Source organism: Lonchura striata, chromosome 30 (genome assembly GCF_050655825.1).
Source record: "Lonchura striata isolate lonStrDom1 chromosome 30, ASM5065582v1, whole genome shotgun sequence".
NCBI lineage: Eukaryota > Metazoa > Chordata > Aves > Passeriformes > Estrildidae > Lonchura > Lonchura striata.
This window is the reverse complement of record NC_140732.1, coordinates 5,941,561-6,012,779: the sequence shown is the minus strand read 5'-3', so window position 1 is coordinate 6,012,779 and position 71,219 is coordinate 5,941,561. Positions and strand designations below refer to the sequence as shown.

The following is a 71,219-nucleotide window of genomic DNA, read 5'->3' as shown; positions in this document are numbered from 1 at the left end:
TGGGCTCTGAGCCGGCAGCTCTCGCAGGGGGAAAGGCCTTGACCTACCCTCACCATCTCCCAGAGGCTCAGTGATGGGTATACGTTGGGAATCCTGATCCTCTTCATCCTCACGTTCAGCTGCAAAGAAAAGCAGGACAGAACAGCTATGGTGACACTGCTGAAGATTGTCCTCCAGGCCACAGTGGCAGTGAGTGCCCCTGGGGGATTGGTGCCCTCCAAGGCACTCCCTCAGCTCTGCCTTCCCCTCAGGAGCAGGGGCAGGGGCACCACGAGCCTGCAGTGGCCCCGCACCGGGATGGAAGCAGCCCCTTGCGGGGCAGTCAGGGAAGAAAGGACTCCCTAGAGCTGCCAGCCGCCCTAAACCCAGTCCCAGCTGAGGCCAGGGGTTGGCAGAGGCAGTAAGAGCAGCTAAGACTTCCTAGGGCAGGCAAAGGAGCTGTGAAAGGCTCAGCCTCGGGCACAGCCCTGGGCCCGGCCCCTTCCCTCTCAGCTCTTCTCTGGGGCTGCACAAAGCACACACAAGGACACTCTGGCATTGCACATGGTGGAAGATGAATAGCTAAATGCTCCTTCCTCCCACTGACAGCAATCCTCCTGTGGGATTGCTGCTGGGCACAGGAGTAGGAATTTGAAGACAGGATTTCCAGAATCCATCAAACTTCAAAGGATCTTAAAGGAAATCACACATAAATATTCCTCTGGACAATGATTTCTCTGTTAGGAAAGGGTTGCTGATAACTTACCTTCACCAGACTCCAAGATCCTTAAACCATGGTTTACCAGTCTTTCCAAATGATGAAAGTCATGGTCCCAATCTAGAAAGGAGCACAGATGGGAAATGTTCCATGGTGTGCTGGAATCCCCCCTTCTATGGGGAAGTGAGCACATCAAGGGGCTCAGGTAATGCTGTGAGCCCGCACTGCCAAGTAGCAGAGAGGGCAGCTCAAGGCTCATCAGGGTTCAGGCCCAGAGGCTCAGCAATTACCTTCAGTGACTGTGCCTGGCATCACCTCCCTTCCTGCAGCAGAGGCTGCCAATGAGCCACTGCTCCCTCTGGGAAACCCAGCCTTCAGCAGAGCCTGTCCTTCGATCTCTGGGGAAAGGAAAAGGGACAGCTGGATCATTTGGGCTGTTACCCATCAGGAAGGTGTCATCTTCAGGAGGAAAAGCTTGTCTAAGTCATGGATGAGATTCAAGATAAAGACCAGGTTATGGGGGCTGCTCCAGGGCCTGCCCTCCACCAAACATCTGCCCCTCCAGATGTGCTCAGAGACTGGGAAATTGCAGGGGATCTCAGGGTGTGCATGGGCCATGCTGCAGTTGGGGCTCCCTGTCAGCTGGTGCCAAATGCCTTCCTGCACAGGCTGGGGTGAAGCTGCAGCCAGCCCAGGCTGGGAAACATCCCTGCAGGCTGTGATAGCAGCAGCGGGGCAGCGAGGCTGCCATGGATCCTTTCCTTCTGTGCTGGGCATGGCCTGTCCAGATGTGCAGGGAAAGCCCCTGGCTGCTGAGTCCCAGGGGAAAGCTGAGGGAAATGAACCCACCTTGACCTGTCTGCAGTGTTTTCTTCAGCATTGGCTGCATGAGTTTGGATGGATCCAGGGATATCTTGTCTGCAGTATATTGGACCTTTCCTGTTGGGGGACCTTAGAGAAAAATATTTCCAGTCCCCAAGAACGGATCCCACTAAACCTGTGCTCAGCCTGTGGGGTCAGCAGGGACACACTACTCACCCCTGCGATAGGAGCTGGGATTGCGGATAGTAGCCAGAAAAGGAGCTGGAGAAGTCGTCCCTGCAGTCACACCTGTAAGTCAACAGCCACAGGAGCTTCTGTCATCTCTGCAGATCTGCACGGGCAGCACTGAGCCGCAGGAGCGGTGAGGGGATGGCCCAGGGCCAGGGCACACACGTGCGTGGTTCTGTCCTGGCACCTGCAGCGATGCCCCCCTGGCCGAGCTTTGGGCTCTGAGCTGGCAGCTCTCGCAGGGGGAAAGGCCTTGACCTACCCTCAGCATCTCCCAGAGGCTCAGTAATGGCTGTGGGCTGGGAAGCTGCACCACCTTCACCAACAGGTTCAGCTGCAAAGAAAGGCAGGACAGAACAGCTCCCGTGGTGCTGTAGGAGATCCTCAGGCTGCACCCAAGGCTCAGCCCCGGGGCACAGCCCTGGGCCCGGCCCCTTCCCTCTCTGCTCTTCTCTGTGGCTGCACAGAGCACACACAAGGACACTCTGGCATTGCACACGGGAGGAAGATGGACAGCTAAATGCTCCTTCCTCCCACTGACAGTGATCCTGTGGGATCACTCAGGGCTCCAGAAAGGGAGCAGGGCGAGGCTGCCAGATTCCTACAACCCTGAGGTGATGTTGAGGGTAGTGGAAGATGGGGGAGCTCTTGTCACATTGATTATTGTCGTGGTTTGACACGGAAAGATAATTTTTCCCAGAAGGAAGAGGTCAATTTAGATATTGACCAATTGAAAGTAGACACGCCTCTGAGAACACAGAGGGGTTGAAAGCAGAATTCCCAGGGGAACTCGCTCTCTTTGGTTCCGGTCAGCGTGCATTGCAGACCTTCCCCTGCCCAGCCACGAGCTGGGTGGGGGAGGGGAAGCCCCCATGGCCTGAGAAAGAGGGACTGTGTTTTGGGAGGATGCCAGTGAGTCAAGAGACCTGCTTCAGCTGGGAAAAGGACAAAGTGGAGTGAACAGAGAAAAGGGCATCCTTGAAAGGAAAAATCCTAAAGGCAGTCTGACCATCCATGCATTGGTGGTGAGAGCACTGTGCATGGAAAGGAGAAGGGTCACCATGGCAAACTTTTTTCTCCGGGCGGTGCCATGTGTGACATGGAAACACAGGATGTGAAGCTGTGTTTCTTGGGGGGTCTGTGGCACAGGAGAGACTCTGTTCCCTCGATGGACTGAGCATCGGTTGTTTGAAGGGTGGAAACCTGATTGGGGTCCAGATTGTGTCTCACTGTGGTTTGTTGGAGTTGGGTGGTGGGGGGGAGGAATGTTTTGCAAGGTTTTCATTTGGATTTGGTGGGTTATTTTTTTTCCCTTCTTTAGTTTTCTCTTTTCTTTTGTAGTGGTAGTTTAATAAAGTTTTTTCTCCTGTTATTAAGCTTGGGCCTGCTTTGCTCTATTCTAGATTCCACTTCACAGCATTCAAGGTAGGGATAACATTTTCATGGGGGCACTGGCATTGTGCCAGTGTCAAACCATGACAATTATTCTCTCAGAAAAGTTAGACCGAAAACGTGCCTCCAAAATCCTCCACAAACTTAATCTCATTTTCCAGTAGGGCTTCCAAATAATCCATATTGTCATCCCAGTCTAGAAGGGAGCACAGATCAGAACCATTTCCATGGTGTGCTGGGGTCCCCTTCTGCCTTTAGGAACTGAGCACTGCAGGGGGGTTGGGTTAGACCGTGGGATCCCAATGTGAATGGACATGGCCAAAGGTGCACAGGGGCCTGGGCTTGCTCCTGGTCACAGTCCATCCATTTTGCAGGCCCTACCAAGATCTGTGGAGGGGAGTTGGAGCAGCCTGGGGCCTCTCTTCCTCCCACAGAGGAAACCCTCTCTAAAGCCCAGGAGAAAACTGCAGAAGGCAGTGCCACAGATATCCCTGCCTCCCTCTGTCCCTGCTGCCCTCCTCCTGCTGCGACAAATCCCCCAGCCCAACGGCACATAGCCAGGCCCTCTCAGGACACACTGGAGCCTTGCTCTACCTCTCTACCCTATCCCCACCATGGGCACCCTGTGCAGTCACTCCCAGGTTTCGGGATGTGCCTCCTATGGAGGGACCCCAGCAGGACTGCTCAGTACCCGAGTGCCCTGAGCATAACAATTCCTCTGGGCTGTGCCGGCCTTGTCCGGGCTGTGCCCGCACTGCCAAGCAGCAGAGAGAGCAGCTCAAGTCTCAGCAGGGCTCAGGCCGAGAGGCTCAGCAATTACCTCCTGTGACTGTGCCTGGCATCACCTCCTTTCCTGCAGCAGAGGCTGGCACAGAATCACAGCCTCCTCCGGAAAGTTCAGCCCTCAGCACAGCTTCTCCATCCACTTCTGCAGAAAGGAAGAGGCACAGCTGGATCAGGTGGGGCTGCTTCCCATAATGGAAGGGGCATCTTCATGTGGCAATGCTTGTCAAAGACATTGATATGGATCAAGAAAAGGCTCAAGCTCTTGGGACTGGGCCAGAGCACGCCTTTGTGGGGAGCACTCCCTTGAAAACCACTGCGCTTCCTGATCTGCTCAGAGACAGGGAAACTGCAGGGGACCTCAGCGTATGCATGGCCCATGCTCCATTTGGGGCTCCCTGTCAGCTGGTGCCAAATGCCTTCCTGCAGAGGCTGGGGAGAAGCTGCAGCCAGCCCAGGCTGGGAAACAGCACTGCAGGCCATGCGAGCAGCAGCGGGGCAGCGAGGCTGCCATGGATCCCTTCCTGCTGTGCTGGGCATGGCCTGTCCAGATGTTCAGGGAAAGGCCTCGGCTGTTGAGTCCCAGGGGAAGGCTGAGGGAAATGCACTCACCTTGTATCCCCTGCAGCATTTTCTTCAGCATTTGCTACATGACTTCAAATGGTTTCTGGTATATATTGTCTGCCATCTGGTTCGTGTTTTCTATTGGAGGATCTTAACAGAAAGTTGAGCCATTTTCTAGGAATAGATCCCACAACACCATTGCTCAGCCTGTGGGGTCAGCAAGGACACACTACTCACCCCTTTGATGGGAGCTGAGTTGGTGCGCATCATCCAGCCCAGGAGTTGGAGAAATCCTCTCTGCAGACATGCCTGTAACTGAACAGCCACAGAAGCTTCTGTCATCTGGTTCCTTCCAGATGGTCAATGATTAGGAGACACTGAGAACATACCTGCAGGAATGCCAGAGGGCTTCAAGGCGTCATACTGCCGGGCTAATGGAGAAGCCTTCCCATCACCTGCATCTAGAAGCAAACCAAGATGAGAACGTTTCCATTGTGTGCCAGGGCTGGCTCTGGCCCTGGGCTCGCAGCAGGGCTTCCGCTCGGGGCTGCTCCTGTGCCTTGGGCCTCTGGGCACTCAGGGCCGGCTGCAGGAGCAGCTGCAGCGGGAGGGACGTTGGTGCACAAGTCCCAATTCCCCAGGGCTGTGAATGAGCTCCAGAGGCCTGGAAGCCGAGGCACTTCCAGCTTTGGCTGCTACCGGGCCGTGCAAGGGCAGGGCCTGGGGGAAGAGCTGCTGACACACAGCCCCGCCGAGGGCTGAGCCAGGCTGAGCTGGAACAGCAATTACCTCCTGTGCCCGTGTCCGTGCCTGGCATTGCCTTCCTTCCTGCAGCAGGGGCTGGAACCAATGAGCCACTGCTTCCTTTAGGAAATGCCGCTTTCCACTGAATCTCTATGTCCATCTCTTGGGAAGGGAATGGAGACAGTTGGATCAGATGGAACTGTTCCCCATTTTGCTGGGGACATCTTCAGGAGGCAGTATTGGTCAAAGACGTAGGCCAGAAAAATGCCCAGGTAATTGGAGATGGGCTGTGGAGCTCAGGCCCAGAGTCCCTCCTCCAACAGTCCCTCCTCCAAACAGCCACTCTTTCCTGATCAATCAGGGGACTGGGAAATTGCAGGGGATCTCATGGTGTGCATGGCCTGTACTGCAGTGGGGGCTCCCTGTCAGCTGGTGCCAAATGCCTTCCTGCAGAGGCTGGGCAGAAGCTGCCACCAGCCCAGGCTGGGAAACAGCTCTGCAGGCCGTGAGAGCAGCAGCGGGGCAGCGAGGCTGCAATGGATCCCTTCCTGCTGTGCTGGGCACGGCCTGTCCAGATGTGCAGGGCAAGGCCCCGGCTGCTGAGTCCCAGGGGAAGGCTGAGGGAAATGCTCTCACCATGCCCTTTGTGCAGTTTCTCAACTATTTGTGTCAGGATGTTGTTTGACTCAAGCAATTCCTTCTCTCCTCTAGCTTTGTTCTTCCCTCTTGGAGGACCTTAACAGAAAATAGTTCCATTTCTTAGGACTGGATTCAAAAACCAGAGCTCAGCCTGTGGGGTCAGCAGGGACACACTACTCACCCCTGCGACGGGAGCTGGGCTTGCGCGTAGCAATCACCAAAGGGGATGGAAGAATCCTCTCTGCAGACACACCTGTAACTCATCAGCCACAGAACTTTCTGTCACCTGGTTCCTGCCAGGTTGTCAGCAATTATTCCTTGGTGGGACAGTGAGAATATACCTGCAGGAGGCTCCAAGGGCTTCACAACTTTATGCAGCCAAGCTAATGGAGAAGCCTTCCCAGCAAGCTCATCTGCAATGGAGCACAGATGAGAACATTTGCTATGGTGTGCTTGGATCCCCTTCTGCCTCAGGGAACTGGGCACTGCAATGTGGTTAGGTAAGGCCATGGGAGCCAGATTAGACTGGACATGGCCAAAGGTGCACAGGGGCCTGGGGAGCTCTGGGCTGGCTCCTGGTCACTCTCCACATTCTATCCCTGCCCTGTGCAAGATCCCTGGAAGAGAGGGTGGAGCAGCCCAGGGCCCAGTGGGAGTCTCTCACTCCCACACTGAGGAAACCCCCCCTAAAGCCCAGGGGAAGGATCGAGCAGACAGTGCCACAGGTATCCCTGCCTCCCTCTGCCCGTCCTGCTCTCCCACTGCTGGGACAAATCCCCCAGCCCAAGGACACATAGCCAGACTCTCTCAGGGTACACTGCAGCCTTGCTCTCCCCCTCTGCCCTTTCCCCACCATGGGTACCCTGTGCAGTCACTCCCAGGTTTCGGGATGTGCCTCCCAGGCAGGGACCCCAGCAGGACTGCTCAGTACCCGAGTGCCCTGAGCATAACAATTCCTCTGGGCTGTGCCAGCCCTGTATGGGCTGTGCCTGTACTGCCAAGCAGCAGAGAGAGCTCAGCAGGGCTCAGGCCCAGAGGCTCAGCAATTACCTCCTGTGACTGTGCCTGGCATTGCCTCCCTTCCTGCAGCAGAGGCTGGCACAGAATCACTGCTTCCTCTGGGAAATGCCTCCTTCTGCACAGGCTCTTCTTTAATTTCTGGAGAATGGAAAAGAGATATCTGCATCAGATGGCAACATGCCCAACACAGAATGGGGAAGGTGACAACTTCAGGAGGCAATAATTGTGAAAGGTATGGAGAAGCATCAGAAAACACTCAGAATGTTGGGACAGTCCGATGCTGGTCCCTTCTCCAAACATCCCCTAAACCTAATCTACCCGATAACAGGGGAATTGCAGGGGATCTCAGGGTGTGCATGGCCAGGGTGCAGTTTTGGCTCCCTGTCAGCTGGTGCCAAATGCCTTCCTGCAGAGGCTGGGGAGAAGCTGCAGCCAGGCCAGGCTGGGAAATATTCCTGCAGGCCATGAGAGCAGCAGTGAGGCAGCAATGCTGCCATGGAGCCCTTCCTGCTCTGCTGGGCACAGCCTGTACAGATGTGTAGGGAAAGGCTCCGGCTGCTGAGTCCCAGGGGAGGGCTGCGGGAAATGCACCCACCTTGTCCTGTCTGCAGTGTTTTCTTCAGCGCTGGCTGCATGAGTTTGGATGGTTCCAGGGATATCTTGTCTACAGTATATTGCATCTTTCCTGTCAGGGGACCTTAGAGAAAAATATTTCCATTTCCAATTAATTGATCCCACAAAACCTGTGCTCAGCCTGTGGGGTCAGCAGGGACACACTACTCACCCCTGCGATGGGAGCTGGGCTTGTCGGCAGTAGCCATAAAAGGAGCTGGAGAAGTCATCCCTACAGCCACACCTGTAAGTCAACAGCCACAGGAGCTTCTGTCATGTCTGCAGATCTGCACTGAGCCGCAGGAGCGGTGAGGGGATGGCCCAGGGCCAGGGCACACACGTGCGTGGTTCTGTCCTGGCACCTGCAGCAATGCCCCCCTGGCCGAGCTTTGGGCTCTGAGCTGGCAGCTCTTGCAGGGGGAAAGGCCTTGACCTACCCTCACCATCTCCCAGAGGCTCAGTGATGGCTGTGGGCTGGGAAGCTGCACCACCTTCACCAACAGGTTCAGCTGCAAAGAAAGGCAGGACAGAACAGCTCCCGTGGTGCTGTAGGAGATCCTCAGGCTGCACCCAAGGCTCAGCCCTGGGGCACAGCCCTGGGCCCGGCCCCTTCCCTGTCTGCTCCTCTCTGTGGCTGCACAGAGCACACACAAGGACACTCTGGCATTGCACATGGGAGGAAGATGGACAGCTAAATGCTCCTTCCTCCCACTGACAGTGATCCTGTGGGATCACTCAGGGCTCCAGAAAGGGAGCAGGGCGAGGCTGCCAGATTCCTACAACCCTGAGGTGATGTTGAGGGAACTGGAAGTTGGGGGAGCTCTTGTCACATTGGCTCTGATTATTCCCTCAGAAATGCACACTAAAAACTAGCCTCCAAAATCCTCCAAGAACTTCAATCCATTTTCCAGTAGGGCTTCCAAATAATCCCTGTTGTCATGCCAATCTAGAAGGGAGCACAGATCAGAACCATTTCCATAGTGTGCTGGGTTCACCGTCTGCCTTTAGGAACTGAGCACTTGTAAAAGTTTCGGATAAGGCCGTGGGATCCATATGTGAATGGATAAGGCAAAAGGTGCACAGGGGCCTGGGGAGCTCTGAGCTGGCTCCTGGTCACTCCCCAGACACTTTGCAGGTCCTACCAAGATCCATGGAGGGGAGGCTGGAGCAGTCCTGGTCCCTATGGTCTCTCTTCCTCCCACAGTGGAGATTCTCCCTAAAGCCCTGGGGAGGGCTCCAGCAGGCAGTGCCACAGGTATCCCTGCCTCCCTCTGTCCCTCCTGCCCTCCTACTGCTGGGACAAATCCCCCAGCCCAAGGGCACATAGCCAGACTCTCTCAGGGTACACTGCAGCCTTGCTCTCCCCCTCTGCCCTTTCCCCACCATGGGCACCCTGTGCAGTCACTCCCAGGTTTCGGGATGTGCCTCCCATGCAGGGACCCCAGCAGGACTGCTCACTACCCGAGTGCCCTGAGCATAACAATTCCTCTGGGCTGTGCCAGCCCTGTCTGGGCTGTGCCTGTACTGCCAAGCAGCAGAGAGAGCTCAGCAGGGCTCAGGCCCAGAGGCTCAGCAATTACCTCCTGTGACTGTGCCTGGCATTGCCTCCCTTCCTGCAGCAGAGGCTGGCACGGAATCACTGCTTCCTCTGGGAAATGCCTCCTTCTGCACAGGCTCTTCTTTAATTTCTGGAGAATGGAAAAGAGATATCTGCATCAGATGGCAACATGCCCAACACAGAATGGGGAAGGTGACAACTTCAGGAGGCAAAAATTGTGAAAGGTATAGAGAAGCATCAGAAAACACTCAGGATGTTGGGACGGTCTGATGCTGTTCCCTTCTCCAAACATCCGCTAAACCTAATCTACCCGATAACAGGGGAATTGCAGGGGATCTAGGGTGTGCATGGCCCCTGGTGCAGTTTGGGCTCCCTGTCAGCTGGTGCCAAATGCCTTCCTGCAGAGGCTGGGGAGAAGCTGCAGCCAGCCCAGGCTGGGAAACATCCCTGCAGGCCATGAGAGCAGCAGCGAGGCAGCAATGCTGCCATGGATCCTTTCCTGCTGTGCTGGGCACAGTCTGTCCAGATGTGTAGGGAAAGGCTCCGGCTGCTGAGTCCCAGGGGAGGGCTGCGGGAAATGCACCCACCTTGACCTGTCTTCAGCACTGGCTGCATGAGTTTGGATGGTGCCATGAATATCTTGTCTGCAGTATTTTGCATCTTTCCTGTCGGGGGACCTTAAGGGAAAAATATTTCCATTTCCCAAGAACGGATCCCACAAAACCTGTGCTCAGCCTGTGGGGTCAGCAGGGACACACTATTTACCCTCGCGATGGGAGCTGGGCTTGTCGGCAGTAGCCATAAAAGGAGCTGGAGAAGTCCTCCCTGCAGCCACACCTGTAACTGAACAGCCACAGGAGCTTCTGTCATGTCTGCAGATCTGCACGGGCAGCACTGAGCCGCAGGAGCGGTGAGGGGATGGCCCAGGGCCAGGGCACACACGTGCGTGGTTCTGTCCTGGCACCTGCAGCGATGCCCCCCTGGCCGAGCTTTGGGCTCTGAGCTGGCAGCTCTCGCAGGGGGAAAGGCCTTGACCTACCCTCACCATCTCCCAGAGGCTCAGTAATGGCTGTGGGCTGGGAAGCTGCACCACCTTCACCAACAGGTTCAGCTGCAAAGAAAGGCAGGACAGAACAGCTCCCGTGGTGCTGTAGGAGATCCTCAGACTGCACCCAAGGCTCAGCCCCGGGGCACAGCCCTGGGCCCGGCCCCTTCCCTCACTGCTCTTCTCTGGGGCTGCACAGAGCACACACAAGGACACTCTGGCATTGCACATGGGAGGAAGATGGACAGCTAAATGCTCCTTCCTCCCACTGACAGTGATCCTGTGGGATCACTCAGGGCTCCAGAAAGGGAGCAGGTCAAGGCTTCCAGATTCCTTCAACCCTGAGTTGATGTTGAGGGAAGTGGAAGTGGGGAGAGCTTGTGTCACATTGGCTCTGATTTTCTCTCAGGAAAGGCACACTGAAAACTTGCCTCCAACATCCTCCCAGAACGTCAAGCTATTTTCCAGTAGGGCTTTCAAATAATCCGCGTTGTCATCCCAGTCTAGAAGGGAGCACAGATCAGAATCATTTCCATGGTGTGCTGGGGTCCCCTTCTGCCTTTAGGAACTGAGCACTTGTAAGGGGTTCAGCTAATGCCGTGGGATCCAGATGTGAATGGACAAGGCCAAAGGTGCACAGGGGCCTGGGGAGCTCTGAGCTGGCTCCCAGTCACTCCCCAGACTCTTTGCAGGCCCTACCAAGATCCATGGAGGGGAGGCTGGAGCAGTCCTGGTTCCTGTGGTCTCTCTTCCTCCCACAGGGGAACTCTCCCTAAAGCCCTGGGGAAGGCTCCAGCAGGCAGTGCCACAGGTATCCCTGCCTCCCTCTGTCCCTCCTGCCCTCCTACTGCTGGGACAAATCCTCCAGCCCAAGGGCACATAGCCAGGCTCTCTCAGGGCACAGTGCAGCCTTGCTCTCCCCCTCTGCCCTTTCCCCACCATGGGCACACGGTGCAGTCACTCCAAGGTTTTGGGATGTGCCTCCCAGGCAGGGACCCCAGCAGGACTGCTCAGCACCCGAGTGCCCTGAGCATAACAATTCCTCTGGGCTGTGCCGGCCTTTTCCGATCTGTGCCCACTCTGCCAAGCAGCAGAGAGGGCAGCTCAAGGCTCAGCAGGGCTCAGGCCCAGAGGCTCAGCAATTACCTCCTGTGACTGTGCCTGGCATCGCCTCCTTTCCTGCAGCAGAGGCTGCCAATGAGCCACTGCTTCCATTTGGAAACTCAGCCTTCAGCACAGCCTCTCCTTCCATGTCTGAGGAAAGGAAAAAATACAGCTGGATCATCTGGGCTGTTTCCCAGCAGGAAGGTGATATCTTCAGGAGGCAGTGCTTGTCAAGTTCATGGTTACAAATTAGGAAGTCTCTATAAACTATTTGGCTAAACCAGGGCTCTTCATTCTCCAAAGCGGTGCCCTTTCTGATAGACACAGAGACTGAGAAATTGCAGGGGATCTCAGGGTGTGCATGGGCCAGGGTGCAGTTGGAGCTCCCTGTCAGCTGGTGCCAAATGTCTTTCTAAAGAGGCTGAGAAGAAGCTGCAGCCAGGCCAGGCTGGGAAACAGCCTTGCATGCCGTGAGAACAGCAGCGGGGCAGCGAGGCTGCCATGGATCCCTTCCTTCTGTGCCGGGCGCGGCCTGTCCAGATGTACAGGGAAACTTGCCTCCAACATCCTCCAAGAACTTCAAGCCATTTTCCAGTAGGGTTTCCAAAGAATCCATGTCACCATCCCAGTCTAGAAGGGAGCACAGATCAGAATCCTTTCCATGCTGTGCTGTGGTCTCCTTCTGCCTTTAGGAACTGAGCACTTGTAAGGGGCTCAGGTAAGGCCAAAGGGGCCTGGGGAGCTCTGAGCTGGCTCCTGGTCACTCTCCAGACACTTTGCAGGCCCTGGAAACCCCTCTGGATGATAGGGTGGAGCTGCTCCATGTGCATTGGGACTCCCTCCCTCCCACAGAGGAATCCCTCCCTAAAGCCCAGGGGAATCCATCCCCAGAGCTTCCCGGGGTGCAGGGAGCACTGTCCTGGGAAAGGGCAGCCAGGCTGCCGGCTCACCTGCTCCCCACACTTGTAGCGGAGCAGCCTGGGCAATCCTGACAGGCAGGACCATGGCCAGGAGGAGCAGGAGGAGGAGGCGCAGGGCAAGGGCCATGGTGCCTTGCCCTGTGCCAGTCCTGCTGCTCTTGCTGCCACCACTGTCCTGACACCGCTGTCCCAATGTCAGCACCGCTGCTGCCACCGCCGCTGCTGCCGAAGCAGTTCTGCTCCAGGACTGCCTGCTCGGGCGTTGTGGTGCTCTGCAACCACGGGGCTCTGGGACCTCTGTGACCTCAGAGCCTGCTGTGACCTCAGCCTGCTGTGACCCCAGAGCCTGCTGTGACCTCAGGGCCTCAGCTGTAGCCCCAGAGTGTACCCCCTTCTGTACAAATGGCCTGCCCTGACTGTAAATGTTTTGTTTCATCCAAGGTCCATTGCTCAGTAAAACCTTTATTTTGCCTGCTGACATTGCTGGTCAGACTGTGTCCCTGGAGATGCTCTTGATGCTTGCAGTATGAATTTATTTTATTGTTTCCTTGTTAGGTGGTTCGTTCTGTAGTACCCCCATGTTCTCCCTGAGTTTGTTCACCGCTGGGTTTTACTCTCCCTCAAAGCTGACCCTCATGGCCTTCCCTGCCCCTTGTTCCAGCTCTTTCCCTGCCTATCCTAGCAACCCAGTCCCTTCATCCCCAAACCTTCCCTATCACTGTCACATCCGGCCAATCCCTGATTGCAACACCCCTTTGGAATGCCCCAATTCCTCAAGGCCCCACTGGCCCCTGTGACCCATCCTCTCCACCCTCCTACCCCAATGGACTCCAGACACTGGATGTGATCCCCTCACTCCTCCCCTGAGGATTCCCTCTTGGTGAGCTGTTTGTATGCACCCCCTGACTTGTATCTTGCACTGGAGTGCCGGGGGCTCTTTGTTTCTGCTCTCTTCACCTGAAATAAACTCTTTTTTGTGGAACCTCAAGACAGAGAGCTGCCTCCTCTCTCCTCTGCCCGGTCCCTGTGGTGGCTTGTGTCTGGCATCTTAGAGCGAGTGCTCTAAAGGTTCTACCTCTGGTAAATGCCCATAGCGAGGCAGTTCCCCACTCCTGGTGTGGTGCTGGAGTTCTAAGAGCTAGACTGAGTTCTGGTAGTGACTTCACTAATCTACAGAATGCCCCTTCTTCAGTGCCTGCGCTGGTGCTCTGCCATCTCACACACCAGAGTGGGATTCACATACTGCAGCCCAGAGTTAGGTTTTTGCACCATTGAAATGTGTGTGGTCAGCAGGATTGCTGGGGATAAATCTCTGCAGAGCTAAACAAAATGTGTGCACCATCCCTGGTGGCTGGATTTAAATAGGCACAGGAATTTTGGAAAGATGAGGACACTATAGCAGAGAACAAAGTAAAAATTGGCTGAAAATAAAAGGAGGAAATGCTAAAGGAGTGATTTGTGCACATTTGGGGATTTATTTGTCTTGAATGCAAAGCAAAATCAGAAGGTCCTAAGTGCCCGAAAGATTGGCAATGTGAATGTCCTCCATAGCAGAGTGTTGGACCTCTGGATCCTTAATACAATTTTATTGTGCTGGAACAGTGGCAGTTTGAGCTGGTGCCTCTGGGGGATCCTGAACAAAGAACCTTTGGGCTTTTGTACCCTCCCAGCTGAAGTGTGATAGTCTGGGGCCTTCCTGCTGTGTCCGAGTGGCCGGTCACGGGCTGGCACCACAGGTCCCCAGGTCCTCTGCTGAGCCATCCCTCTCCTACAGTCAAGTTTAGTCTGTCACATTTGGCTTTTCTTTCTGATCCACCACTGCCACGGTGTCTGTCCTGGAAAATGCTTGCCCAGCTCAGCTGGACACCGAGGTCAGCACTGGCCACCTTCCTAATCCTCGGGAGGTAAGGACAGCGGCTTTGGGTTTGGAATTCCTGAGCCCCAAGGAGACCTTGGCTACAATGACAAAGGCAAGGAGTTGTCTCTTGCAGGGGTTTGTATTCCAACTTTATTTGGCAGCTCAGAAGAGCTTCTACCCGTCCATCAGTCGACGTTCTGGGTAGAACCTTCTAGAAAGAAAGGAAGGGCTGCCGAGTGATGGATGGGTCCAGGGCCGGTCCTCAGAAGGGCTAAATTTCAGGGGAGGAGGGAAAGGAGGATTGACCTAGGGATGGGAGGAGGCAAGGGAGGGCAGGACCACTTACAAGGCGGTACAGGACTAAGCCACTGAACAAATGGAACAAACTCAATAGCACAATACAACACACCACCAGGATCACAAGAGCCCATTGTCCTGAGGATGTAAAAATGCCTGTCCTTCCTGGAACGTTGCTGTTGCGTGACACCCCTGCAGGCAGAGCGGGCAGCTGTAGGGATGTTGACTCTCTTCCCTGGTGCCAGCCCTGCTGCATGCATCAGAGCTCCTGGGCCTTGGTGCTTGCTGGGACGTGGCCCGGCACCACAGGGAGTTACAAAGCATCTTCAAGGAATCACCACACGTTGAACCACATGATTTAGTCTGGGATTTTAAGTTGTTTCTCAACTTGAAGAGACCCTAAACATGTCTGTAAAAGGCCTAAGCAAGTTCCTTAGGAATTGTCTCCCTGGCAAGTTCAGTTCTGCCCCCGAATGGCCCTCGGCGTTCTCAAGGCAGTGGCAGGAGCCAGGTGCTGACCCGGAGCCTCGTTGGGCAGGGAGAGCGCGGCACAGAGCGAGCCCTTGGTGCCCGGGATGGCCACAGGCCCGGGAGAGCCGGGCGGGCAGCGCCAGGGCCCCGCTCAGGGCCCCCCGGGCTCCTCTGGCATCGGTTCCGTCCCCTCGGGCGCTGAGCGGTGCCGGTGCCGCCGCTCTGCCTGCGGGGCTGTCTGTGCCCGGCCCCGATGGAGGCAGGGCCGCGGCTGTGGCCCCTGGGCTCGGGGTGCCGCCTGCCCGGCGCTCAGCACCGCCCGTGCCCTGCCCGTGCAGCGCGACCCGGCGGGGCAGCTCCGCCTCGGCCCCTCGCCACAGCCGTCCCGGCACGGCGGCTGCCCCTGGGCCGCGGCAGCCCCGAGCCGGACGGGCCCGGCAGGAACCCGGGAGGGCTCCGTCCCCTGCGAGCCTCACAAGAGACTCCAGCCCCACTGCGTGCAGCAGGAGGGACGCAAAGCACCGGCACGCTTAGGAGAGCCCACAGCCCTCTCCACACCTGAAATGAGGCCCCAAAACCCCGTCCTGTGCTCAGCAGAGACCCCCAGCACCCTGCACAGCTTGGCAGAGATCCCAACCCCCCTGCATGCCTCACATAGGATTCCAAATCTCATGCATGCCTTCAGGTGGACCCCAGTGCCCTCCATGCCTCAGAGGGAGCCTAAAATATCCCTGTGTGTCCCACATAGGGACCCTAGCCCCTCCTGCACCTTATGGGGTCTCCAAAGCCCCCATGTGCCTTATGGGGAAGCCCAGGCCAGCAACGCCAAGTGTTTTGACCTGGAAATCAAGTGTGGTTGCAGCTGGGTTGTTGGAGAGCAATGTTGGAACAAGGCCATGATTCTATAGAATATCTGTTCCTAAAAACCTCTGCTTGAGACCCCAGAATCAGGCTATGTCTGTCCTGGGAACAGAGCTTGGAAACCCAGCTCTGTGTCTAGGCCTGGGGAGCTGCATTCTTGTACAAGGTCTGGGAATGAGACAATAAGGACAGGCATAGCCTTGAAGATATGCTCAACAAAGATGAAATGCCCTTGGAAGACATGACTTAGAGATGAGAACTTGGCTTGAAAATCTTAGCTACAGCTGTAACCTCAAGTAGGATAAATAAAACAAAGACCTGTGTAAATTAACCAATGAGGGCTTACTGCTGATTATGCTTGTAAAATACCTATATAAGATAAGTGACTTTTTGATTAAAGGCTATCTTGCTATCAATCATATTGATTGTGTGCTTGTTTCCCCACTGTCCACATCATACTGGCACCTGAACTCAGGGACTTGGTCTCTGCCCCAGGAACTTGGTCTCTGCCCCAGGGACTTGGTCTCTGCCCGGTGGCTCTGTCACCAGGACGGTGAGACCAGTACAGCGCCGAAAAGCAGCGTTTGGCAGGCTAAAAGAAGACTAATGATGGCATAAGGAGTCGCTCTCATGCCTGAGTCTGCAAAACTCGCCGTCCAGGAGGAGCTACAGTGCTTAGAAGGTACAAAAGGCTGCACTAAAAAAGGATAGATTATAATGGAAAGCAAAGTAGCTCTTCAATTGTTAACTAGTTTCTTAAAGAAACGTGAATGAGCTGATATAGATCTTGATAAAGATCCACTGGCATTATATACCTATGGCCAAGATCAAGGCTTGTTTAAAGCCTCAGGGGATCTCTTTGATGAGAAAGAGAGGCTTGAATTAGGAAACATTCTTTGGTTTAAGGTGATTGATGATGATTAGGCTGCCCGAAAGTTAATGAAGGCTTGGTGTTCAGTCATAAATTGTTTGCAGAGGTATCAGGCAGAAAAGAAAGTTGCTGCTCTCACTACTGCAACCTTGGAAGGAGTTAATAAAGCAGGAATGCGTTCCTTAGGGGTAGACTACAATCCCATTCCTCCAGTAGGGAATATTATTGAGATAAGGAGCAAACCAAATGAGAAACAACCTACTGCTCTTCCTGCTATTAATCCTGCCTCTAGTTCTGCTCAGTTGCCAACAGATCCCCTCCCCGGGAGTGAACAATTAGCAACAGGGAATGAGAGACTCCCAGACAGCGAGGCAGAGCAGCTGCAGAATGAAATTGCTCAGAACCACCATAAAGGAGCTCTAATGATACCTACTGGTGCTCTTTCTAAACAAAAAACTTTTAAAGAATTACCAATAATACACAGAATGGATTGGTTAAGTATCCAAAAGAAAGCAATAAGTAATAAGGATTATGACATGTGTTCTGCTATTACTGACACAGATTTTCAGGCTTTCTCTGTTGTGTGTACACCAAATCCAGCAGGAGGGATGACAGCTAATTATCATCCTGTAGATTGGACATTACTTTCACAATTAAGAGCAACAGTTAATGACTGTGGGTTACACGGGGAGCCTGCAAAGCAAATGCTTGGTTATATAGGGGCTCAGTTTTGCTTCTTCCAGAAGACATTAAGGGTATCATGAGAATGATTATGATGCAGTCTCAGCTGATGATGTGGCAAGCTCACTGGCTTCAATTGACTGATCGTTTTGCTGGAATTCTACAACAGGAAAATGTTCCTTTAGAAGGGGTGGCAGTTGAACAGTTGATGGGTACAGGACAGTTTGCCACAATTGAGATGCAGGCACAAGTAGGGGCTGAGAAATTAAAAGCTGCTGTGCAGTTAGCTAAAGAAGCATTCCTCAAGGTTAGAACAACACCAGTGTCTCCATCCTATATGGCCATAAAGCAAGGCAGAGAGGAATCTTTTGCCTCCTTTGTTGATAGGGTAACTGAAGCTATTAACCAAGGCTGTGTACAAGACTTTATGAAAGGAAATCTATTACGACAGTGTGTTTTAGAAAATTGTAATGCTTCTAAGTGTTCTTAATACAATGAGCATTTATGCATTAGTAGAGGAAATGCTTGAGAGAATGTCGAGAGTTCTTGCAGGTCCACAGGCAATGTTAGTTGAGGCACTTAGGGATGTAGGGAAAGATTTGATGCAAGCCCAAATGGAAGCCTTTGCTGCTCTGACTCCATTGCAACCTATAAATAATTCTAAGCAACAACAACCTTGTCGAAAGTGCTCCAGGTGTGGGGAAAATAGGACATTTTCTTTGTAACTGCAGAGAAGGGACAGTGTGGTGTAACAAATGTTCCATGAACTCCCACTCCACTGAAGCCTGCAGAGAATCGGGAAACGCGATGAGGAGCGTGAAGAGCCGCGGCACAAAGACCCCAACAGTGGCTCCTGTGTGGCAGGCCCCAAACAGCTACAGCCAGCCAGCTGCCTCTGGCCAGAAGCAAGTGGAAGCCTCAGCCTGGACCTGGCAACCACAATAGACATTACGTTAATTGATAGAAAGCCTGTAAAGATCCCTACCGGGATCCAAGGACCAGTGATGCATAAAGAAAAACCTAGTGGTGCACTTCTTTTGGGTCGTTCTTCAGCAGCTTTGAAAGTACTTTTCATACTACCTGGAGTAATTGATGCTGATTTTACAGGTGAAACCCTTATTGTTGCTGTGGTATTTTATCTACCTCAGATTATTCCTGATGGCAGCAAAATTGCTCAGCTTGTACCTACGCTGCAGCTGACAGAAGCTGCCTCTTCCATTATGCAATGGCAGAGGGGACCAGAGGGTTGTGGATTTACAGGAGGTATTGCTTTATTATGTGTGCTTATGGAGGAACAGCTTTAAGCTCCTGTTCTTTTGGAAAATGGCCAACAGAGGCTACAGCTATCTACACTGCTGGATACAGGAGCTGACACCACCATTGCCAGCAAGGACTGTTGGCCTGCCAGCTGGCCTCTGCTCCCAATGCTCTCTGGTGTAGAGGGAGTAGGAGATTCAGCTTCAGTTTGTAAGAGCAAGGACAAAATTCCTTTATCGCTGGATGGTCCCACTTGTGTACAATTTGTTACTGTTATGTCATTACCACACAATGTTCAAGCATTAGTTGGCCATGACATTCTCATGCAATTAGGGGCTCGCCTTGTGACAAAAGATCGTTTTTAGTAGCAGTCACTACTTGGGCTTTCCCGATCTGCCTAACCTGGAAATCTGATGATCCAGTGTGGATCCAGCAGTGGCCGCTAAAGAGAGAAATCCTAGAACAAGCTCATTCCCTTGTTACTGAACAGTTAGAGCAAGGTCACATTAAACCTTCTACTAGCCCCTGGGATACTCCGATATTTGTTATTGAGAAAAAATCAGGAAAATTTCTTCTGCTGCATGATTTACGTGCAGTCAATGCCCAGATGGAAGCAATGGGGACCTTACAGCCAGGTCTCCCAAATCCAGCTATGCTGCCTGAGGGTTGGAATCTCCTTATAATTGATTGAAAAGTCTGTTTCTTTACAATTGGCCTTCATCTAAAGGATACCAAAAGATTTTCATTTACCTTACCCTCTTTAAATCATGAAGCACCAGCAAGCAGATATGAGTGGACGACCTTTCCTCAGGGAATGCGCAACAGTCCTGTGCTGTGTCAACCTTTTATGGATGCTGCTCTGTTACCTGTTGGAGCTGCTTTTCCTGACATGGTGATATATCACTACATGGATGATATTCTGTTGGCACAAGAAAGCTCGTTCACTGCTGTCCAAGTTTTTAAAAAAAACGTTTTCCAATTCCCATGTGAGTAGGAGTTGCCTTGGGGCAGTTTTCCTTATCTGCTGTTAATAGCCCCATCAATGCCTGAGAGATAACACCGTCCAGGAGGAGGAGGTGATTAAGGACACACCTCGTGACTCATAATGACCCATTGTGAGATGCTCTGCCCAAGGGGAAGAGCTAGGCATTCCCACCTGGATAAAACTGGAAATTTCTACACAGAGGGGAGCCTTTCCACAGGTTCTCTGAGAAGACACAGCAACTACATCTGCCATCCCAAGAAGACTGCAGCTACTCCAATTCAGACTGCTACCAGCACGCTGGCCAGGTTGTATTCTGACTTTGTCAGCAGCCTTTCCCTTTGTATTATTCCATGTATTTTTGTCCTTTTCCCCTTTTCCCAATAAATTGTATTTCTGACTTGGAGTCTCTCACTGGTTTTGCTTTCAAACCAGAATAACTGCTCAGCAGGAGGCTTTCATTCTCGGGCAGTTACTGAGTAACAACTTGTGTGTTGCTCCGGAGAGAGTACAGCACTCTGCTCCCTGGAAATATTTAGGCTGGGTGATTTCTGACATGCATATTTGGCCATATTTGATTTGCAGCTGGAGTTAAAAACCTTACATGACATGCAACGATTTATGGAGATATACAATGGCTTTGTCCATTGGGGTTCTAATGAGATTATTCAAGTTGAGCACAGACTTTCTGTCCAGCAGATGCACAGGCAGGGGCTTCTTGGGCCACTGCTTTGGCACCTATATTTTTAAGTAGGGGATTGCAGGAAAAAAGAAGAGAAGCTCATCAACTACTGAAGAGAAACAGCCACAGAGAGGAACCAATGGGTGAAGAAATGTCAGGAGGAAAAAGGCAGAAAATACTAGATCAAAACAAGTTGTCTTGATTAAGGTAAATTTGGAAGAGAATTTTTGAAGAGCTTTTTTTAGAAAGCAGATTTATTTAGTGGTAGTTTTTGTTAAAAGTTTTAGGCCAGATTTTGTCTCCCGGCTGTATAGTAGAGTAAGTTTTTCACATTTGGTCTTGTATTGACTGGGTTCAGGGTTATTGTCTGTTTAGCTGCTGACTTCGGTTCACTGTTTGGTTTAGCTATAACCTGAGTAGCTGGGCTGTTGACTGCAGCTTGAGTTACTGGGGTAGCTGCTGATTCATCTCTCTGCCCCCTGCTTCTCTCCACTGTTCTACAGTATTTAGCAGTCTGCGATAAGCAAAGGCTAGGGCCTAGCTTATTGCAATGATCTTTTTCTCATTAAAGTCATCATGGTAGCTCTCTCTAGATATTTCTATACCTCATCTGCCTTCTGAATTTGTTCATATGAAAATTTCTAGGCTGGGGGATCAGAAAATTCTTTCAGGGTTTGACTCATTTTCTCTTATTTTCTACACTACTCAGAATTCTCCCCGCTTGGGTCTACTTCTGGGTTGGGGGACTCATCAGCCCCTCTGGACATCTTAGCCTCAGTCTAGAGAAGCTGTGGACTATATAGAGGAAGTTTACCTGATTAGGTATGAGGAAAGTGGTCTCTTTAACATTCAGGAGAAAATGAACATTTTCAAAAAGGGATGAAACAGATCCAAAGGATAAGAAGGAAAGGAAAGGCTGGAAAGCTTCATCCCTTGTTTTTCCTCTAATAAACTGGGTGTAATTTCTAATAAACCCCCAAAACATACTACTGGAACTGGGACATGGGGTAGGATGGAGAAACTAGAAACCAAATATATCTTGAACTTCAGTACTTTTGTAAACTCCCTATAAACTCCCTATAAATTATTATTACTGAGCCTAGCACAATAGCTACTCAAACTCATGCCCTTCTACTGTAAAAGCTATGTATTAGAACAATAGTGGAGCTGTTTTTAGATAAGAAAATAATCCTAGTGACTAGAAAGTTATTACAACTTCAAAAAAGCCTTGGGACTAGAAGCGCGTGAAGGCCCCCACCCCGAGAGACATTACCACTTCAAGTTACATGGTTACTGACGGCTTTGCACCACTACAGAGTAAGCACAACCAAAATGCAATCATTACAGGTTTTTCTTCTTTCTTGGGCCTCACATTGGGTGCCAAAAATGGCTGGTTTAGGGTAAACTTGAGAGAGAACTTTTGCAGGGGTTTTTTAGAAAGCAGATTTAACTGGCCCATCCCGCAACCGGTATGGGAAAAAATACTTATTTGGAGAGAAGTGACAATAAGAGAAGGCGTTAACAAGAATGCAACTTCTTTATTGATGAATTCAATACTAAATTCTGTCATCTTAGACTAACTAATCCTATGTTTTTAACAAATAATCATCTACTCAATCCTAACTTGAAGAATCCTAAGAACTTAATCTTCTTTTAAAATAAAACAGCCTGAGTTCACAGATGTTTCCTTGCTGAAGCAGACGATTGGTGCCAGGACTCCACTTGCTGCTTGCCAAATTCAGATACTCATTGCTGAATGTGGGACAGCTTTTTGTGGAGGTGCTGGCCTCTGCTCTTCATCTCAGAGTAGCTGGAGCTACCCTAGGATGGAGAAATCAAAAGAAAATTAGGGCATGTCAACATTTCTGCAGAGTTTAGAATTTCATGACCTTTTCTTTCAAATAGCCTTGAGGCAGACTCAGAGGCTACCAAGCCAGGCCAGTCTGGTTTTATTCATGTAAAAAAATAAAATTACTCTCAGTTTGATTTTGGAGGTATTTTTCTCTGTGAGCCACCATCCTTCTGGGAAATTTGCAAACTGAGGCTGTTGTATTACAGACCTAAGAACAAACTCTAGACAAGTCTGAAACCACCACAACAACAACCCAAAGCACAGCAGCTCCTAAAGAGGGCAAAACTCATTAACGCTTGAAGCCACTGAAGGGAGTCAAACCTTCTTCAATCCCTTCTCCCTCAAATCAACAGGTGTGAGGTTTATCAAGCTCATGATACAAACCCAAGATGAAGTGGCAATGAGAATAATCGATGCCACATCCCAACACTGTCACACCAAAGCTTCTGCTCCTCTGGGCCTGGAGATCTGGTTCTCTTTGCAATGACAAAAATTCATTCCACATGGGAATAAACACTTCAAACCATCCTGAGATAAATATTTACAAGGAATTAATCTTTAACAAGTTAAAATTCAGTGCAAGGACAGACAACAACATATGCCAGTTATGCATCCCAGGCCAGATGCGCCTGACTGGTGTGCAGGATAAGTTTGAAAATAAAACTCCAGATGCCTTTCAGCATTATGAGAGGTTCCCGAGAAGCAGCAGCTTCGACTACTGGCCTCTGCCCAGTGACATTTGCTAGCAAGAGCCCGAGCACAGGCCTCACTGCACTGCTGCCCTGCAGGGCCAGGCTTGCCCTCAGCCTTCCCCAGAGCATCCCTGGCTGTACCCAGCGGGGCCCAGGGCCCTGCCTGCTCCAAAGGCCACAGCTGCCCCAGAGCCCCAGAGCTGCAGGAGCCTGCCTGCCCTTGCCAACATCACTGCTCTGAGACAAGCTGGGAGCAATCCCCAGTGTTTTATACCACAAACACCCACACCCATTTCTCCCTCCCCTCCTGCACTGCAAATACGATGAGGGGATGCAGCAGCACTGCTGCAGCTGAGCCTGTGCAGCTGCACTGCAGGAAGGGAGGGCCCATCCGGGCCTGACCCACCTCGGTGTTCATCTCAGCACTTCTCCCCACCTGGCCCATATCCTCCTTTAGCTTTCTACCTCCTTAGCTGACATTTACTATTAAAGAATGTCTGTATTATTGACTCTGGAATATGGTCTTTCTTGCACCTTAATTCATGCAGAGGCTTAATCATCAAATCTTTACTCCATCATTATCCACACTGGAGTTAGGAAAAGATGCACATTGATACTTTCATGGAGATCCAAGGGACAGTACTGCTTCAGCCTCCCAAATTCTCTACACATCTTTCTCGACACGGTAGTCTTCAACACACAAGTGCTGTCATGGTAGAACTCAAAAATTTGTGTCTTTCTTGAACCTGAAGGGTGCAGGGGAAATGGAGCCGACATTTGCAGACAGGTAGAAAGTAGAATGGGATGTCACAGCAAGCACCCAGGAAGAAGAGTGGCCACCAGGTGCTGGCTGGAGGTAACTGAGCTACTGCTCAATCCTCCGCTTCTTGCTCATCGCAGGACTGGTCAAGCCAGAAGCCCAAAGCTGTTTCTACAACAATAACAAAACAGTTCATTAATCTCTGACTAAAGTCAGGTTTTGCCCCCATTCTAAAAAAGCAGGATTTGTGAACTGGCAAAGGCTGAAAACACATGTTCTTTAAATTAAAACAGCTGTCAAACATGGAGGACCTCCAGGTAAATATCTGTTCTTTCACATTCCTAGTTTCTCATCTTAGGACTTAGCCAGTCCTTCTCCAAGTCTACTGATAAAAGGCTTTGGGAAGCAGCCACTCCCTTCAGCAGTTCCAGCAAAACCTCCCCAAAGGGGAGAGCCAGTAAGTTTTATCTGGGTCCCAATTTCTGCTTGCACACACCAGGAAAAGACTCAGCTTTTGCTGTCAAACATCCACATGATTTACTGAAGAGGCACCTGGCTGTTTTAGAGTTTTATGTGTTAAAAACGAGATTAGTGCTTCACTCTTAGAATTCAGGAGTACAGGGTGTGACGGTTGGTTGTGAATTCTCATCAGGATGAACAAAGACAGCAGCCACATGTCAAGGAATTCTTGTGCTTTTAGGAGCAGCTGTCTTAAATCCAGCAGGCTACCTGCTGCGCAGACTCAAAAGCTGCTGGCTAACAAGCCATTGAATTTGTACAAGAGTGTCACAAGTGGTTACCAGCAAGCCCTCGCTGTTGCTCAGTGCCCTTCAATCATCTCTCAGCTCCTCCCAAGGACCTTCTCACAGCTGCTGACTCACAAGCCACAACACAGAGCCACAAGCTCCCCAAACCCCCAGCAAACTTCCAACCTGAGGATGGAGTAGAACAGGACAGCCATGTGTGCCCAGGCAGAGTGAGGGAGGAGAGAAACAGAGGCAGAGGAGGGACTGAGGAAATATCACCATTCTGTAGCTCCTGTGTTGGTGCAGCCACATGGATAGTGCAGAGCTGGAGTCAGCAATGAGAGTGACAGAGAGACAGAGGGACAAGAGAGCAAGAGGGCCCCATCTGCCCCAACCTGCTGCAGCCTCTTATGTACAGGAGATTTTCCCTGCAGAGCCAGCCCTTTGAGGCCTCCTCCAGGGAATGAGTTGAGGGTGGGGACTGAGCTCAAGTCTTCAGGCAGAGCAGAAATGTGGCTCAGGACAGTGCTGCTCCACCTCTGCTGGATCCTCTCTTCTCATCACAACTTCCTGTCACAGCACTTGGAATGTCTGAGGCAAAACATGCTTAGGACTGGTCCGGCACATTCACATCACAGCTTTTATACCACCAGCAAGTCTGCTGAAACCTAATACAGAGTACAGAATGTTAAAAATGCACAAAATACCTGAGCAGGTCTTGCTGGAGCATCTCTCTCAGAAGGCCCTGGAGATGTTGCTTGGCTGCTGCTAGTGGGGTTCTGAGATGGAGCTGCTTTTCTGTAAGGATGGTCCAATATTTCAAGTTACAAGGCCAAAATATCAACTGTCATAATCCTTTCCTTGCAGATCTTCAGTGCCAGGACTCCAGGAATCAGCATGAAGCTGAGTTGAGGGAGCTTTAGGCAGGATATCAGGAAAACATTCATGCCCCAGAGGGTGCTTGAGCACTGCAACAGGCTCCCCAGCCCAGTGGTCCCTGCAGCAAGGCTTCAGGAAGTGTTTGGACAGCACTCTTGGGCACCTGGTGTGATTCTTGTGGTGTCCTGTGCTGGGCCAGGATTCTGGCAGGTCCCTGCTGCCTCAGCATATTCTAAGAACCTAGGCTTCATTTCCCAGGGCTTTCTTTTGAAAAGGCTCTTTTCCTTCCCCAAAGGACTGAACTTACCTAGAAAGTATTAACTTCAAATTCGCTCTCTCAGTTTTGCTGTAGCCAGGCCAATCAGTCTAAAGGATTTGAAACAGATGTTCCTTCAGACTGAAGGAATTATCCTTTGCATTCAGGTCAGCAACCTACAGGAAGACATTTTGGAAAACAAATGTTCATTACACCTATATATGCAAACTACAGAAACCTACATGGGCTACTTGAGTTGGGATGGCAAAACGTGGCTCCCATTATATTGTGAATGTCTTCAGGGTGAAAAATCCCTGCCACTGCCCAGGACAAACACTGCAACAAACCTCACAGGTTCAGGGAATCAGTTCCTTAAAGTCACTGTAGGATCAACTGAAAGTGTATCCATGTTGAATTGGAGTCCTTTGACTAGGTTCCAAGATGCTTTTTCCTAGCTAAAGAGGAAATAGTCCTATTCGGTATATTAATGCTTGCATTATTCAGCAAAAGCCTATGTGGATGGGGAATATTTAAGAAGGAAGGAAGGATTTACTGCATCTTTCAATGGGTGTGCATTTTATGAAAGCCTATGAGAAAGACATCCCAGTGGAACTTAACTCAAAGGAGTATTGGAAAAGTCTCTAATTTAAACAGGTGAGGAAGTAGTAAAATTATGAATGGCAGAATAGCATGATGGAATAAGTTGTGGCACAAGCTCCACGATCTCACCTCCTGAAGGATTTTTCCAAGGGAATCCTTGTCCTTTTGCCTGACTCCATCTCTCTGCAGCCGAGCAAGTAACTCTGGCTCCTTGTAATCCCTCAGAGCAAGTAAATGAATCACCCTGTCCCTGTAGGGTTGGCCGTAAACAGCAGCGCAACCGCTCCAGTCAATGTCTGCAAGTCTCACAGACATCATCCTCTTCTTCTCAGGCACAGGACCTGAATTGCTTTGCTGGGCTCCTCTGACCTCTGCTTTTTCTCCTAAAGAGAGGGAAAACCAGAAACAAATAGTTCAAACTGGAGGTTTGGAGAAGGCAAGGAAGCTGATACAAAAGGATGTACCAAGACTTCTGAGCCTCTATTTGTCCGTCATTTACAGATCTCCAAGAATCCAAATGTAAAGCATTAAAAAGAAACAGTCATTAAAAGCTGGTAAAGGAGTGATGCTGGATGGGAAGTTTTTATGAAAAAATATTTTTATGCATTTTGCTTTTATATGATTTCCCCAGTTTGTAAGCTCAAGCATTCAGCTATGTTCTAGAATGACACTAAGTGCACCCTCAGCAAATGCATCCTCTAGAATGGATTAGGTGCATCCTCAGCAAGTTTGCCAAAACCAGAGGCATGGGATGCCATCTGGAAGGACCAAGAAGTGGGGCCTTTGGAACCTCATCAGATTCAGCAAGGCCAAGTGCAAAGGGCTGCATCTTTGGGTTTGGGACATTCCCTGACACCAAGACAGTCTTGGGGATGAAGATGAGGACGACTTGGAGGTGCCGGTGGATGGGAGGCTAGATATGACTAAAAAAACATACCAATTTCCAGTAAAAAATGAAATGGAAGCATATCTAAAAGTGGTCCATCAGTTTCATACCCTTTGCACTTGGACTGTGTGACTCCTTTTCTGCTTGGGTCCTGCACTCTCTTTTCATCTCATTGGCTTTGCTCATGGCAGGCATTTTATCGAAATCCAAAGGATGGGATTCTTTCCCCCTGTCTAAGTCTGTTTTCTCACCTTTGGAGCTGGGAGTCTTCCCCTGCACCCTGACAGGCGCTGGGATTCCAGACAGAGTCCGAATTTTATCTATCTCTTGTAACTGATGGGTAGAGGTGGAAATGGAGCTGACACTTGGAGCCAGGTTCAAAGTTGAGCAGGATGTGGAAGGCAGGTCCAAGGAAGAAGGAGAGCGGCCAGCAGCTGCTGGCTGGATACTGCTGGGCTCTTGTTCAATCCTCTGCTTCTTGGTCATCACAGGATGGATAAATGCAGAAGCCAGAGGCCGTTTCTGCAAAGATTATTCCAATTAGTTTTGCTCTGAAAAAGCAGTGTTTCTGACCTGGCAATGGTTGAACACACACCTTTCTTACCTAAAACGGCCTGTCATACAAGGAGGTGCTGCAGCTCAATATGTTCTCTATTTCATTCCTACTTTCTCACCTGAGTATTCAGCAAGTCCCCCTCCAATTCTGTAGCTAAATGGCTTTGGGAGTGTTGCAGCATTTTTGAGAGAAAGAGGACATGAATTATGAGGTTTGAGCAACCCAGTCAGACTAGGCCTGATAAGCAGCCTTGATGGGGCCTCGAAGCCTTTGATGCAGTGAGAATTCAGTAGTGGCACAGTTAGAAATTATGTTAAGGTACCTACAAAGTAATCAGCTATCGGAGCATGAATTAGAGTAGAGCTGCAGTGTGAAAAGTACCGTAAGGAAAAGGTAAGCAATGTTAGTGTGCCAATCAGAGTGTCTTTGTAACTGTAAACTATGTAGAAGCTTATATAAAATACTATATTATCTCAAATAAGGGCAGAATGTTTGATTAACCACATTGGTTCAGATCTACATTTGTCCTGTCCAGTTTCCTACTTCCTGAGATTCCCTGGCTTTTTGGGAGAAAGACATTCCCTTCAGCACCTCTATTAAAGGCTTCCCCAAAATGAGGAGCTCAGGTTGGTTTTATCTTGCTCCCTATTTCTGCTTAGACACACCAGGCACACACTCAACTCTTGCTGTCACACAGCCACACGATTCACTGAAGTGGCCCCAAGAAGCGGTCGGTGCGGTGCTGATCACAGCGTGTCCAGTGCAGAGATGGTAACAACAGAGAGAAGCCCCAGTCTGGCTGCAGGTCTCATTCCTGCTGCTCTCCAGAGGAAACCCTGGATCACAGCCTCTTCCCTACCAAGCACACGCTGCTCCCACCATCAGCAGCTCAGAGCAGGACTGCCAGACACAGCTCAGTGCCAGCCTGCTGACAGAAGTGCTGTAGGCATGGAGGTAGGACATAAGAGGATGCTGGGCCCTGCAGCACTTCCTGCTCTGGCTGGGAAAAGAGCTTGGGAAAACCAGGGCTGTTTAAAGAGAATTCTTTAAGGTATAGAAAATATACCTTTCATGCAGTGTTTTCCAAGATTCTTTCAAAAGTTTTTCCTTGCCCTCTTGTATTGGCCATTGTCCAAGATTAAAAAAAAAAAAACGTTTTCCTATTTACCATCTGAGTAGGAGTTGCCTTGGGGCAGTTTTCCTTATCTGCTGTTAATAGCCCCATCAATGCCTTGCCCCATGACTCAGAGATAACACTGTCCAGGAGCAGGTGATTAAGGACACACCTCGTGACTCATAATGACCCATTGTGAGATGCTCTGCCCAGGGAGGAGGAGCTAGGCATTGGAACTGCTGCAAAATACCTGCACCCCAATAAAGCCACTGGTGTGAGAAGTGCCTTCTGGCCAGGCTGAGGCACTGCTGCTGTGGGTTTTGCTGCCCTTGCAGGTGTCAGCGGGGCAGAGCGGTACCAGCTGCCTGGTGAGCTGGGGCCAGCTGGGACTCACTTTTACAAATGCATGTGGGGGTTTAGATAAGCCCCTGTTCCTTGCCCAGGTCTCTGGCAGCAGGCAGGAAGTTTATTGAGGTGGCCAGCACCCCAAAACCCACTCTGGTTCACAAGTTTTTTAAGAATAGCTGACACAGTCTGTTAGAGAATGAATTCTTTCTTTAATAGACACAAAACAGACATAAGGCTTAAAACAAACTAATACTACTCAGGAAAAAAGACAAAAAGAGACTACTAGTAGGTATATACAGCATTGAGTTAAAGGTACCATTCATTTCACAGCTAGGGAAGAAATAATATGACTTAGGATCCAAAGGATCTTACTGTTGGAGTCCAGGACATCCCTCTGGCTGCCCTGGATGTCTCGAGACCCTGGCAGGGGGCTCGGAGACCCTGGCAAGAAGTCAAAAGCACCTATGGCTTTGGTTTTACTTTCTGGGAGAGGCTGCCAACACTGTATGAGGAATTACAAGCCAAAAGGGTTTGAGTAGTGTAATAGGTGAATTGACACAGGGTGCAAAAGTAGAATTTTAGAGTTTTTAGTATGTAATTCTGACCAAAGTGATGCCTTGTAAAGGCTGCCCTAGAACAGAGGCTAGACTGAGTTAATGAATAAAGTAGGTGTGAGAAACTGCATTGACTTGTTTGTTCATCAAAAGTATGAAATTACGATAAAAGGGGGGGAAGTCGGGACATGGAATTTACAGGCTTGACTGGTAACCACAAACAAAGATTGTGAAAGATTTTGCAGGACTGGCTGGAACTGATAACCGCAGTGGAAACCCATTGTTGCTGAAAACTGATAAACCGCAGTGGAAGGAGACACACCACCCCACTTGTGAAATCCATTGTTTTTGGGACTGATAACCACGGTGGAACGAGACTCATCACCCCCACACATGCAAGATAAAAAGGGACTGAAGAGAAGGAAAGGTTGTCAGCTTTTGGCGGAGCCAGGCTCCCAGCTGAACCCAGCGCTGTTTTGCTTGCTATCGCTTGCTGTAATTAATAAAATTATTAATTGATCTTAACAGGCTGAATCAAATTATTCGCCTCAACTTATAACAGTAGGGATTTATGAAAAGGCCTCAATGGATACACCCTGAGCAGTACAAGACTCCAGCCATGTCTACAGCCCAGGTGAACCCAAGATGGTCACAAAATGCACAACTGCTCACAGAGTCTCTCACTTTGATCACTTCTGCTCCATTTGCATCTTGGAGTCAATTGTTCAATTCTAGCTTTAGCCCATGAAGTCCCATCCTGCTTGTTTTTCTCTCTTCAACCCACGTTGTTTGTGCCCTTGGGCCTGAGATTTGGATGATTTGTCCTTGGTCCCCAGCTAGAGAAGGAATTGTTTTGTCTCTCTGCTCTGTACAGAGGGCTCACCATCCCCTAATACGAAGCCCAGACCCACACACTAAAGCAGCCCGGAATGTGAAAAATAGAAAAGTTAAAACCTGAGGCATCATTGGGATGCTTCACAATGTTTTTATGCAGTGAATCTTCCTAAAAACTAACGTAACTCAGGGCACCCATTGCCTTCATGGACATCCATGCTGTGGCTGGGCTCAGTGAAGAGTCCCTGAAAGCAGAACCGACTGGGTTCCTCTCACTGAACACTGCTCTTCCCATCACCAGGATAACTCCCACTTGTGAGAGTCTGAAGGACTTCTCAGCCCCAGTGTGGTGCTGCAAGGCTGACTTAGGAGGCTTTGTCCTGCTGCAGAGATTTCTTGGCTTTTGCTAATAAATCTTTATTCTAGTGCACCAATAGAAATACTTGGCACTATATGGCACTTCCCACATGGAGATTCCAAGGCAACTTAATGTACTGCTTAGCCCAGACAAGAGAGTCACCACTCAGATGGGAAACCTGAAGCTTTTGTCACTCAGCTGTCCTCCCAAAGTGCCTGGAAATGAATGGCAGCATCAAAGTAGCCTTAGAGCAGATTTAGGGCTCCAGCTGTGAACTCCCTGCTAACAGCAGGTAAAGCCCCAGCTGGGCAGGTGCTCTCTGCAGTACCATTGTTACCTTCCATTACCACAAGTGATGCCTTAGCATTTCTGCTTTTATATTTTCCATCTATTTCTAACCCTGCAGTTCTTTAGTGTAGAACTCTAAACTCCACACACAGTGTGAGCTGCTGCTTTCCCATTTTGGGCAGACACAGCAATTCCTCTCCAGGCCTGGCAGTCAAGGACACCTCACTGCCGCAGGCCCCCAGAGATGGAAACAAAAGTGAGCTGGGGGGAGCAAACTTGGGGTAAATGACTTCATTACCTGAAGCTGGAATTGGAAGCTGAACCCTCAATATGCAAATGGCCCAAACTTCTAAAAGTGTGAAAACCTGTGAGCCGTGGTCCATTTTTGGGTGCAGCCCCGGGGGGGCTTCATGTGCCCTAAATGTACCTGAAGGCCGTTTAATAAATAGAAATGCTTTTTTATTGCCTTAATTTTGTCTGGCTTCTGTTTTCAGGTAGCCCAAAAAGGTGTCTTAGATGCCAAAAAGGCATCAGAGGTACCAAAGATACTGCATTCTGGCAAGTCAGAAAGTCAGATTTAATTTGTTTCCAGCTGTGATTTTAACTGGCAGCTTCTGCAAATGAAGGAGCAGTGAGAGCAGCTCATCAGCACATGGATCAGTGTCTCTGCGCATGCACTTGCCAGGAGCCCAGCAGCCTTCTTGTCTTTACAAGCAGTGTTTTCTTTGACCAGACATTCACTGTCCCCTTTGAGCTGACAGTGGTTGAGGCCCAATGCTACTTGAAGGGAAAATAAATGGAAATATATGACCCTTAATTAAAATAACATTTTAAAAAGGAAAGTAGACTTTCAGTGATTCATAGCAAGAATTGAGAGAGGGAAGAAGAGAGGTCACCCTGAGAAATTTAAGGAGACTTAAGCAAGATTTGATTTGTACAAAAGGATCTGCAGTGCACCTTGAGGCTACAGAACTATAAATCATGTTGTTTCAGGGCTCATTTATCACTGAAGTTTGCCCCAGGATTTGGCAAAGGAGGTAGAAGTCTTCCAGCTGTTTTGTGCAGCAAAGTGTCATTGATAAGCGCAAGCCTGCAAAGTAAACAATAAAATATCAATTATAAGTGAGACAGTTGCAAGGAAGCTGCCTAGAATCAGGTTTCCTCTGGCTTGCAGTGCTGTCTAGATAGTGTCTTCTTGCTCACTGGTGACACAGATTCCTGCATACTGGGAGATTCCTGCATATTGGAGATTCCTGTGTATTTGGAGCAGTTCTCCCGGGTGAAAATAGGTGACCCAGGCTTCACAGTCACTTTCTCTCAGTAGCAGGTGCACAGGAGTGAGCAAGGCCAGGGGAAGGTGCAGCAAGTTTGACGTGGTGGAACGTTGGCTCTGGGACACGTCCTGTTCCGGTCGGATTTTTTGGAGGCGGCAGCCCACTCAGGGCCCTGTACAGGCCCCTGACCAAGAACGCCGGCCCTTTTCCCTGGAAAACAAAGCTCGCAACCCCAGGTTCCTGGTGTCAGGTTGCCAGGTGAGCTTGGGACTGTCAGGGCAGAGCAAGTTCGAGGTGGTGGCAGGTTGGGGGGCCTGGGACACATCCTGCGCTGTTTGGATTTTTTGGAGTTGGCTGCCCACTTAGGGCCACAGGCCCCTGAACACAAACAGCGGCCATTTGCTCTGTGAAACAAAGATCGCCACCCCAGGTTGCTGATTTCAGTTTGCAGGGAGCACTTGGGACTGTCAGGGCAGTAGACATTTGAGTTGGTGGCAGGCTTGGTCTGGGAGACATCCTGCGCCGTTCCAAATTTTAGGCGGCGGCCACCCACTCAGGGCCACAGGCCCCTGATGCAGAATCGGCAGCGCACACAAATGAGAACTGGGATTTCAGGGGGTGGCAGGAGAAACTAAATCCATCTGCTCGCTTCCCTTTCCTGCCATGGCCACGCTGATGCAATTCAAAGAATTGCTCCTGCTCAGGAAGCTCTCAGATGATAGGAGCAAAAGCCACGTGTTTCTGAGGTGCTAGCTGCCAGTGTCTCAGATTTTCCTTCCCAGTTCTAAATGGTTTTGACTATTTTTTCCATTTCAACACTTTCTGTGCATCCCTGTGAGTTAATAGGCCCTCACAACCCTCTCCCTCAAAGCCTTGAGATACTGCCATAGCAGAACTGGTTCATGCTCTTTTCTCCTGGTGATTTTATAATCTTATGCAAACTCTGAAAGCAGGGGTGCCCAAGGCGCGGTGCAGGATCGGCCCTGCTCAGGGCATCGCGGTCCCCCGCAGCACAACGGCGCCCTTGTGCCCCTGGAGCCGGCACTTTTGGCTGTACAGCATCTTTCGGGTCCATTGTCCCCCAAACCTGTCAATGGTGGTCCCATTGTAATACCAAGTAGCAGAGAGCAGCACAAATGACACAAAGAAACTATGGCAAAAGAATAAGAGGAGATGCCCAGCGAGGAAAGGATGTGGTGACACACTGGCACATCAAATGAGCTGCACTCCCATAACCTCTTGGCTAGCAGGTCCTGGTCTCACATTCTCCATTTGTTTATTTATGTTTAATTTATTTTGGTTTTTTAAATCATCAAAATAAAATATATCCATGTTATAAATTTACGCCACAACGGATCATAATCCAATTAGAATTTTATTAATTACAGCAAGTAGGATATGAGCAAAAACAGTGCTGGACGGCCGGGGAGTCTCTGCTCCCTCTCTGCCATCCCGATTCGTCTAAACAGTTTTCTTTTTATTCCGTTCTTTCCATGAAGTCCTGACAGGCTCCTTTGTTTGCAGTTTCTTTCTGTTTAAGTAAGCCGTAAGTGTGGTTATCTTTATCTTGTATCTTCAGTCCCCAGGTGTTGTTTGTGATTTTTCTTTATCTTGCAAATGTTGTGTCCGCAGGCTATTTGCGTATCCTCATTTCCTAACCAATACCTTAGTCTGTAAGCAGTATGTATTTTCTCACACTCCGTTTCCTATCCTCCGTCTGTGGTTTCTCACGAGTCCGTTTCCTAACCTTTATATATATATCTTAATAAACAATATCTCAGTCTGTAGTTTTCCACAAATTTCCCCATTTTCTTGTTTTATCCCATTATTGTTTATTAGACACTGCTTTCACTTTCGGCATTGCAAATAAACCTTTTTCTACAATCCCAACATTTATCATAGCACTCACAAGGTAATACTTCACAATTACAATAGGCGTAGCCCCTACGTCGCACAACACATTCACAACAATCTTCATCCTCATCAATAGATGCACTTTTATATTTTGCCCCCGACTTTGTAGTTAAAATAAGTAGTTTAGCTATGTTAAATAGTTGTTTAACATCGTGTAAAATACAGCGTAATATACAAGGCATAAATATAAGTCCCAGCATCAATATAATCAGTGGTCTTGCTAAGGCAGACAACAAAGTGGTTAGCCAAGGTGAAACATTAAACCAATTTTCATACCATGACCTGCCCGCCTCATGATCTTTTTTGCGTTGATTTAACCTTTTCCGGAGTTCAGACATAGTATCCTGGACTACTCCTGTATACATTCATTAGGAGTCTAGCTTGCTTTTATATATTTATCAGGAGCCTTTACTGACTAGCCCGAGGCTATTGTTTCACATCCCTAATAACTACAATAATAATGTCTGGGATAATTACAGTAAGACGGTCCAGAGGCCGGGCATATATAAAATGGAGGTCCTTTTTCACAATGTATTGGTACTAAATTACAAAGTTTTACTATGAATTCAGGTGGACCTGGGTTGCTAAAAGTGGCTATTGTTCTCGTTCCTTCCCAAGATATTAATTCCCATTTAAATGGTTCATGAGAATTTCCCCTTTCTGCTTGGGTTATTGTCAATATCAAGACTAACGGTATACCAGGAAAAAGGGTGTCTGTCCATTTTGCCAATTTAAGTATATTTTTACCAATCCTGGGGAAGTTCGGCCGTTGCTGCCTCTGCGTCCCATTGTTCTGGTTCTTTTCTCCACGGTTTGTTCCTCTTCTGCCTCGCCCGTCGACTCGGTTGTGTCGAGTCACGGGGGGTATCATCTTCTCGGCAGCAAGGGAATTCTTCAGGAGAACAGGTGTTTCGGGATTTCTGCCTCTTTATATAGGCTTCCCACTTTGCATCTTGAACTAATGGGGCAAAGCAAGACACAGTTAGTACTTCCCCTCTACACTTTATAGCCAAGATTTCAACCACAAAGGGGGACTGGTTTGTTGGAATGGTAATAATTATATTGAAGGTATCCACCTTCACAGTGTGTCCACCATTTATCCTGGCATACCTTGTACCTAAAACAAGCAAATGGATAACAATTATAGTTTATATCATTACTACAAATTCATATATTTAGAGTACATATATATTATTTACATCAGCATACCTTCTATATTCATTATGGTGTGGCTACATATGTTTAGCAATTTCCTTCAACACACTTTGTACGCTTCTATATATAATAGATAAAAAAAAGAAGTAATTATAGCATATATAAACAGCAATACACACTTTATACCAAAAGGTAATGCAGCAAAAAAATCAAATAACGTCTTTATCATTATGTTATCTTTTCAGGGTTATCTCGGTGTCACCTGGGGTATTGATTACTTTCCAGTGAGGTCTCGTTACTGGGCCTTTAAGGCGGCTGGCATGAGTCCATCCACGCTCAGCAGTCCGGACGGCTGTTTCTGTTGTCAACAAAACAAGATAAGGTCCCTCCCAATTGGGCTTTAGGGTTTCTTCCTTCCACACTTTAATCAATATCCAATTCCCAGGTTTAACGTTGTGTATTTTTAGGTCCAATGGGGGACGTTGCACCATCAGTCCATGTTCCCAAAGCTGGTTACGATGTTTTGCTAATTGTGAAACATATTCATTAATCACACGGTCTCTATCATTAATCACACGGTCTCTAATTAAAACATTTGTTTGTGGGCTTTCAATTCTGTAGGACATTCCGTACACCATTTCAAATGCTGATATTCCTACATCTGCTTGGGGTCTGGTTCTGAGAATTAATAGTGCCATGGGTAGGCATTTAATCCATGATAATTTGGTTTCTATAATTAATTTAGTCAAAATAGTTTTAATTTCTCCATTCATCTTTTCAACTTTTCCTGAACTTTGTGGATGCCATGGTGTATGGTATTCCCACTTTATACTTAAGCTTTCTGTCAATTTTTTTGTCTTAAATTTTTCTTTTTTCCTACTTAACGATGGCATATCTGGACAATTGTTTACTTTCTACTATTTGTGATGACCCATCTATGAATAATACTTCTCTACATTGTAGTTCTTCTAAGTCTGACCTAATGCGTGTTTGTTGTTCGATTGTTTGAAAACAATTGTGTAATGGTTCATTACTTTTTCCTGAGTACAAAAATTCAGCGGGGTTAACTGCTCCAGTAGTTTTTAAAGATAATTTAGGGGATTCTATAAGTATTCCCTCATACTTTAATAATCGGCTATCTGTAAGCCATTTTTCTGCTTTTTGTTGTAACACTCCCCTGATGTTATGAGGCGCATATAAGACAACTTCTCTATTAAAAGTAATGCGATTTGTTTCCTCAAGCAATAGGGCAGCAGCAACAATGATCTGTAAACAACTCGGCCAACCCCTGCTCACAGGATCTAACAGCTTTGATAAGTATGCCACCGGTTTCTTTTGTCCGGCCCATTCCTGAGTTAATACTCCGAATGCCGTTCCTTCATGTATGTTAACAAATAAATGGAATGGCCGTTTTAAATCCGGGAGACTTAAAACCGGTGCTTGACTTAGCTCCCTTTTGAGATTAGCAAACTGCTCTTGATCCTGAAGAGTCCACTAGGGTATTTTGTCTTTAAGCAGTTGTTCATATAGGAATTTAACTTTAAAGCTGTAGTTCTCTATCCATTGCCTACAATACCCAAATAGCCCTAATGCCTGCCGAATTTGCCTCTTAGTGACAGGCATAGGTAATTCCAGAATTCCTTTAATACGCTCTGGATCTAGTATCTTCTGGCCGTTAAACAGATAATGTCCCAGATATTTTACTTTTTCCTCTGCAAATTGTAACTTTTCCTGTGATACCCGTAGTCCCTTTTGTGCAAGAAAGTTTAGGAGTCGAATGGTTTCTTTTCTTACATTCTCCCTATTATTCCCCGCTATGAGCAGATCATCTACATATTGTAACAGCACATTCCCCGTTTGTACTTGATATTTTGTTAAGAGCTCTTCTAGGGCCTGTCCAAACAGATTAGGGGACTCAGTGAACCCTTGGGGGAGCACGGTCCATCTTAATTGCTGTCTCTGGCCGATCTCTATGTCTTCCCATTCAAAGGCAAAATAATTACGGCCTTCTTCTGCCAATGGACAGACCCAAAAAGCATCCTTTAAATCAATCACACTATACCAGGAGTTATGGGGTCCTAGTTTGCTTAGCAATGTGTATGGGTTTGCTACCACAGGGAACCGAGTAATAGTTCTTTTGTTTATTTCCCTTAGATCATGTGCGAGCCGATATTTCCCATTAGGTTTCTTTACAGGCAAAATGGGGGTGTTCAAGGGTGACATACAGGGCTCTAAGATTCCTTGTGCCAATAATCGATCAATTTCTGGCTTCAATCCTCTTCGTCCTTCTAAGGATATGGGATATTGCCTTACCTTCACAGGTATGTGGGGTTCGGAAATTTGGATTTTAATCAGTGGCATTTCCAGTCTACTAATTGTGTCCGGAGAGTACCAGACATTTGGGTTAATTTGTTTTTGATCATCCACGGTCAAAGGATAAGCAGACACTGCCAACTCTTGATTTTTCACTTTAATTTCTAATTGTAATTCAATAATTAAATCTCGTCCTAACAGGTTAAATTCTGCTTCAGGGACGAGCAAGAGTTCACCCATTCCAAATTTATTTTCAGTTTCGAATACCACATTTTTGATTTTACTTACTTTAAAGGGTTCCCCTTTTGCCCCAATTACTTGTACTTTTTCAGGGGAAACCTTACATCCCTCAGGTATCTGTTTAATAGTTGATTTCTCAGCCCCAGTGTCTACTAAAAGGTGAACTCTTGTTTATGGGGACCTATTTTTAATTTTATCAAGGGCTTATAATGACTCCAGTCCCCTAAGATATAGAGCCCCTGACTCCCCTATTCTATTTTCAATGTTCCCTCATCCCTGATTCTTCCTCTGCAATTCCTCTTTATATGTCCCTTCTTTTCACAGTAAAAACAACACCTTTGTTCTCTCCTCCAGGTTAAGGAGTTTTTTATTATTTACCCAGAGGTTTAACTGCTGTCTCACCCAATCTTTTTCTGACCCATAGACTGGCCAAAATACATTTTTTTGAAATCTTCTTCCCTCCCCATATCTTAGTACAATATTCTATCATTTTTTGCTTATCTTTCCCTAGGGTTCCAGGGAAATATCTCCAATTATCTAAGATATATGCCAGAGGGGTATTCTTAGGTACAGTGGGTACCCTTCCCATGGGAGTTGAAGGCTTGCTGCCCTTCGCCCCCATCTTCTGGAATATCTCCACACACACACACACTCGCTCCTCTTGTTCCTGGCCCAGTCCCTCGCGGGAGATGGAAAATGCAGTACTTAAGAGTCCACACTTGCTTGGCTCAGTATATCGAACCTCTCATTCATTATATTCCAGGAAACCCAATCCCGCCCGAACGGAAAACCCATGAACAATTTCGCCGCGAACAATTTCGCTCTGTGAATAATTTCACTACTTACGCGTCCTGCGTCTTAGTCCGGACTCCTATGCACAGAATTTTTATGGGATTTTACCGGTCTCTCCTTTGCTCATTATCCTAGACTGAAGGTTCATCGGTAAGGTGGGGTAAGCTGTTGGTCGCGGGGCCGCGAAATGTCGCGGGGCGCCTCCCCGGAGGACCAAAGCCCACCGTTCCTTATCCGAGTCATGGCACCAGAAATTGTTATAAATTTACGCCACAACGGATCATAATCCAATTAGAATTTTATTAATTACTGCAAGTAGGATATGAGCAAAAACAGTGCTGGATGGCCGGGGAGGCTCTGCTCCCTCTCTGCTGTCCCGATTCGTCTAAACAGTCTTCTTTTTATTCCGTTCTTTCCATGAAGTCCTGACAGGCTCCTTTGTTTGCAGTTTCCTTCTGTTTATGTAAGCCGTAATTGTGGTTATCTTTATCTTGTATCGTCAGTCCCCAGGTGTTAAGTGTTTGTGATTTTTCTTTATCTTGCAAATGTTGTGTCCGCAGGCTATTTGTGTATCCTCGTTTCATAACCAATACCTTAGTCTGTAAGCAGTCTGTATTTTCTCACACTCCGTTTCCTATCCTCCGTCTGTGGTTTCTCACGAGTCCGTTTCCTAACCTTTATATATATATCTTAATAAACAATACCTCAGTCTGTGGTTTTCCACATCCAGTTAAAAAGATGTCATCAAAATTCAAAGATAAAGTCAAAACACATTATTCAAAACTATGAGAACATATGTACATCTCTAACTATACTAAAAGAAATCTATAAAAGTCTATAAAAATCTATAAAATTCTATTCAATTCTATAAATTTCAATAAAATTCTATATAGTTCTAAAAATGCTATAAATCCTATTCTTGAAACATTCTGCGGACGTTGGGAAGCTTCTTCCTGAGCCTGGAGGAAACAAATCTCTTCCGGACTGCAGGCAAGGACTTTATGGAAGAACATAAGTACATCTCTAACTATACCAGAAGAATTCTATAAAATTCTATATAGTTCTAAAAATGCTATAAAGCCTAGTCTTGAGACATTTGTTGGATGGTGGGTAGCTTCTTCCTGAGCTTGGAGGAAAGAGAGCTCTTCTGGACTGCAGGCAAGGACTTGGTGGTAAAGGGGACATAGAAGGTGTCCAGAGAAAACTTCTTGGTATCGCTACGACCAGTCAGATCTGCAAAGTGGAGAGACCAAGGGTAACAGAGGCCACAATGCAAACCTAAAGCATATAAAGCTCCAGATTTCATGGGACAGACTCCTTGGAATCTTCTAAGGAGCTGCAGGGAAGCATGCTGCTGCTGGCAGCCCCTTGAAGCAGGCCCGGGGAAAACCCTGACCCGCTTCCACAGGGCTGCCACAGGAACAGCCTGGCCTCTGGGCTGCCCTGGGACAGCAGGGAGCCCAGAGCCCTGTGCTTTCCAGGAATGGCTCAGCTGCACATGCAGCCTCCTGCTCCTCTCCCTGCCCCACAGCTGAGCACTTGCAGAGCACAGCTGATTGCAGGGGCACATGCAGGGCACAGCTGTTCCCTGGCAATGTGCACAGGCTCTCTGGGCTGCCACAAGAGCCTTCCTCCCACCAGAGAGTGGCCCAGCTCCCCCCTCACCTTTTTGTGAGGCTGAGCCATGCTCAGTCTTCACATTGTCCTCATTGTTTGGAGTTGCTTCAGGGCTCCCATTTCATGACGATGAAGGGCGATGGAGAGAGCGGGGGTAGATGCACACCCTTCCTTAGTGTTTTGTCATTTTTGGCAGACGTAAATAAAGTCACATCCGGAGGTGTCCAAGTCAGAACTTTGTCATCTTTCCGGAGAACATGAGACCTTCACCAGCCCAAAATGTCAGAGAGGTTTTCCTGCACGCGTGGAGGCTTGCTGGCTGCACACTTCTTCAGCTTGGTGCCCATCACCTCGTAGAGGGCCAAGGCAAGCCTGGTGGCCACCGTGCGGATGCTGGCGCTTCGGACAGGCAGCGCCTTGTTCTCCAGGAAGGACCAGAGCACGGGCAGGGCGTAGCGCTCGACGACTTCAGGGCTCCTGGCATAAACCCACTCCACAAGCACTGCCGGGAGAGAGGCACAGCTTCTTACCCACCAGCCTCCATGCAAACAAGGGTCTACCTCTGCCTTTGCTTCTTGGAAGCCTTTCTGGCTAACATCAGCAAAATAGCACACAGAGCCCCATGATCCAGAAACGGGCAAAGCCGCTGATCATCCTTGAAACTGAACCACCAATACCTCAGGACTAATTTCTCCAAACAGAGCCTTGTCCCTGTGGCAGACTTTGTACTTTTACTAAATTATTTCACAATTTGTTTCTGCATGAACAATGAATGAAATATCAAATTGCCTTTTATTTCCATTTAGAAGTTGTCTAAACCCACAGTGAAGATTTGGAAATGCACTGTAAGGAGGCAGTTGAGTGATTTCTAATAAAGGGGGTGATTCCATTTTGTAACTTCCATGTAAAGTGCCAGAAGTCTTATCTGACTCCCCTTTGCTCAGTGGCACACAGCAAAGGGCAGTATTAGAACACACTTCAAAGCCCCAGCCCACCAGAGATGGCAGCTGCTTGACAGCTGCCTTAGAAACATCGGTGACTAGCCAGTGTCTTTGGCAGAATGCTTTTGTGCCTTTCAACACGGAGCTGTTTCAAACCTTAGCATGTCTTAGGGAATTACCCAGACCCCACTGCCATGGAATTTGAGCATCTTCATGTTTTAATGGCAGTTCCCCTCCAAATGTTAGTGGCATTTTTTCTTACAATGTGCACTGAAATAGGGGCATAGAGAAAGAAAAATGCTACACAGGGGACTGAAATGTAATCAGAAGGCAAGTGTTTTCTCACATTGTCTCTGAAATCTGCTCTCTGCTCATTTTCTGGACTGAACTATATCAAAAACAGACAAAAATTTGCTAACAACAGGCTCCTTGCATGGCAGATTTGACTGAGGGGTTAAAACCTGAAATGCTAGGGAGACCAGTCTTATTTTCTGATCAGACAAAAAGTTATCTAGTAGCTACTTATTATTCTGTGGTGGAAGAGACTTCATTTTCTCTATGCTGTTAATCCACCAGCAGTCATCAACATTGAAACAGCTCCTGAAAGTACCCAAAACCAATCCTGCTAAGCAGGAAACGGGTAATGGTCCACATTTCAAAATGAGACTTCATTTGAGTTGAAATGCAAATAAAGTCATTGGTCACGACAGAACTTCAGAAAGAGCTATCTGTTCCCACTAAACCTGAGTGAGGACATTTGCACTTTCTAAAGTAGTCCTCATTTTTGTTCATTCCTTTATTTGAAAAAGAGATCAAAATAACTGCAAAACTATATTCCCTGTTCCTGGGGATCTACTGGATTCAAATGCTCTTTGATGGTGGTTTGAAAGAGCCTTTGACATTCCCAATCGCTGAACATGCCCTGTTCAGATTCATAAGGAAGACACAAGGACTATGAAACCTTCTATTTAAAGATGCTGGCATAATTAGCAGTGCCATTAGCCCCAGTTAAAGCAAGGCTATCAGTCGTCTTCTCTACTGTATGTTGAGATTGTCATTTTTCCAATCCTTGGCTACTGCTGACACAGCAAGCTCCTCTGAGGAATCAATTCTCAGCTGCATTTGTAGCATTGTGGACAGTGCTGACACAGGAAGAGGCTGTTTGCACAGCCTGAAATGCTCAGTGCAGTGCCATTTTCACAGCACAGGCAGGCAGCCTCAGCACTCTGCTTCTGCCCCTCTGCCCCCAAAGGCTGCCTTGCACTAAATCCATGCAAGGATAAGTGTGATAGACTCTAACAGAGTATCTGATAGAGTGAGATACACTCTGTGTGGTGAGTTTTGACCTAAGCTGTGACCCCAAGGCTCCGCATGCTTCAGCCTCAAAACTTTCCAAGAGCAAAACAAGAATTCTGTGAGAACAAAACAAACTGATCCCCTGAAACAGCATTTGCCACCATTTTTCCTAAAGGCTCACAGATGTCCCTGAGGCTCCAAGAGAGGAGCCAGCTGGGCTATTTTTAGCCCCTTCCTATCCTGGAGGTGGGTTCTGAGATGTCCCCGTGAGAGCTCAGCCCCCAGGCCCAGCGCCGCCCCCATCTCAGATGCTGCACAGCTCTGCAGCAGCCAGGGAAACCTGCCAGAGACACCTGCCCTGGGTATTGGGCAGGAGGGACAAGCTCAGCACCTCCTGCTGTGGCGGAGCTACTCTACTGTCCATTCCCAGGCATTCCCTGTAAATAATCCCCTAGAGGACCTCTTGGCTTAGAAGGGGAGGCCATACCTGTGATACACTCCGTGACAGCCAGCAGAGCTTCGCCATTCAGTTGGCTCCATTGGTTGCTGAGCTCTTTCATCAGTGATACTTTATCTACAAGTGAAACACACGTTTCTGCTCACTCTTCTGAGGTCATAGCAGAAAGGACAGTGGGGAGGGAAAGGGCAGGGGCAATCCCATTTTATAAAAGAAAGTCATATTCTGCTGATTTTTGAATCCTTTTCTTCTTTCCTGCCAGCCTACTTGGCAGGGTTAAAAGTTCCAAAAGAAAAGCTCTCCTTTCACATTTGAAAATCCAAAGTTGTCTCCTGTACCAGGAGCTAAGTTAACGCATTTCACATCAGGCACCTCAAGAGTTCAGTTTCATGTAAGCACTGAAAAGGTTTTGCATCCCACAGTAAAAAGGAAGAACTCCATCCTTGGGACACAGAAAGGCACTGAGTCAGGCAGTTCATGAATTCACAGAGCAGCTGAGGTGGAGAAGGTGGAAACACCCCTTGAAGACCTGCCTCCTCACCACTCAATTTTTCAGGCATTTTCAGAGCTGACAACAATCTGTGTGGCAAAGGAATTTAGAGCAGCCTTTGTCTATGTAGGTGTTTGCTAGAGCCACCTTGCCCCATGCAAAACAACATGTGGAACAAGGCATGATTGACAGCTGGATTTAGACCAGTTTGTTCGAAGGAAATGAACTTGGTGAATCCTAAGTTCCCCTTTGAAAAAAGAAGACAAAGAAGAAAGGTGGAAAATAGGCAGCTAATGCCTATCATGTAGAGCCTTCCAGGTGGCTGCTCTGCAGAAGCTCTGATGGGCTGGTGTCCCTTCCTGCCAACAGCAAAGCTGTTCATTTGGGAAGTCAGATGGGGCCCAAGCAAACTTTGCCTCTGAATTGTAGCAAAGCTGTAGTCCAGGACTTTGTCTTCAGATCAGCAGCACAGAGCCAAGGGCTCCTGGGACTTTTGGGAATTGCTGATCACATTCAAGCCTGTTGGAGGACTGGTTCCTAAGGACTGCACCTCCAAAGCTTCTGTGGGTGTCTGCGAGAGCCTTCCACAGACAACAGCAGCTGTCAAGGCACTCAGCGTTCTCTTGTGTCGCAGAGACAGAGACGCAGTTGAGGAGAGTCCATGCTGGGGCTCAGCCTCACCTAAATGAGCAATGGATCCTTCCAGCGCTCTCACAGCTGCGGCATGAATCCCGGGATCCTTTGAGTTTAGATTCTTTGTTATTCCTTCCACCAAACGGATGATCACGGGGCTCAGGGCATCTTCCAGGAGGCCTATGATTTCTGCCAGCACGTCCAGCGCCTTCTGCCTCACTCTCTTATGCGTGTCACATAGTCTCAGGTCAAAATAATCAAAAATCTGTGAAGAGAACAAATAACATGAGAACTTGATTAAAATGACCTTGTTTGAAGAGGGGGTGTGGAAATGAGCACTCAGCAATGTCAAAGGTGAAAGTGATCCTTTCTGTCAGGTCAGCCCTTGCATGCACAATTGCAATGTTTTCCTGTGGGCCTCTCGCTGGAATGGTTCTGCAACCTCATGCTGGTTGAAAGATTTTCATCTGTTTTAAAGAGGTTTAGTTGGGGACAGGAGAGTTCCTATGATGTTTCTCCCCAGCTATAAATCATTCAATCAATTCCCTTTATTAACTGATAAGACTACCTTTGCTTTACAAGAGTGGAAGCTGATATTTACAATGCCCGGGTTTCTATACAGTTGCCTCAAGTACTGAGGGCAATTATGATTCTGCCAAAACTATGGCTGGAGGAGATCTAGGTTTTATTTTGTTTGTCTCAGAACCTGTGTCTGGAGATGGGCAGGGCTCTGATCAACTCTTCCAGGACTCAGACCATTTCTCTAACTAACAGGTAGACTTCTAAAATGCAATGTGCTGTACAGCTCTCATTAGAGCAGGCTCAGTCCCTTGAAAGCCCATTATCAGGCACCAGTTTCTGGAAGAAGGGGAAAAAGCATCTACTGGGAGGAGAAAGGATAGCTCTGTCCTTAACTGTTTTCCTCCTTTTCCAAAGAGAAAAAAAAAAGCCCCCCAAGAAGGGTGAGCACCATCTTTACCTAGAGGAATAGGGACAAGGATGGAAATGAGTAGCCAGAGCTGTGCCTGTGCCAGACAAGATGGAGTTTCCAGAAGTATCCTTTAAAAACATTTAGTTGAAACCAACCCAGCCTGAAACATCTCTTCCCCACTCAAACCCATTTTTTGTCCAGAGAATAAGTGCCATTATTGCTTTCAATGGCTGGATTCCCTTCACATAACCCAACTGGCAGTAGGAGACAGCAGCAGTTAAACCAGCAGGAAATTCTGTCATCATCTGATCAACAGCATCAATATAGAAAGCTGCCAGACAAATACAGCTGGACTGAAAAAACTTGTCCTGAAGCCTGGACCTGAATTCAATTTCTCTGGGTAAGAGGGACCAGCCTGTCCCGAAGAGCCAGGATGTCCTGCCAAGACACACTGAATTAACTTTACTTCCCCAGGCCTGGGAAAGGAGCTGATGGAATGGAACAATGAAGATACCCTACATACTTGGACAATGTTAGTGGAGATGAGCTGGGGTTTGGTTTTGGACAGGTCTAGGAGGAGTGCCACTCCTTCCATCCGTGTCTGAAACTCCTTGGCTTCCAGGAGAAGGTAAAGCTTCTGGAGCGGCTTCATCTCTTCCACAGCTGGAGGTAACGTGACCTGGGCTTTTGCACGGTGTAGGAGGCGTCCATCAGAGGTAGACTCCACCCTGGAAAATAAAACCAAATTAGGACCTGTTGGTAATAATAGCTTCAGTTAATTGTGACCAAAACATCTTGAGGAGCTTTCCTAGTGATGTCATTTCAAGCTAGAATATCATGAGGCTCTGAAGAACAACGTGAGCCTCACGCCAGTCATTACAGGAGACAATCTGCAAGTAACATTCTCACACTGCTCACTCAGAAACACCAAGGATGAGATGCATCTGATCTATCTTCAGATGACTTCCAAGGCGAACTGCTCACATTGCTTTGTGGGGAAAGATAGACGCTACTTCCAAGTTTAAACGCCTCCTCATATGGGAGGTGTGTGTCTTATAATAAGGAAACACATCATTCTGGAGAAGTGTCTCTACACCAGGCATGACAATCTGGAAAAGTAGCTCAGATGCATTTGAACAGATGAAGAGGGGCGTATCTGAAGGGTCCAGAAAATCAGTAACAGAGATAAAAACAGAAGCCAGACATGCCAGAACTACGCTCACATTTTGTTTGCTTCCCTAGAGACCAGATCCACAGCTTAACAAACCCACTGGGAACAATTCTCCTGGATCAACCTGTCTCTTCCATGAGCATGGGCAGATGCAAGCCATGCTACTGAGACATGTGGTCACTTTCCTGCCACCGCTGAGCGGGACAGCTCTAAATAAATCCCCTCTGTTATCAGAGGAGAACAGGCACAAGCAGCTCTGCCACTAGCATGAAGAGACAGCAAGAACCAAATTCCTGTCTTAAACGCTGATTGCAGCACAGGGGGAAATAAACCAAACATGCTGTCCATCAAGTAAACTATATGAAGGACAGGAATATCAAGACAAAAAGTCCACATTGAGGCACCTGTTGGCCAAAGTTGCTCAGGAATTCCCTTACTACTACTACTGCTACTACTACTCAAACGTCATACTGTTTGAGGGTAAAAAAGCCATGAATCAGCCAGGCCAAACCACATGGATGAGAACTGTATCTTTGGGGAATGGCATCTTGTTTCAAGACTGGGACTTCTCATTAAAACACCCATCTACAAAAAGACAAAAGACTACACTGGGATTTAAAAAGAACACCCTGGTTGCATTTCCTTGTCCCAAGTCAGGCAGCAGAAACCTGGCCCTCTTCGAGCCTCCACAACACTGCCCTTGCCACTGCACTGGATGGTCTGAGCTGTTACCAATGGGTGTCTTTTGTTGCCCAGTTTTTGTGGAAGCCTTCCAGAGAAGTTGTGTTCAGCATAATGCAGAAGTGGACAATTTTTATCCTAGAGCATTTGTAGGGAAAGGAAAGAATCTCTGGCACTGGTCATCTCCAGCAGAAAGATTTTCCTGAGGAAGAGGCATGTAAAGCACATGTCATGTACTTTGTCACATCTAACAAAAGTGCTCCCATCTGACAAAAGTACCGATTGCTAGAAGGCGATGTGGCCTGGGGCTTCTTTGAGCCGTCGCTCCTCTTCTTCACCAGGTTCTTCACAGATGGGCGTTCAGCCTTCTGGTTTTCCATCCCCTACAAAGACATCAAGAAACTCCATGAATCTTTAGAATTCAAAATAGGGAATTCCTGGATTAAAACACAAGTTAGAACCAGGACCACTGCTACCAAGGCTTAAGGAAACATTTCCTAACTTACAGAAATAAATGGAGCAGAGATTCAGTGATGCCAACTCTTTGTTTACAATAGCCCAAGGCAGGTTATGGGTGCTATCATACGGCAGTGAGCAGCAGTCTAAAATCCTAAATTCATTATTCTTGAGCATAAATGGGAATAATGCAAACTGGTAGGCAATGAGTGTTCTCAATGGAAGCAGCAGATTTGGACTCCTTGGGGGTTGGCCCACTATTTGGTTCAACACTTACTCTCCCTGCTCCTGCACAAAGTCACACTCCCTTCTATAATGTAGATAAAAAGAAGAAAATCCCCCCCAAACAAACAAACTATTTTCCACTGGATGCTGATGGATTCACCAAGCCTCTTCCAGCTCCACAAGGCTTGACAGCAGGGAAGATATTCCCAAAAGACCAACAGTAATTATAGCAATTAGGTTTGACTTGGACATCTTTTGTATATTTGGAAATGTCCTTGGCACCACTACTTCTGGTGTCTTTTGCAAAGACACTGTTATCCTCAGAAGCACTATTCTCACTTAACTGCTTGACTGGGGGCAGAGTAGGGAGAGCCCGTGGGGCCTTGCCCTTGGATGTAAACCCATTTTCTCCTCTTTCCCTTTCCACTTTGTGATATTCAAAGAATTCAAAGCCCCACTTTTTCCCAAATAATATCAGTTCCTCTGTGGTCTGCAGATGAACAGGCTGGGGATTAACAGCTCATTCCAGGAGCAAAATGATGCAGCAGAAGAGGAATGAGGTAAAGACACATCGAGTATGTTTGATCTCATATTAGCAGTGGCAATACTTGCACAAAGGAGACACTGCTTCTGCCAAGCACTTACTTTCTTCTTAATTCTTGCCAGGATATCTTCCAGGTCATGGGTGGAAAGAGATTGTTCCAAAAACTTCTTAAATTTTGGATTATTCAGCAGCATCTTCACCATCTCCTGTCCATAATGCCTAAGGAAGGAAGGAAGGCAGGAAATGAAAAGTGAACAAAGGAAGAGTGTTAACAGAAGCAGCTGATACCTTAAACTGATCAGGTGCAATCCTTGCAAGAGAAGGCATTACCTACTCAGCAAAGAGGGACATTTGCTTCACTGGACACTGCACAGTGTTGTCAGCTGAACACAAGGGACAAGAGGAGAATGTAGGGCCACAAAAAAATACCATTTCACTCTGAAACTGTGGGTGTGCTTCTGTGGGATCAAAGGATCCCAGGGAACAGGCAAAACACATCTGCTTTGTTGTCAGAGCCTATTAGCAATGTCCTGCTGCCATTGCACAATAATTTGCCTTTCTTTCACTGGCAGGGAAGCCGGAACAAAACACCTCATGCTTGCTTTGGATTATTCTATACTATATAGAATAATCAGGGGCATGGGCAGATAGTTGCTCTGGTGTCCCTGGCAGCTATTAATGGGAATTTCATCATCAAAGTAAGGGGATTTTGGTGGTTTGGGTTGGTTTTGCCACTAGGAAACCACAGATTTCTTCAAGAAGAAATTTGGAGGTCACTGAGCCACAGATAACAGCATTCTACAAACCTGCAGAAGTAGTTTAGAAAGACTGAATACATAGGCTAAAGACCTCTGAAATATTTCTAGGGAAGTCTTAGGTTAATGTGAAATAGATGTTTGGGATCCTTCAGTGATGAAGCCAACACTTTGCCTTTATCGTGTGCACCTAAGGCCAGTCAAAACTTTTTGACTGGCTAATCAGAGCTCTTTTGATCTCAGTAAAGAATCCTTCAAGTCACAGGAAGTTGGCAATGCTCTTTCTTGGTGGCCAAGCTCAGGTTACCCACTACAGTCATTTCCCCAGGCCATCCAGAGCAGTGGTCACAGCACCAAGGCTGACAGAGATCAAGAAGTGTTTGGACAATACTCTCAGGCACATGGAGTAACTCTTGGGGTGTCCTGCACACAACCAGGAGCTGGACTTGATGACCCCGATGGGTCCTTTCAAACTCAGCATATTCCATGATTCTGTGACCCTTATCCACACTGTGAGGTAACTTAATGTAACCTTTAGTTTCCACTCCTTTGTAGTTTTACCCTTTATAGCCAGACACAAAACCATGTTCCCGTTTTGGGAGGTGAAATGAAGATCATTACCTTGTGTCCTGGTGACAGTCCTGAGCAAGTGTCCCTGCCACGTGTGCCAGTGTCTCAGCCCTGGGTGTGCCTGCCAGCTTCGTGACTCCAATTCTCTGCACCAAGGACAGGAGGAGCTCGGCCGCGCACTTCCGCACCTGGACGTAGCGGCTCCTGGGAAGAAGAGAGCAAACCCTGGGCACAGGGAGAAGGAGCAAGAGCAGCACAGGCCTTGGCCAGAGCCTGCTCCCTGTCCTTGCTGGGGGAAGGAGGCCTGGGCTCTCCCTGCAACTTCAGACACCTGTAGAAGGTTCTGTCCTCAGATAAACACAACGTTAGCAGGGAAAACACGCTGTGGGGCGGGAAGTTGCCGATATCCAGCAATGCAGCCTCTGTCTTTTGTAAAGATTGGCAAGGGATACATCTGAGTGTTTTGACCCTATTCCAAAGCTGAGGAAAGGGTGGCAGGCATTTTGGCCAGGTTGTCCTGATCTAGAGACTGTCTCTTGGGAACTGTCAGGCCCAGCACCAACACTTAAGGCAGCATTTTCTTCAGCTGTCCCGTTGCACTCAGCCTGTGAAGGTGCCTGTCAAGTGATTCATCATCTCAAGGCTAAGCTGAAATATCAGTTTGAATGGAAAGTAGAGCTCTCAGGCCAGGACAGTCATACAAACCTCCTTTTGGCAGGAGCTGCACCTGCTGTGCAGGCAGTGCCACACCCAGCACATTCTGCCCCATGTGCTGCACGCCCCAGCAAGTACCCTCCGTATTTCTCACGTTAATTGAATCATGAGGATACGTGGTTTTTCCCAGCACTGCAAAATACCCAACAGCGCTCACAGCGGTAATTGCAAATGTTTTCCCTCTTCCCAAAAAAGCACAAGGCTTTCTCCTTGGCCTTTGCAGGCACTTTCATTTCCCCAGTGGTCACCAGGTCTAGGAAAAGCTGACAGACTGGGAGAACTCCAGGAAGCAGCAGGAAGCTGAGTCAGAGGAACTTTAGACTGGATATTAGGAAAAGGTTTTTCACCCAGAGGGTGGTTGGGCACTGGAACAGGCTCCCCAGGGCAGTGGTCACAGCATCAAGCCTGACAGAGTCCAAGAAGCATTTGGACAACAATCTCAGGCACTTGGTGTGAGCCTTGGGCTGCTCTGTGCAAGGCCAGGAGCTGGACTCAATGGTCCTGATGGGCCCCTTCCAACTGCCCCTATTCTACAGATCTGTGATTCTGAGAACTAAGAGGCTGCAGCAGGGCAGAAATAGGTGACAAGAGGAAAGAAATGAGGTTGATAAGAGAATCAAGTCCCTGAGTTCCCAGAAGACCCAGGATACAGGACCCTTCCCTGCCACCATTCCCATTCTCTCTCTCTCACCCCTTCCCCCACCCACACAGGAGAAGGTGAAGAATATCACTCAAAGAAGAAGAACCTACTTGGCTCCCTTGTCCATGAGAACAGTCATTGCTCGTGCAGGAGTCACCTTCTCTACCATGATGGCCAGGGCCTGACAGGCTGCCTTCTGAACAAACTCTGGGGAGTTCCACACCATGTGGAGAAGGACAGGAGCAACCTCATCCACCTCGGAATCCATGTCCTTCCTCAAGAGTGCAAACAGCTCTCCCAGAGTGACGATTGCAGAGCAAGACAGCTTTGACCGCAGGCTGGTCACCTGGGGAAGTCATGAGGGGAAACATAAGAATCACCTTGAAAAGAAAACCAGTTGCCTTAGACAAAACTCCCGGGAAATCACACCTCCCACTGTGTCCAGAGGAGCAAAAAAGCACAGTAAGAGCAGAAGAGCCCAAGCACAGAAAGGTACCTCCTCTGGCACCAATTTCTGCCCTCAGACCTGCTTACTACAGGCCTAAAAAATATATTTCACTAAAGTGTGCTACTTGACCCTTCTGTAATAGCAACTACTTTGATTTTAGGGCCTTTTGTTTGAAAAACAAGCAATTAACGCAAGGGCTGCTTTCAAACCATAAAGGCACAAGTCATAAAGATAAAAGACTCAGGTGCTCCTGTTCAAAAAAGCAACAGCTGTAGTTGAAGCACTCAGACAGGAAACACAAAACACAGGCTCAGGTCTACAGACTAATTTGCAGTGTTGAATTACAGCTTGGGCAGAGAAGGCACACCCTGAGCACACATGGAGATGAGTGAGCACACAGCTACTCTACACACTGTGTATGAAGTGTGGGGGACAATTGAGAACAATGTTCTCACCTCGCTGGTAACTGCCAAGCAAATCTCACGAAGTCGACAAAGCAGGACTTCTGAATGGGACTCAGCCAGCTGTTTGATGATGCAGAGTCCCTTCTCCTTCATCTCCCTGAAAGGCAAGTACCAAAATGATGGATTTTTCTCTAGCCAAGAGCTAGGCAGCACCCTCTGAAATGACCAGGCTGGCAGCTCAGTCAAACCATGGGAGGTGCTTTTCATAGCGTAGTTAATGAAATCATAGACTCAGGATGCTGTGGCTGTCAAAAGCATACAAAACTCCAAGAGGCAAACAGGGGGGTGTCAGAGTCTTCATTTGTGGCCTTTCTGAAAACCTCTGGCACACCAAGTCTCTCTGTCACTACTTCCTAGAAGTTGTGAGGCCAGGCCATGCTGCTGTTTCTTGTCACGTCCCTGTACCTGTCCCTGAGACACAGTCCCATGGGGCTGTTCCTGGGACATTTTCCTTCTTTGTCAGCCCCAGCAGGCAGTTCAGCAGGGAGAGTCTGCGCTGCCACTCTGGAGCCAAGTTTCCACTCTATAGTCTCGGCCTGTGTGTCACCTACTCCACTGCACTGCACACTTTCCCCCAAAAAGCATCAGAGTGTCCCAGAACGGTTCCACCCCTGGGCAAGAACTGTTGAAACCCTGGCTTTTCCCAAAACACTCCTACCTAAAACAACCCCCACAACAGCAACATGTTATTTAAGAGGTGCAAACAACTCTATCTCTCAGCACTTGCTTTGCGCAGGCTCTCAGCTACAGGAAGGTCTGAGGGCTGCAGCACAGGGCTGGTGACCGATCCCACGGGCACCCCTGGGTGTCCTCCAGACCCCCACACCTGCAGGAGCTCTCTGCACCTCACAGGGCACCAAAGAGAAAGGGGAAGAGAAAGCAGAAGAGAAAAGGCAAAGCAAAGGCGACTGCACAAGGAGGCAGATTTTTCATGCTTATCCCAGTGGGAATGGAGGCCTTATCCCCCTGTGTGAATGAAGCATCCAGCAGAGAGTGGATGCTAACCCAGACATCACAAAGAGAACCAGTATCACCTGGCATTTGTAGAGTTATCACCTCTGGGCCTCCTTCTGTCTGTGTAAAATGTTGGGACACATTGTGAGTATTGACAAAACATCTCAGGCCCATATGAAGCAGTGAGAAGGAAAAGTTGAATTCCAAAAATGCAAGGCTCCTAGAGGATTTTCTTTCTTTTTCCTTCTCTTCTGCCATGAGCTCTTCAGAAGTAATGACAGACTGAGGGACTTGAAAGCACAACTCAGTCGGTTTCTCAGAAAGAGGAACTCCCTGAAGCTGCTTCTGGGACTGCCATGCAGGAGGTCACAGGGAGACCCTGTCACCTGCCATTGCTGGCAGCAGTGGGAGCAGAGAGGAATCTTACTCAGTCCCACTGGCCTAGTGGCCCAAGGCACCCAAACCTGCACTCCAAACTGCTGCCATCCTGCTTCTCCCTTCAGCCAGCAAATCATGTCGTTCCAGGGCCTTCTCTCTCCCCTCAAGATTTCCTTTGCAGCCCCGTGGAGCAGCAGGCAAAGCGAGGAAGCAGCACGGACCTGCTGCAGCTGGAGCACTGCTGCAGAGCAAGGCTGAGAAAAGGCTGCTCTCAAATCTTGATCCTCTCAGTGCTCTGCAGTGGTTTCAGCAGTGCCCTTCGGCCCTCTGGGCTCTCGGGGCTCAGAGGCAGCAGCAAGACTCACTTCTAACCAACCTTAATGCTGAGAGGGACGCAGCGTGAACGGGGCCTTTCTTACCAGTCGTCGCTGCCGAGCGAGGACAGTGCCTCCTGCAAGGACTGCTGTGGGTCTGCAGAGGCCGTGTCCTTCTGCCCAGTCCCACGGCGCGGCTGCTCTCGGCGCTGGGCACCAGCGGCCGTCTGCGAGGTCACTGTAAGGACAGGGTCGGCCATGGGCGCTGCAGCCCCGGGCAGGGCACCCCGCCATGGAGCGGCCTGCAGCCCATCTCCCAGCCAGGGCTCCCTGGGCACACACGGGCACTGGGGCAGAGGCTTCCCTGCTGCCTGGCGCCTTGGGCTCCTTGCTTTCCCCCAGCCTCCCCGGCTGGGCACAGCTCCAGGCTGAACCTGACCATGGCCCCGCAGCGCCAGCTCCCCAGTGCCACAGGGGCCACAGCCAGCGGCAGGTTCCTGCGGCCGCAGAGCTCCCGCTCCCTGCCAGACAGGGCCGGCAGCAGGGCTGGCCAGCCAGGAGGGAGCCCCTCAGGTGCCTCTCTTGCCTCAGCGCCCTGATTTCCCCCAGCCCTGGGGATGGGGCACTCTGCAACTCCCTGAGGAGAAACCTGCAGCTGCCTGGCCACAGCACCGAGCCAAGGCTGAACAGCCCAGCCCTGCTGGGCCCGGCTCAATCCCCACGGAGCAGCTGCCAGGGAACAGCCACACCTGACCCTTCCCACCTGACAGCGCCTCTGCCTCCACTGACCTCAAATATCCTAGACAGCAGCCAGCTGAGTGTACATACATTTAGCCTGCTATTGGGAAGGGAGTAATTTATGGATTTGCTTCTTTCCAAGCATCATGAACCTTTACTCTTTCAGAGCTACACACTTGCTGTATTTCAAAGATGCTGAGGTGAAATTTATTTGTCATCAAATGGATGTGTTTACTGTGCACTGCCTAAGCTTTCTCTTGCAATTTCCATTCTAGATGGTTGATAAAAAAGCCTTCCAAATGCAAACTGGGGTAAAAAGAATGCGAACACCGATGCAAATTTTTGGCAGATGCACTCTCTTGATAAAAAGTTGTCCTGGGTTTGCCTTAATTGAGTTTTTTGGTAAGGGAAAAAAAAATTACATAGCTTGAGAAAAATCAGATGATAAATGCATTTCTTATGAAACCCATCTCTCATCAAAAGCACTCTCAGTCAAAAATTTCATGTTGTGCACTCAAAAGCTCATTTTCTAATGTGTAGATGAATACATTTGAGCTGTCTTTTTAGACATGATGGAGCATAAATATTGCACAGAATCTCAACAAACTGCTCTAGACTGTGTAGCGTTTTTGGCTACCTTGCAGGTTCTCACAAAATATGGAGGAAGGCTAACATCAAAAATACTCAGACAGGAGCTAATCTGTGTGTCACTGATGTACCCCAGCCACTGACATCAGCAATGGCCCTGCTGAAGCATGCAGACACACACATCTAGATCCACTATGGATGGAGAGCCATGTCAGGCTAGTTCTGCTCAATTCTGAACGTGGAAGCAGCATCACTAGAAAAGACCATTCCAAATATCATTCCGAGCTCCCTTCTTCTTATTTCACCCTACTGGGGATCACAGCACAGGCAGGCTACCCACAAAAGAGAGACAGGAGCCACTAGGGACCATCTGCTGAGTGTTTCCTGCAGGCAGCCAACAGCCTGGGAGCAGCAGGCAGCCCCCTGTGCCTGTCACTGCTGCACACAACCGCTGTATTTGCTGGGTGGCACAGGAGGCACTGCTTGTTTCCTCTTGGCATTGCAGCCCGTGGGATGGTGGCAGCGAGGAGCCATCGGGCACTTCTGGGAGCAGCAGCACGACTGCACCGAGCCGCTGACGGCCGTGCAGAGCCAGCCCTTGCTGGGAGAGCAGAAAAGCTGCATGCAGAGCCGGACAGCAGCACAGGCAGAGGGCCCAGATGGTGAGTGCACAACTGATCCTGGTGGTTCTCGTAGGTGCACGGTGAGCACACCCTGGCAGGCTGCCCTGCAGCTCATGCCTGCAGTCACAGCAGCCTCCTGGCACCAGTTATCCGGATGGGCAAAAGGCAGAGCTTAGGCCTTTACCCCGATTTCATTCAGCTCAACTTTCCAATGGATTTCTAGAACCAACTGCTACAGTACTACCAAGCTGGAGTAACTCCAAAGTAGATTTGATGTTCAATCTCAGGACGGGCTATGGACCCGAGGTGCCAGCTGTGCTGGCTGAGGCAGGAGGCAGTTTGTGCTCCTTGTGCAAGGAAAAACCAGTGCAGGGAAAAAGCTGCCAGGGAGCAGGCTTACCTGTGGAGTTGCGTGGGAAGCTGCCATCCCCATGGATGGTGGACGTACTGGGCAGTAAGGGCATGTTGTCCTGCTTCCTCACAACCTGCTTCTTCAAGTCACTACCAGGCTGTTTTCTCTGCCCACTAGCAGCTGTGCCATCGACAGGTGGTAGCCTAAAGCCTGCAGGGACCAAAGAGGAGCTTGTAAGTGGAGGGTGCTGGGCAGGGTGACAATCGAAAGTCCAAGGAAACTCGCCGGAGATGGGTAACATCTCTGTTATCCCAAAGAACTTCAAGTATAACAATGGCACACTAACATGGGACAGTGATCACAGAATCACAGAATATTAGAAGAGTTTGGGTTGGAAGGCACCTTTAAGCACCATCTAGACCAACTCGTATGATCAGGGACATCTTCATCTAGATCAGAGCCCCATGTAAAGTGGCCTTGAACACCTTCAAGGATGAACCAACAACAGCTTCTCTGGGCAAACCCTTCCAGCTTTTCATCCCCTTTAATTTAAAAAAAAATTTCTCCCTAATATATAATCTAAATCTACCCTCTTCTAGCTTAATAGCAAACTGCAGTGATGCTTGCCCTAAGAAACAAGGAAGAGCCAGTATTGCTTTGCTTTTGTTGTCCGGTTGCAGAGGCTGTCAGGGGAAGTTTCCAAAAGAAAGTGCAGATAACCTTGCATGATGCTCTCGGGCTGAGTGCTGCCTCCTTAGGGCCCTGCTGCCGCCCTCGGGGCAGCGCTCCCAGCCCTGCAGTCAGAGCCCATGGGCCGGGATTCAGTCGGGAACGCTGCTTGCTCCTGGGGCTACAACAGAAGCAATGGCTGGGGCTTCAGCACAGCTCAGCAGTGCCAGCTCCTCAGCAGGGAGCGGCAGGAGGAGGAGCTCTGGTGTTTTCATCAGAAGGAGCTGGACTTTGTTTCTTCCAGGCTGCAGCCTGGTTGAAAAGCATTCTTTTGGACTTGCCTTCCCTGGAGGCTGCTCTCCAGGAGAGAGTCTGAAGCCCCAGTGTACTTTGCAAGACAGAATTTTCTACTCTGAAAGACTGCAGAGGTGAAGGTGGGAAGCTGATATTCTGGTACTGACTCAGTGAGGCCATGGACAAGACACTTCATGCTTCTGTATTTTTCTTTGGCAAACAGAAATAAATCCTATGCAAGCTTCCGCCCCAATGCAAGCCAAACAGCATCCCAGCCTGATTGCAACACTGTGCAAAGGGCAAGCAAGTGGTCAGACAGGACCACAAGTGTAGCCAACACTTACTTGCTCCAGCTGCATCCCCAGGCTCAACTGGCTTAAGAGGAAGCTGCAAGGATGCTTGATTTTGTCTCCTTCTCTCCAACTCTTTCTCCAGAAGCTCCATTTTCTTCCGCTCCAAGTTCTTTTGAGCCAACTTGCACAATGCAGGACGGATCTAGGTGCAATGGAAATACAGCACAGACTGTAAGCAGAGACACACAAACCAAACACAACATCTCATCAGGAGCACACAGTCCACAGAGTGCTACAGGCTTCAGTGCAGCTCCACAGACATTCCAATAATTTCAGAGGAAGGTCTCCCATTCTCACCCTGGCAATTACACACAGTGAGGTGAAACACTTCAATGCCATAACCTTCTACTGCTGCCACTGCAAGCTCTGTCAGGAAGGCCTGCTTGAGGCATGAAAGTCATAGGAGTGCCCCAAGACAGATGAAGAGCTCACATGGCCAGTGAGCAGGCAATTCAGTTCCCACAGGCCATGGCAGGAGAATAAACACTGTGTGCAATACCCAGCAAGGAGGGGTAATGAGCTGCTGCTTAACACTCATGGCCAGGAATTGCAGCTGTTTCTCACTTCCTGCCTTCGCAAGGATTCAGCTCTGAAGGGCTCTGAAGGACTTGGGCTCTGAGACCACGAGACCAAAATGATGAGTCATATGAAAACAAGTTGCAGAAACACTGATGTTAATGAGCAGAAAACTTGAGAAGGAGAAGGCTGTGAGATGCAGCCACAAAGGTATCCTGGAAAAGTCAAACTCTCCCATTTAATTTTGCAGCCTTGCTTACACTCAACATTAGAACCTTTGCTTCTCTGCTTCTGAGGATGAACGTTGCCCACATTCACTGATGGGTACTTTGCTCTGCCATTCAGAACTTCTCTGAAAGAGCTTTTGCACATAAAGAATGCTTCTGGCATGACCTTAGCACCATCTCCAAACCAGTGACCCTGTCTGGCACCACTGGAAATAGCCAAGCAATTGCTCTGTAGCTGTCCAATAGATTCCCAAGATAATCTCCATCCCCATCTCCCAAGGGGTGGAAGATGATAATTTCCAGTGACATTTTTGGCCAAGCACTAAACAGCCACTGGAAAGAAAGTCTGCTAATCCCTGTGCTTACCCCTTACCTTTCCAGAGCTGTCCCTCAGGTCACTGTCACTCATAAAAACAGGACTGGTGGGATGATCCATCTCCTTGGCCTGGCTCAATGGAAGGCCTGGTAATGGAAGCAAAGGTTCATGTAAATCTCTGGCAAACTTCAAGCCCCCAAAAACATAATTGTGGGCAACAGGCAAGTCAGGTTGCAGACTGCAGAGCTTCCATAAAACACAGAGATTGGGATTGAGAGCAGCAAGGTACATATGCCTAGAGTGTGATGGAAGCTACCAACTTGAAAGCATTGGCTGACCCAGATGCACCAGAGATGGCATTTTGTCTGGCACAATTCCACTTGTCAGGGATCAGGCAAGGCAGGGAGGGAGGACAAGGCAGAAGGCATCTCCTTCCCCAGCCTCAGCCTGTAACCCTGATACAGGCAGAGAGCGCTGGGGAGGAGATTTCCAAAGGACTTTCTGTTCTAGGAGGTTTCCCTATTTCTGCCAGTGCAAAACCAGGCAATGTCCATGAACCTCCTTCACTCCTCAAAGGGTTCAGCTCAGAAACTGCCCCAGGGAATGGTTTTCTGCTTCAAGGGCAGGAGGAAGGAGTGGGAACATTTGTCATTTCATGCTAAATGCCTTCCTTTGCTCTACTAATTTTGACTCTCAAAAGCTTGCAGGGAGATGAAAGCCATGTGAAACATGGAGAGGAATGTTTCCTTTTCCTGCACTGCATTTCCTGGGCCCCAAAGTACCATTCCATCTCCTGCCATTCAACACTTCATACTGGAGGAATTTTCACTGCACCACCAGAGAATGCTCCCAGTGACTGGGCTTTAGGAGAGTCCACTGAGCCCATCAAGGAATTGAAATTACTTTTAAGGAATGTTCAAAAGAATGGGTTTGAACCTAGTTTTCCAAATGTCACCTCTGAGTCTAGGTTCCAATGGTCATTTTAGGACAGACATGCCCTGTACCTACCTGCATGGTCAGAGCTCTTCTCTTGGCTGCTGCTGCTGGGTCTTGGCCTGGAAGAAAAGGAGGACAAAGGAACAAATGAGGAGGTAGAAAGAGAAGGGAGGGAATGAGTGTGCCATGAAAGGAGGCAAACCTTCTTATCATGGTCACTGATGAAAGAGGAAAGGCAACAAATAAAGATGCACAACAAGATGCAAAGCTGATTAATTGTCCTTAAGCTTTCAATTGCTGTTGTCACACAGAAGTGGTTAAACTCTGGGTGAAATAATATCCAGGCCCTGAATCCTCTTCCCCACCTCCACCTCTGCTCTTGGGCCGTCAGTGTTGTGTTTGATTTTGTCCTGGCCCTTCATAGATTGGCAAAATGCTGAATATGGAGGGGTCTGCCTTAATACATGGGACACTTTGCAAAGTCACTGGATGAGATGAGAAGGGCGAGATGAACCGCACCTTGGAGATGAAGACACCTTGGCTTACCTTATCTCCTGGGACTCCTGGAAATCCAACTGGAGAGGGCTTCGCACTGACCCTGCAGCACTGCCAACAGGGAGATTTCCTGCCTTGCGTATTGGGGGGATCAAAGGTGGTCCCAGTGACCTCTTCTTCAAATCCCCTTCAGTGGAATTCACCATGGAAGCCTGGAAAGAATAGAAGAGATGCTCAAATCAAGCATCCAGCCTCGCCCTAATTCACAGCCCAAGACATTTAGATATGTTTTCAACTGGCACACGGCAGGAAACAGTCAAACTCATGGAGCAGCTTGGCCCAGGATGGGAAATGCAAAGGGAACTGCTGAGGGAGAGACCACGTCACACATTTGACACCTCTCTCCTCACACTCATTCCTCTGCAAGTGTGGCTACATTTAAAGATTGCATGCAGATATGTGACATCAAGATGTTCTGAGACATAAAGATGGTTCACAGATACATGTAGGATACTAAATGGAGAAGGATTTATCTTCCAGAGTGGACAATTTTAGCGGCTCTGACTGCTAGTTGGTGTTTTCTCCACCATAACACAGAGGAGGAACCACGACACAGCCCAGAAGCCATTCCAAGACCTCTCCTGTTACTGACACATGCTGAGGACACAAAGCCTGCACTTCACACCCACTGCAAAGGCAGCCTGAAGTGCAGTGTCCAGCAGAGCTCTTCCATGGCTCAGCTGCTTCCCTGGGCTCACACCACAGGAAGAGGTCTCCAAGCTCTGCCTACAGCACTTTAACAGAAACTCTACCATACAAGACTTATCTTGGCATCCTTACCTTACACCTTATTCCATCTGAGCTCAGCTCCAGGCTCTTTCTTCTGATATCATTGTAGGCAGTGCAAATTTGGCTTTTCTCTTTTTCTTCATTATATATCTTGCTTGGCTTGATGGAAGAAGAGCTCTCTGGGATGGGTGGCAAGGGCTTGGAGGGAAGGAGTGACATCAGATGTGTCTGGGGAAGGTTCTTGGTAATAGTGTAGGCAGTTGGGGCTGCAATGTGGAGACACAAAATATAACAGAGGCCACAATGTAAATCGAAAGCATATGAAGCTCCATGGCACACATTTCCTGGAATCTTCTAAAGAGCTGCACAGGGAAGCATGCTGCTGCTGGCAGCCCCTTGAAGCAGGCCCGGGGAAAACCCTGACCCGCTTCCACAGGGCTGCCACAGGAACAGCCTGGCCTCTGGGCTGCCCTGGGACAGCAGGGAGCCCAGAGCCCTGTGCTTTCCAGGAATGGCTCAGCTGCACATGCAGCCTCCTGCTCCTCTCCCTGCCCCACAGCTGAGCAGCCCACAGCTCCAGGGGCACTGGCAGAGCACAGCTGATTGCAGGGGCACATGCAGGGCACAGCTGTTCCCTGGCAATGTGCACAGGCTCTCTGGGCTGCCACAAGAGCCTTCCTCCCACCAGAGAGAGCCCAGCTCTCCCTCACCTCTGTGTGAGGCTGAGCCATGCTCTCAAGGGAAGAAGGGTGTTGGGTGAACTCCCACCTTTACAATCAATCCATCCAAGGCTTGAATGGGCACCCAAGGGGATTTTTAATTAATCAGGAGGTCACTCTCTTTTTATTTTTCATGAAACTAGCATCACTACAATTCCTCTGAAGTGCATGGAGCTGGTGAGCCAGCAAAGAAAGCTTCTACAACTTTGCTTATGTGCTGCTCCTTGCCAAATCTACTACATTCACATCCCTTTCCTTCTAAACTGTTGGCAATCCACATGGTCGCCAGAATTTGGCAATTACACCTAGGAAGTAATTGCTTTCCAAAGCTGCTTGTCATGGCCTTTGTTTCTCTAACTCCCGCTCAGTTCTGGGTTGGCTTTGGTTGGTTTCTTTTACTTCTCCTCACAACAAATGAAGTGCCGGCTCATGAACCATGGCACTCCATGTTAGAAGAAGCTTTGCAATCCACATTACATGTCCCCAGCATTCAAGGAGTCTGTATCTGCAGGAGAAACACTGGCCATGAAATTGTAAATTGCCAATTTTGCCCTGCTTCATTGCTCCATGGGATTTTCCCCTGCTTTCTTTCCTACAGAGATAACCAAAAGCAACATAAAACATTAACTGACTCAAAACATTTCTGATCCTGGCTAATACTGACAATTCCAAATTTCCTTACTGGAAATAGCAGAGGGCAGGTCATTCTGAAATACTCTCCAACAGAGTTTTTAGAACTAAAAGAACTAATTCTTTACATGGTTTCACAGAGGATAGAATCATGTGGCATCCTAGCAGGAAGAGAGGAATACCTGCCATAAAATAGGATTTCCTTCCCTCTCTCAAATGGTAACGTCTTTAATAAAACCTGGGCAGGTAAGGAATAAGGAGATAGCTAATTCCAAGTCCAGAATTAATCCACCAAAAAAAAAAAAATCACCTTATTTAGTCGGTAATACTTCTCAATAGCTGCTGCTCCAAGACATTCCAGCTTCAGAGCAGCAATAAAGGAGTCATTCCAAAGGAAAATCTGACAGAACCCAGGATTTGGCACAACTAACCCTGAGCAAAGGAACCAGGGTATCGGATCCCTTTTTCTGCACCAGCAGAATAATTTATCAAATCTCACCTTCCCTATCATTGCACATTCAGAGATGACAAAGGAGCAACAACAGGGCCATGGAAACTTTCAACTTGAAAGCATTGGCTGACCCAGATGCACCAGAGATGGCATTTTGTCTGGCACAATTCCTCTTGTCAGAGATCAGGCAAGGCAGGGAGGGAGGACAAGGCAGAAGGCATCTCCTCCTCCAGCCTCAGCCTGCCACTCTGACACAGGCAGAGAGAGTTGGGGAGGAGATTTCCAAAGGACTTTCTGTCCTGGGATGTTTCCCTATTTCTGCCAGTGCAAAACCAGGCAATACCCATGAACCTGCTTCACTCCTCAAAGGGTTCAGCTCAGAAACTGCCCCAGGGAAATTTTTTCTGCTTCAAGGGCAGGAGGAAGGACTGGGAACATTTGTCATTTCATGCTAAATGCCTTCCTTTGCTCTACTAATTTTGACTCTCAAAAGCTTGCAGGGAGATGAAAGCCATGTGAAACATGGAGAGGAATGTTTCCTTTTCCTGCACTGCATTTCCAGACCCCAAGGTACCATACCACCTCCTGCCATTCAACACTTCATACTGGAGGAATTTTCACTGCACCATCAGAGAACACTCCCAGTGACTGGGCTTTGGGAGAGTCCACTGAGCCCATCAAGGAATTGAAATGACTTTTAAGGAATGTTCAAAAGAATGGGTTTGAACCTAGTTTTCCAAATGTTCACCTCTGAGTCTAGGTTCCAATGGTCATTTTAGGACAGACATGCCCTGTACCTACCTGCATGGTCAGAGCTCTTCTCTTGGCTACTGCTGCTGGGTCTTGGCCTGGAGGAAAAGGAGGACAAAGGAACAAATGAGGAGGTAGAAAGAGAAGGGAAGGAATGAGTGTGCCATGAAAGGAGGCAAACCTTCTTAGCATGGTCACTGATGAAGGAGGAAAGGCAACAAATAAAGATGCACAGCAAGATGGAAAGCTGATTAATTGTCCTTAAGCTTTCAGTTGCTGTTATCACACAGAACTGGCCAAGCTCTAGGTGAAATAAAAGCCAAGCCCAGCAGAGGGGCTGTCCTGCGGTGCTTTGAAGCCCTGCCTCCTCTTCACTACCACCACCTCTGATCTTGGGCCATTGGTGCTGGGTTTGACAGTGTGCTGGCCCTTCATAGATGAGCAAAATACTGAATGCACATAGATCTGCCTAAATACATGAGACACATTTGAAAGTCACTGCATAAAATGAGAAGAGAGATGTGAACAGCACCCTGGAGCAGCAGACACCTTGGCTTACCTCATCTCCTGGGACTCCTGGAAATCCAGCTGGAAGGAGCTTTGCACAGACCGTGCAGCACTGCCAACAGGGAGACTTCCTGCCTTGTGTATTGGGGGGATCAAAGGTGGCCCCAGTGACCCCTTCTTCATTTCTCCCCCACGGGAATACAGCAAGGAAGCCTGGAAAGAGTAGAACACAGTGCTCAGATCAAGCATCCAGCCTTGCCCCATTCATGCCTCAAGACATTTAGCCATGCTCTTAGGTGGCAAATGCAGGAAAAGACAAGTCAGACTGATGGGGCAACTTGGCCCAGGATGGGGAATGCAAAGGGAACTGCTGAGGGAGAGACCATGTCACACATTTGACGCCTCTCTCCTCACGCTCACTGAGTCTGCAAATGTGGCTACATTCCCAGGTGGCATCCACATGTGTGGCATCAAGAAGTTCTGGGTGCCACTGGCTCCACTGACATTTTTGGATGGCACAGGAAGGGGTTTAGATCACTGTTCTCTCCCTGCTCCTAAAGGTACCTAACAGGCAGGGCTGATCTGCAGGCCAGTCCCCACAAAGCCATTCTGCAGGATGTCAAACCCTGCTTTTCTCAAGCCCCTCTTTGCTTCTGCTGCTGCCCTTCACTCCTGCAGTTCCTCCACAGCCTTTGAGCCCAGATGCTGCTGAGCTCTCAGGATGCTTGCTACTCTCCAGCTCCCACACTTCCATCATCTCAGGCTCACTGGCATTTAGGAAGTTCAGCAGAGCTCCCTGTCCTGCAGCTCTCTGCAAGGTCTCAGCCTGCCCAAGTTCTTCCAGGCCCCCATGCCGTGGCCAGGAAGGGAGGTGGAGGCAGCGGGGACAGACTCACACCCATCCTTAGCAGCCCATCATTTCTGGCCCAGCTAAAGAGCCAAATCAAGAGCTGTCAAAACTTCAGCAAAAGGGTCAGTTCCTGTCAGGGAAAAGGTCTCAGAGCCCTGCCAACAGCACAGAAACTGAACATTTACCACACAGGACTTAGCTTGCTCTCCTTACCTTATGTCCTTTCCCATCAGAAATCAGTCCCTGTTGTTTTCTACTCTCCTCATCACAGCTGCTGATGTTTTTCCCCTTCTCCTGCTCTCTGCTGCAAACCTGGCTTGGCTTGGTAGAAGGAGAGCTCTTTGGGATGGGAAGCTTGGAGGGAAGGAGCATCAAGGGACTTGCCGCAGAAAACCTCTTGGCAAGAGGGTAGCCAGTCAGGCCTGCAAAGTGGAGACAGAAAATATAACAGAGGCCACAATGCAAACCTAAACCATTTGATACTTCGGATTTCATGGCACACTTTTCCTGGAATGTTCTAAACAGCATGGAGAAGAATGTTTCCTTTTTCCTGCAGTGCATTTCCTGGGCCCCAAGTTACCATTCCAGCTCCTGCCACTCAACACTTCACGCTGGCAGAGTTTTCACTGCACCTCCAGAGAGCACTTCCAGTGACTGGGCTTTGGGAGAGTCCACTGAACCCATCAAGGACTTGAATTTTGAGGAATGTTCAAAAGAATGGGTTTGAACCTAGTTTTCCAAATGTCACCTCTGAGTCTAGGTTCCAATGCTCATTTTAGGACAGACATGCCCTGTACCTACCTGCGTGGTCAGAGCTCTTCCCTTGGCTACTGCTGCTGGGTCTTGGCCTGGAAGAAAATGAGGACAAAGGAACAAATGAGGAAGTAGAAAGAGAAGGGCGGGAATGAGTGTGCCATGAAAGGAGGCAAACCTTCTTAGCATGGTCACTGATGAAGGAGGAAAACATATAAAGATGCACAGCAAGATGGAAAGCTGATTAATTGTCCTTAAGCTTTCAGTTGCTCTTGTCACTCAGAGCTGATCAAGCTCTGGCTGAAACACAACACTCATTCTTCAGCTTGCATCAGAACTGCCCAATTCTGCTTTCTCTCCTTTTGGAGCCACATGGCTCCTACAGCCTCTCTGAAGCAGCCACAGCTGCTGAGCTGACACAGGAGTCTGCATGCAGGGCAGCAACTTCTGTACTGCTGCCAGAGCCTGACTTTGCCTTCTCGTGCTACCCCAGGGACAGCCTTGTGCTACACGTGGTGAGAGCACTGCTGTCTCCTGAGAATGATATTACACCTCCTGGCTCTTTCCAGAGCAAAAAGGCTCCTTCCAACTTAGCTGCTAGGCAAGGACACTCAGATTGCACTTTAAAAGCCCTACCAAAGATTTTCAATTGGAATGATAATTCTGTGATTCCCTCTTTATTATTATTACTCAGCTAAACTGGACAGCTACATATTCTAAAACATATCCAAGCCAATACCTTTCCATTAGGTGATGTCCTATAACAGTTCTTTAGCATGTTTCCATCTTTGACATTAAGCCCAGAAAAGAATATTAAACATAAAACGGATTTTAAATCTATAGACTAAAACTTGTCTGGGATTTCATTTCACAGTGGGGGCTGAGAAACAGAGAAATGACACCTGAAGTTTACAGAAGCAGCATCTGAATTTGCAGACACCTCTCCAGTAGCCAATATTTGCACAAGCCTATTCTCAGGGGAGGACAATTTAACACCCAAAGATCACAACATTCAAAAGCCTGCAGGATCTAGACCCGTGCAAAACACTACCAAAAGGCAGCACAAACATTACAGAGGGAATGTGTAAGCAAGCCCAGCAGAGGGACGGTCCTGCGGTGCTTGGAAGCCCTGCCTCCTCTTCTTCACCACCACCTCTGCTCTTGGGCCCTTGGTGTGGTGTTTGACATTGTGCTGGCCCTTCATAGATGGGCAAAATGCTGAATATACATAGGTTTGCCTAAATATGTGGGATATTTTGGAAAATCACTGCATGAGATGAGTAAGGGGAACAGCACCCTGGAGCAGCAGACACCTTGGCTTACCTCATCTCCTGGGACTCCTGGAAAACCAGCTGGAGAGGGCTTCCCACTGACCCTGCAGCACTGCCAACAGGGAGACTTCCTGCCTTGCGTATTGGGGGGATCAAAGGTGGTCCCAGTGACCTCTTCTTCAAATCCCCTTCAGTGGAATTCACCAAGGAAGCCTGGAAAGAGTAGAACACAGTGCTCAGATCAAGCATCCAGCCTTGCCCTGATTCATGCCCCAAGATATTTAGATATGTTTTCAACTGGCACACGGCAGGAAACAGTCAAACTCATGGAGCAGCTTGGCCCAGGATGGGAAATGCAAAGGGAACTGCTGAGGGAGAGACCACGTCACACATTTGACACCTCTCTCCTCACACTCATTCCTCTGCAAGTGTGGCTACATTTAAAGATTGCATGCAGATGTGTGACATCAAGAAGTTCTTAGACATAAAGATGGTTCACAGATACATGTAGGATACTAAATGGAGAAGGATTTCTCTTCCAGAGTGGACAATTTTAGCGGCTCTGACTGCTAGTTGGTGTTTTCTCCACCATAACACAGAGGAGGAACCACGACACAGCCCAGAAGCCATTCCAAGACCTCTCCTGTTACTGACACATGCTGAGGACACAAAGCCAGCACTTCACACCCACTGCAAGGGCAGCCTGAAGTGCAGTGTCCAGCTGAGATCTTCCTTGACTCAGCTGCTTCCCTGGGCTCACACCACAGGAAAACGTCTCCAAGCTCTGCCTACAGCACTTTAACAGAAAATCTACCATACAAGACTTTGCTTGGATCCTTACCTTACAACTTACTCCATGTGAGCTCAGCTCCAGGCTCTTTTTTCTGATATCTGTGTAGCCAGTGCTAGTCAGTCTTTTCTCTTTTTCTTCATTATACATCTTGCTTGGCTTGATGGATGAAGAGCTCTCTGGGATGGGTGGCAAGGGCTTGGAGGCAAGCAGTGGAGCAGGACTTGCCAGGGAAAACTTCTTGCCAATAGGGTGTCCAGTCAGGCCTGAAAAGTGGAGACACAAAATATAACAGAGGCCGCAATGCAAGCCTAAAGTATCTGGAGCTCCAGTTTCATGGGACAGATTTCCTGGAATCTTCTAAAGAGCTGCACAGGGAAGCATGCTGCTGCTGGCAGCCCCTTGAAGCAGGCCCGGGGAAAACCCTGACTCGCTTCCACAGGGCTGCCACAGGAACAGCCTGGCCTCTGGGCTGTCCTGGGACAGCAGGGAGCCCAGAGCCCTGTGCTTTCCAGGAATGGCTCAGCTGCACATGCACCCTCCTGCTCCTCTCCTGTCTGCTTCCACAGAGCTTCCTTGGAACAGAGGCATCCCAACGCCTCTCTTACACTGAGAGCTCTTTTCCTTCATTCTCTGGCTTTTTGGTATAGACTCAGACGAACTTGTAGACCAGGTACAAGAGAAGAACTGAGTTCATTGAACTCACACCTTTACAGTCAGCCCTTCTAATGGGTGTGGTATTCAAAGTGTATTTTAGTTACTGAAAAGCTTGGTTGTTTTTTTATTAGTCATGAATCTAGCAGCAGCTAAATTTCTCTGAACAATATGGAGCTCGCAAGCCAAGAGAGAAGGGTTCTACTACTTCATGTGTTGCCCCTTGCCTCCCCCTTTCCTTCCAAACAGTTGGAACTTCACTGTCATCTCTAGCATCTGACACTGGCAAGGAAGTAATTGTTTCCAAAAGTAGTTTTCAAGGCCTTTGTATCTGTATATCACTCCATTCTAGGTCGGGTTTTGCAGTTTTGGGATTTTTTATATTACTCTTTACATTAAAGGAAGTGCTGGGACACAAACAATGGCACCATATGTTAGATGCAAAAGAAGCTTTGCTTTGTCCATTAGATATGCCCAGTATTCTGTGAGCCTGTATTTGTAGGGAACAAAGTGGTCATCCAAAAGTTCCACTTTTGCACTACTAACTAGTTACTGGGGTTTATTCTCTGTGTTCTCTTCAACAGAGACAGCCAAACCCAACATAAACATGACCTGCCTCAAAACATTTCTGATCTTGGCTAATACTGACAATTCCAAATTTCCTTAAAGGAAATTGCAGAGAGCAGGTCATTCTTAAATACTCTCCAACAGAGTTTTTAGAACTAAAAGAACTAATTAATTACATGGCTACACAGAGGATAAAATCATATGGCAGCCAAGCAGTACAAGAGGAATGCCTGTCTTAAGCCTGGATTCCTTCACCCAGTAGAGTGCTTGGGTCAGTAATAAAAGTGAGACAGGTAAGGATTAATGACACAAGTAATTTCCAGTCCAGAATTATTCCTGAAAAAAAGGTACCTTACTTAGTGAGCAATACTTCTCCTTAGCTGCATTAGGCATTCCAGCTGCATATCAGCAATAAAGGAGTCATTACAAAGAGGCCGTACCAGGATTTGGCAGAATGAAGCCAGAGACCAGGGGATCTGATCCCTTTTTCTGCACTAGCAGAATTATTTCTTCAAGTCTCACCTCTCGTATTGTTACACACCCAGAGATGGCAAAGGAACAAGAAGAGTGCCCTGGAGGTATTCAACTTGAAAGCATTGGCTGACCCAGATGCACCAGAGATGGCATTTTGTTTGACACAATTCCACTTGTCAGGGATCAGGCAAGGCAGGGAGGGAGGACAAGGCAGGAGGCATCTCCTCCCCCAGCCTCAGCCTGCCACTCTGACACAGGCAGAGAGAGCTGGGGAAGAGATTTCCAAAGGACTTTCTGTCCTGGGATGTTTCCCTATTTCTGCCAGTGCAAAACCAGGCAATGCCCATGAACCTCCTTCACTCCTCAAAGGGTTCAGCCCGGAAACTGCCCCAGGGAAATTTTTTCTACTTCAAGGGCAGGAGGAAGGAGTGGGAACATTTGCCATTTCATGCTAAATGTCTTCCTTTACTCTACGAATTTTCACCCTAAAAAGGCTGCAGGGAAATGAAATCCATGCGCAGCACGGAGAGGAATGTTTCCTTTTCATATTTCCTTTTCCTGCACTGCATTTCCAGAGCCCCAAGGTACCATTCCAGCTCCTGCCATTCAACACTTCACACTGGAGGAATTTTCACTGCACCATCAGAGAGCACACCCGTGAGGGAATTGAAATGAATTTTAAGGAATTTTCAAAAGAATGGGTTTGAACCTAGTTTTCCAAATGTTCACCTCTGAGTCTAGGTTCCAATGGTCAATTTAGGAGAGACATGCCCTGTACCTACCTGCATGGTCAGAGCTCTTCTCTTGGCTGCTGCTGCTGGGTCTTGGCCTGGAGGAAATGGAGAACAAAGGAACAAATGAGGAGGTAGAAAGAGAAGGGAAGGAATGAGTGTGCCATGAAAGGAGGCAAACCTTCTTAGCATGGTCACTAATGAAGGAGGAAAGGCAACAAATAAAGATGCACATCAAGATGGAAAGTTGATTAATTGTCCTTAAGCTTTCACTTGCTGTTATCACACAGAACTGGCCAAGCTCTGGCTGAAATAATATCCAAGCCCAGCAGAGGGGCTGTCCTGCGGTGCTTTGAAGCCCTGCCTTCTCTTCACCACCACCACCTCTGCTCTTGGGCCATTGGTGCTGGGTTTGACATCGTGCTGGCCCTTCATAAATGGGTAAAATGCTGAATGCACATAGATCTGCCTAAATACATGGGACACTTTGGAAAGTCACTGCATAAAATGAGAAGAGAGATGTGAACAGCACCCTGGAGCAGCAGACACCTTGGCTTACCTCATCTCCTGGGACTCCTGGAAATCCAGCTGGACAGAGTTCCGCACAGACCCTGCAGCACTGCCAACAGGGAGACTTCCTGCCTTGCGTATTGGGGGGATCAAAGGTAGTCCCAGTGACCCCTTCTTCATTTCTCCCCCACGGGAATACAGCAAGGAAGCCTGGAAAGAGTAGAACACAGTGCTCAGATCAAGCATCCAGCCCTGCCCCCATTCATGCCTCAAGACATTTAGCCACGCTCTTAGGTGGCACCTGCAGGAAAAGACAAGTCAGACTGATGGGGCAACTTGGCCCAGGATGGGGAATGCAAAGGGAACTGCTGAGGGAGAGACCATGTCACACATTTGACGCCTCTCTCCTCACGCTCACTGAGTCTGCAAATGTGGCTACATTCCCAGGTGGCATCCACATGTGTGGCATCAAGAAGTTCTGGGTGCCACTGGCTCCACTGACATTTTTGGATGGCACAGGAAGGGGTTTAGATCACTGTTCTCTCCCTGCTCCTAAAGGTACCTAACAGGCAGGGCTGATCTCCAGCCCAGTCCCCACAAAGCCATTCTACAGGATGTCAAACCCTGCTTTTCTCAAGCCCCTCTTTGCTTCTGCTGCTGCCCTTCCCTCCTGCAGTTCCTCCACAGCCTTTGAGCCCAGATGCTGCTGAGCTCTCAGGATGCTTGCTGCTCTCCAGCTCCCACACTTCCATCATCTCAGGCTCACTGGCCTTTAGGAAGTTCAGCAGAGCTCCCTGTCCTGCAGCTCTCTGCAAAGTGTCAGCCTGCCCAAGTTCTTCCAGGCCCCCATGCCGTGGCCAGGAAGGGAGGTGGAGGCAGCGGGGACAGACTCACACCCATCCTTAGCAGCCCATCATTTCTGGCCCAGCTAAAGAGCCAAATCAGGAGCTGTCCAAACCTCAGCAAAAGGGTCAGTTCCTGTCAGGGAAAAGGTCTCAGAGCCCTGCCAACAGCACAGAAACTGAACATTTACCACACAGGACTTAGCTTGCTCTCCTTACCTTATGTCCTTTCCCATCAGAAATCAGTCCCTGTTGTTTTCTACTCTCCTCATCACAGCTGCTGACATTTTTCCCCTTCTCCTGTTCTCTGCTGCAAACCTGGCTTGGCTTAGTAGATGGAGAGCTCTTTGGGATGGGAATCTTGGAGGGAAGGAGCATCAAGGGACTTGCCGCGGAAAACCTCTTGGCAAGTGAGTAGCCAGTCAGGCCTGCAAAGTGGAGACAGAAAATATAATAGAGGCCACAATGCAAACATAAAATTTCTGGAGCTCCAGTTTTCATGGGACAGACTCCTTGGAATCTTCTAAATGGCTGCACAGGGTAGCATGCTGCTGCTGGCAGCCCCTTGAAGCAGGCCCGGGGAAAACCCTGACCTGCTTCCACAGGGCTGCCACAGGAACAGCCTGGCCTCTGGGCTGCCCTGGGA

At 48.7% G+C, this 71,219-nt stretch overlaps 1 protein-coding gene across 1 annotated transcript; it reads right to left on the bottom strand.

Annotated features, from left to right (window-relative positions):
* Positions 1 to 39,580: 39,580 nt before the first annotated feature.
* LOC146764970 (TOG array regulator of axonemal microtubules protein 2-like) lies at positions 39,581 to 53,438 on the bottom strand. Its single transcript, XM_085563121.1, has 11 exons — positions 53,284 to 53,438; positions 51,524 to 51,629; positions 50,731 to 50,966; positions 49,318 to 49,470; positions 48,043 to 48,160; positions 46,996 to 47,099; positions 45,388 to 45,592; positions 43,982 to 44,198; positions 42,841 to 42,927; positions 40,391 to 40,618; positions 39,581 to 39,732 (listed from the first exon to the last, which is right to left on the bottom strand). The coding sequence occupies exons 1-11, from the start codon at positions 53,436 to 53,438 to the stop codon at positions 39,581 to 39,583; spliced, it is 1,761 nt and encodes a 586-aa protein (XP_085419247.1).
* Between the last annotated feature and the right edge of the window lie 17,781 nt (positions 53,439 to 71,219).

Bases quoted from the DNA above. Each gene is read 5' to 3' on its own strand.
- LOC146764970 (XM_085563121.1), bottom strand. From the start codon at position 53,438: ATGGCCGACCCTGTCCTTACAGTGACCTCGCAGACGGCCGCTGGTGCC. The intron at 51,630-53,283 runs GTAAGAAAGGCC...CTTGCCTTTCAG, and splicing joins TCGCTCGGCAGCGACGACTG to GGAGATGAAGGAGAAGGGAC. The intron at 44,199-45,387 runs GTATGTAGGGTA...TTCTCTTCACAG, and splicing joins TCTCCACTAACATTGTCCAA to ATTTTTGATTATTTTGACCT.